Genomic DNA, 72,089 nt, shown 5'->3' on the forward strand with positions numbered 1-72,089 from the left:
AAGTGTCCAAAATTTGATTTTTTTCATATTTGTTTAAATTACAAATGAAAGTAAAATCTTTGAATTAACAAAAAGATTTAAAATAATAAAAAATAGATTTTCTTTTAATAGTTGGCAATTATGAGAACATGTTCTAAAAAAAAAAAAAAAAAAAATGAGTGTAGTAAACAACACATTTTTAATTTGCATTTAAGACACAGTTCATGTAAATGGTGCTATGAGATGCTTGAAAAAAATAATAAGTTATATTTTCTGTATTCAAGCAAGTACTCAGAAATCAACCTATCTTGGAATTATTTTTTTATATTTTTCTATTTTCCTTAAACTTTTAAGAGGTTTTTCTTATGACCAAAAAAGCTATTTTGAACCATTGGTTCGTCTGTTCAAGTTTAAACACAAATATGACAGCTGGCTAAATACAAATAAAAGATTTTTAGAATCTATATCTTGAGAACGGTTTTTTGACTTTGACTTTGACTTTGGTGTCTTCAGCCACCAAATTGAAGTTAAAAGTAAGGAGAATTTAAGAAAAAAATAGGTACATAAAAATATCTCAATTTTGTTTCGCATTAGAGCCCCAACATGTAATTAGAAAAAATAACTTTTTTGTTAAAAAAATATTTGTTCATGTCAAGTTTAAAAAAGAAAAAATACTTCATTTTTAATGCATTTCGGATTTGAAACCGAAAAAAAATGGTGAAGTGCGTTGTTTTCGAGATAATCTACTCAACTTAATTTTGATCAAAAATTGCAATGTTGTTTTTTTTGTTCGAAAAGTTCTATATTTTTAGAAACAGAACAACTATAGCTTTTGGATACCTCAACTTTCAAAAGCCGATGTCTCAGTCAAATCTCAGTAATTAACTGTTCATATTTTTAATGTCAATGAGAAATTTGATGATTTTTCCAAAAAAATATCATGTAAATTCAAGAATTAACTTCTGAAAAGTAATAAATATTAGGTTTTTAAATATTGAAAATCGAATCAATAGTTGTGGAGATATCGGCATTTGAAAATTGAAATATTCAAAGTTTGACAAATTTATATTTAAAAATGCTAAAGTTAAAAAAATATTGCTGAGCTTTGTGTAAGGTTCATCTAAATGTGTCTATTTTTGCCGACGACACACAATTCATCAGAAATTTTCTTCTCTAGATACAGATTCTAGAAAATTTTGAAACTATTTTTAGACAGTTGAAAAAATGTATTTTTTTTCATGACCAGAATTCATAAAAAACTTATTCCTTGTTGTTTTTTCAAAAGCCAAAATCGTGAATTTACCAATTTTGATTACATGAACTTTAGACAAAATCGATTCAATTTTTTTTTTTAGAAATTCAATAATTTTATGTGATGTCTGGATTGCTTAATTTTATCATTCATATTTGGAGCTTTATAAGTAATTTTTGATAGTATTTTTTTTCTTTTTTTAATTATGAAATTCTGTTTGATTTGATCCTGGATTTTGCTTTAAAATGTATAAATTTTATTTATAATTATTTTTTTATTTTGATAAATATTTTTTTTATCAAATAGTTTACAACAGTGCTCATAATCAAGTTAGATGCTTAAATAATTGAATCAAATTTTAAATGAATTGAATTTTGCCAAAAAGTAACAAAATCTTATCGACAGACAGCAATATTGTTAATTGGTAGAAGTTACATAAATGAGGGTGATTGTTTTAATTAGTGCCATTTCGAAAAAAACGTTTTATTTTTAAATTTGATGAAAATTTTCTTTAATTAGCCGAATTAGTTTTTTTTTTATAAAAAATCCATCTCTTTGATTGATTTGAACATAAATTACGTTTTCGTCACACTCTAATTGGAGAATAGTTTTCACAAAGATTATCACAAATAAATTTTCGGGTTAAAAATAGCTTTAAATTTTTATATTTTTTTGTATTAGTCCGTTAAGATTGGTAAGAAATTTCTCTTATTTGAGTTTGACATTTAGGTCAAGCAGGTTTCCCATACTGATAAGTTACATATTTATGCGTGTAATATTACATACAATTTCGTAAAAATAATACTGATTTTGTAATAAACCCAGGCCATTTACACGATTTTGGATTGCTATTTTTTTGCAGTGATACTATTTGAATTGCATGACAAGAGCTATAATAAAACAATGATTTTGCTATTTCCATAAATTCAGGTGAACACATACATTCGAAAGCAGAAAACGTTAAACTCTCCTCCTTTCTCTCCACCAAGAACCACACCAAGACGGGGGAAAATATTATTTTATCAAATAATTAATCTGTATGTTTTTCCGAGATTTTTATTGCTTTCCACGATTGTTCCTCGTGATAACGACTGATTTGCTGTATATGTGAGTCTCCACCAGTTTTCCCCCTTTAACATCCCCCTTCGAAAGGATGAGTCCTCGCTCCTCTTCCGTTTCTCATATTTATTCGGTGCAAATGGGGAAACAGAACGAATGTTTATATTTACACTCGACACATACTCATTTTCCCACCCACGCGCGTGGTTTTCATTTATTAGATCTTGGAGCATTTTCCCGTATTCTGGTTTGGAAAGGGGGTGATAACAGATGGGACATGTTCGCCAAAAATGCGGAGTGAAGGGAAATTTCATTTTCCAAAATGTGTGCAACTGAATCGTGTTGACAAGATTAACGATATTTGTGGCAATAAACGTTTCATTTTAATTTTAATTAAAGAAGTATTTACTTTGAGATCTTTCGGAATTGTTTTTAGATAATCTTAAAATCGTCAAATATCCTCAAGCTAAGAAATGTCCAAACCTTTCAGAATTGGTCAACAACTAATTGGGCAGCAATCTCTGACCATTTTCTCGATTACAACTTTTCTTACAGCAAGAAAATGTTCTACCCCAAGTTGTACGACCTGTACCACCGGAGTGGTGCACATCTGCCGCAATGGCCAAGAAGTTCCTAATTATTTCCTAGCCTCGGGGCAACTCTTTGCCTACTTTTGGGCCATGGCCTACTTGGATGGCACCTACACGATGATGTCACAAGAGACAAGTACGCCTCCTCCTCTCTGTTTGGCCAGGGATGTAGGTACTTGAGGGAGATAATCAACACGGAGTTGGCTTACTGCGATGATGATGCGGCCGGCAAACAGCTTTGGATTGGCGCTGGGGGGAGAAAAAAGAAATCCAAGTGCACAGGTGCTTTGCTCGTACAGATTTGGACATGATTTGAGCCAAGAGGTGCGTTTAGGTGCGTCATTAGGAAGTACAATTTTGGGGATGTTTGTTCTTGGAATCGGTCCAACATGGCGATTTAACGATAAGACTTTTTTTTCGCAGATGTTCTGAGAGTTGTTCAGTGATTTTCGTTGCTCAAGTTTGGCTATTGTCAGGGTAACAGTGGTACGCTTAATTGGCAAACTTCCAAGAAGGTATGAGATTAAACTAGACAATAAGATTGTGGTTAAGATATCGCCAGTGATTATTATTTGATTCACAGATAAGTTGTACGTTGCCCTAATGTTTTTAATAGGAACTGATTAGATGATCAAAAATACTCAGTGTGTTCTCTGCTTTTTTTTTTCATTTTTGAACATTTTCATGAGAAAACCGCGTTTTTCAATTTTTAAAACATTAATATTAAATAGAATTCCGTAGAGAATTGCTCTTAAGTGGATTGTTCGGTCTATATTTTTTTTGGTTCGCTACCAATCGGCAAGGATGATATTTATTCCAAAACCAGAGCCATATTTAAACATGTTTGATTAAAATCCCGCTGGATTGACAAGAAATTAGTATATGCTAGTTATTATCGTGCTGTAAATGTTGACTTTCCCGAATTTTAAAATCCTTCCCCCCTTCCTCCAGCTGGCAAAACTCATTTCCACAAGCAACCCCCAAAGAAAATCCCTGCAAATCGTTTACTCCCTGGACGCCACTTGGCTTAGCACAACCCAGCTTGACGACAACGACGACGTGATAATGTTCACGATAATAAGCCGGCTTTGCCTCGGAAAAAGACTAAGCACTCCACGAAGCTGCGTGAAATCGTTCGAACAAATTTGCCCTCATCCGGAGACTCACACTCTGGAGACAGCTTTTCCGCGCCACGCGACCCACCGAAAGCCGACGAAATCATTAAGATTACTTCGGCGCCATTTTTCGTCATTAGCATGTTTATAACACGATATGAAATTTATTTCGGAGGGGATAAAAAAAACAACCTACCCTCTCTGCCCTGCTCTATCGAAGTTTGGAAATTTTTCCTTCGGGATCGGAAGCCCTTGCTCGAAATTGGCTTTGACACGTTCCACTTTTGTGGTTTTTGGGGGATTTGCTGAGGGAAAATCAGAAAAAACCGCGAAAATAATGGCCGATTTGAAGGGAAAATGTAGTGAATGAAGCTGGAGATAAAGAGTGGCAAAGAAGAAGGAGAAGAAGGAAGAAAAGTGTCCTTAAGGGCCCTGGGCTTGACTGGTGACGGCTGGTTCTTGGCGGGTTCGGTGTTGGGTATAAAAATTAAATCTTATGGTTATTCGCCACACTTTGATAAGAGGGACATAAAATTTTATTTAGTTTGTTAAGCATTTTGTAATGGAAATTTATGACGAGCGGTGGCATGGGACGGAATTTACGAGAATCACGGGGAAACGATAAAGATTGGAGAAGGTTGAGGAGAAAGTGTCTTTAAATTATCGATTCAGCAGTTTTTTTTGCTTAATATGAGATCAAATATATTGTTTTAACAGATTTGTTGTTTTTTTTTTTTGTTAAAACGAAGTTGACTGTTAAGCTGTCGGCCACTATTTCTAGTATCAACCACTAGTGTCTTGATTATATATCTACAAGGACGTTTTGTTTGGATACACTACTTTAAAAGGACGTTTTTATCACAAAAGTTCATAAGATATGTTCTGCAAAACAAAAAAAAAGGAAATGTAACTTCTTTAGGATAAAACGTCAATCTCAAATGAAACAAGTAGTTTGTTTTGCAACCGTTAGTTTGTATAATATCTAAGTATTGTCGATTTATTATTTATCAAAAAAAAAAAAAACAAAAAAAAAATTTACAGTACTGTACATCAGAATTTCACAAAAGTTAAAAAACATTAAACTATCCAAAACATGTTAATTTGTATTATTAACGCAGAAAAATCTAAAGTTTTTATTAAAATTTTTTAGTTTTTTGAAAAAAAAAGTGTTTTTGCCCCTTATTTTTCGGGCCGATTTCTATGGGGGCAGGCGCGATATTAATTTAAAAATTATTTGAAACGGTCCTAAATTGTTATGTAAAAATAAAATTGTTAAAAATACTATCTTTTTGGTTTTTTTTGTCTCCACTTCGTTGTCCTTCGTGACTGTTTTTTTATTCGTGAATTCTAATGGAAATTTTGTACCAATTTTTGATCGGATTTAAAACGTAGATTCAAATAAAAATCTATCACAATTTTGTTAAGCTCAAAGTCAAACACCAATATGTTTTGTTAGACGTTAGATAAGTACACCTTAATTGTTAAAAACTAAAATTATGTTATGACGCTTAATTTTATGTTTTGTTTTATTTTTTTATGGTTGAGTGACTATCACAAAAAAATACTTCAACAGATCTGTTGCAGTGTGAAATTTACCATGGGAGATTCTAAATTTGGTGTTACCTAGAATAAGGCCGTTGCAAATATTTTTCAAAGTTTATGTCGCCTCCCCCCCCTTCAAAGTTGGCCTGAATAATCAGGGACCAAAAAAATTTTTTTTTCGAAAAACTTCAAAATTTTAATGAAAATTAAAGTTTAATTAACTGAAAACCAGTTAAAATGCATTTTCCTGCGTTTATAATCATATTTAGCATGTTTAAACTCCTTTGAAAACATTTTAAATTTTCATGAAATACCAATGTACAGTCCAACTAATTTTTTTTTGGGAAAAAAAAATTCCATCAATACCTCTATTTTTTCAAAACTAATGATTGGAAAGCAACTGTACGCATGTAAAATGCATTTTAAAACACCTTTTTCATCCAAATGTTGAAACCTAGGCTTGTTATTTCAATTTTTATATTTTTTTACTTTTTTGCCCCCCCTCGACTTCAAAAAATATTTGCAACGGCCTAACTTATTTTTTTCTATTCTTCAAATTCTAATATGCTGAAATTTTGCTCAAAATGCTTTGTACAACTTTTTACAGTGCTATCTATCATTTGACAAACAGTGGCAAGAAGAAAAAATGGAATAATGAATTTTGCTAACCGCGTATCTGGCAAATGGCTTTCAAATTGAAAATTTCGAAGAGAATTATAAGAAAATGGTTCAGATCCTCAAAATCTTTATAAAAATGTAAAATGGGTTTAGATTCTTGCAAAACCAACCCTCCAACTTTGAATTTTAGAATATACATCAATTGAGGAAATTGTATCCTCTACCTCCTATTTTTTTTGCATTTTGCGAAAAAAATGCAATTTGATTATCAAATTTGTGCAACATCAAATTCGAATTCTGTGACTCCATTTAGTCAAATTTGAATGGTGTAAGCCTGTAAAATTATTAAATGCATTTTTTAAATATTTCATCATCGCCATTTTGCCCGCCATCTTGGATTTACAAATTCTAAATCTTATTAGAGTAGTTTAAGGGTCATACTAAAGCTCAACAATCTAGAATAAGACAACGAATTTTTTTTCGTGGTTCGATCATCCGGAGTGAAATTTTGCCAAGATCTTCGGATAATAAAGTCTGGACTGTATATTGTTCCATTTATTTTTGCGACAGTCTTTAGCAGCTAAAGTAGTTTCTTCAAATTCTCAACTCTCTATTTCCCAGATATTTTTCTCTTTCCTGTTTTTCTGTGAGGAAGGAAAAACAAACTAACTCCATCAAACTTTCCCAAACCCCATTTCCAGTCCGTTAGCGTCGCTCGACTGTATCGTGACCGGGGCACATGTGCCACAAAGTTTACATCCACAATGGGGCCAACAAACCTGCTGCGCTCTCTCTGCCCAAAATGCCTTCAGGAAAACATCACTCTTTGTCTTGTTCTCCCGAAGAAGTACCCTCGGCCGGATATGAGCTAGAACTGGGCCCGGAGGCCGTTGTCAACATTGCCCAAATTCTTCCCGGAGTTTCCTGGCCGCCGAAGAACAAAGCCGGAAAATCTTCGTCAACACAGAACGTTTCGGGCCAAAGTTGTCACGAACCCACCCTTTTGCCCCACACAAGAATGTCGTAAAAGTTCACAACTTCCACGGCTGTGGAGTAACCATTTTTATGTCTGTGCAGATTTGTGCCGAAATAGTTTCCCAAAACCGACAAATTTCTCGGCGTCCAGCAATCCTTTGTTTCTCCCCTCGAAGCCTCGAAGAACCAATCAAATCCGATGGACGTAATTTCGAATCCCGGTGGATTTTCCCCCCACCACCTTCTTGTTTTCCTTCGGTTATTGCTTTGTTTGTTTGCACCGGGATTTTGTGCGGATTTCGTGGAAGGGATTTAGTGAGATTTTCTGTCTTTTCTGCACAATTTCGTCTAATGTTCACTTTTCGTTAGAGGAGTGTGGGAAAACTGGCCAAAACTTGGTCCCCGGTAAAAGGGTGCGGAGAACAACTTTGGCCGGGATGGAGTGTCTCGAGGGAGAAAAACTTTATCTTGCGGCAAATTATGGGCACTGCTGACTGGTTGGAGAAAATTACGTGAGGCTTTACGTGTGTGCGGATAGTTGTCAACAAACATGTTTATATTGGTTTCGCGTTAGTGTTCTATAAACTTTTTTTTGGCTTCAGGGTATTACAGTTTTTTTAGTTTTTAGTTTCATTGAATTTATATGCTAAATAGCCTATTACAGATTTAAAGAAATTTACTTTTATATGATTTAGGACATTTAAAAATAAAAGACGTACACGGAAAAAATCACGATTTTTTAGATTGACTTTTTGTCACTAGAAGTTGAATTTCCGAAATACTAGTTTGGGTTATTTTTCAAAAAGCATCTTTGAATGAGAATGCAAAATCTGGAACTAGAAACATTAGTTTTGAAAATAATGTGTTTTTTAGAGCAAATTTGAAATATTGTCAAGCATAGTTGATGCAAAGTCAAATTTGCAATCGAAAATGACTTTACATATTTTTTTGATAAAATGTACTCTTTTTCAAGTTGTTTGAGGGTGAAATTTTTCGAAAAATGTTCATTTTCTAGAAATTTAAAACTTATTCATGAAAAAAAGCAAAACATAAAAAAAAATTGTAAATCTTAGGAACTTTTTAAGTTTCCTTCATCGAACTGCTAGACACAACAGTGAAAATTTGGTGAAATATTTGCTTTTCTCATTGTTATCTAATTAGTTTTCATTTTTCAATTCGCGATGTTTCGGAAACTTTTGGTTTGATTTTTATTAGCAGAAAATGTTTTATATGTGAAATTGACTGCCCTTTCCATTAAAATCAAATTTGTAATTTGAAAATCAAGTTTTAAAAAGTCCAGAATAAGTGTTTTATCTACAAAAATGAAAAGTTTTCTTAATTGTGCACTGTTTTCTAAATATGGCCTCTCAAAGTTAAATTCACATTTATTTATTTTTTCAAATACTGTCCACTAACTTGTCCTGAAAAAAATGTTTTGGAATAATTCAGAAAATTTCCTTAAATGTTAAATGTCATTGGAGATTGGACCTCTGGTTGCTGAAATACAGCGGATAAAAGAAAAACACAGAAAATTGATGTTTTAATTTTTCTAATGTCAATATCTCAGTAACAATCCAATTTTCAATGTTAAAAATGAAACTAACTTAATCCACCTATGTGGTTGGAGCCTTCCTCACTCATTACCGACAATGGCTGTACACAAATTTCATCTATTTTTTAGATCCGGAATAAAAAAGTACATCAATATCACTTAAGTGGCCATATCTCGAGACAGGGTTGCCAGATCTTCAATGTTTTAGACTCGTTGGAAAGGTCTTTCGATAACCTAACCAACGATGGGTCGGATGGTGGATCCGGACATAGTTTACATACATTTAAGTGAGATCCGGCTTCCAAAAAGTACATCAATATCACTTAAGTGGCCATATCTCGAGACAGGGTTGCCAGATCTTCAATGTTTTAGGCTCGTTGGAAAGGTCTTTTGATAACCTAACCAACGATGGGTTGGATGGTGGATCCGGACATAGTTTACATACATTTAAGTGAGATCCGGCTTCCAAAAACTACATCAATATCACTTAAGTGGCCATATCTCGAGTCAGGGTTGCCAGATCTTCAATGTTTTAGGCTCGTTAGAAAGATCTTTTGATAACCTAACCAACGATGGATCGGATGGTGGATCCGGACAGAGTTTACATACATTTAAGTGAGATCCGGCTTCCAAAAAGTACATCAATATCACTTAAGTGGCCATATCTCGAGACAGGGTTGCCAGATCTTCAATGTTTTAGACTCGTTGGAAAGGTCTTTTGATAACCTAACCAACGATGGGTCGGATGGTGGATCCGGACATAGTTTACATACATTTAAGTGAGATCCGGCTTCCAAAAAGTACATCAATATCACTTAAGTGGCCATATCTCGAGACAGGGTTGCCAGATCTTCAATGTTTTAGGCTCGTTAGAAAGATTTTTTGATAACCTAACCAACGATGGGTCGGATGGTGGATCCGGACATAGTTTACATACATTTAAGTGAGATCCGGCTTCCAAAAAGTACATCAATATCACTTAAGGGGCCAAATCTCGAGTCAGGGTTGCCAGATCTTCAATGTTTTAGGCTCGTTAGAAAGGTCTTTTGATAACCTAATCAACGATGGGTCGGATGGTGGATCCGGACATAGTTTACATACATTTAAGTGAGATCCGGCTTCCAAAAACTACATCAATATCACTTAAGTGGCCATATCTCGAGTCAGGGTTGCCAGATCTTCAATGTTTTAGGCTCGTTAGAAAGATCTTTTGATAACCTAACCAACGATGGATCGGATGGTGGATCCGGACAGAGTTTACATACATTTAAGTGAGATCCGGCTTCCAAAAAGTACATCAATATCACTTAAGTGGCCATATCTCGAGACAGGGTTACCAGATCTTCAATGTTTTAGACTCGTTGGAAAGGTCTTTTGATAACCTAACCAACGATGGGTCGGATGGTGGATCCGGACATAGTTTACATACATTTAAGTGAGATCCGGCTTCCAAAAAGTACATCAATATCACTTAAGTGACCATATCTCGAGACAGGGTTGCCAGATCTTCAATGTTTTAGGCTCGTTAGAAAGATTTTTTGATAACCTAACCAACGATGGGTCGGATGGTGGATCCGGACAGAGTTTACATACATTTAAGTGAGATCCGGCTTCCAAAAAGTACATCAATATCACTTAAGTGGCCATATCTCGAGACAGGGTTTAGACTCGTTGGAAAGGTCTTTTGATAACCTAACCAACGATGGGTCGGATGGTGGATCCGGACATAGTTTACATACATTTAAGTGAGATCCGGCTTCCAAAAAGTACATCAATATCACTTAAGTGGCCATATCTCGAGACAGGGTTGCCAGATCTTCAATGTTTTAGACTCGTTGGAAAGGTCTTTTGATAACCTAACCAACGATGGGTCGGATGGTGGATCCGGACATAGTTTACATACATTTAAGTGAGATCCGGCTTCCAAAAAGTACATCAATATCACTTAAGTGGCCATATCTCGAGACAGGGTTGCCAGATCTTTAATGTTTTAGGCTCGTTGGAAAGATCTTTTGATAACCTAACCAACGATGGGTCGGATGGTGGATCCGGACAGAGTTTACATACATTTAAGTGAGATCCGGCTTCCAAAAAGTACATCAATATCACTTAAGTGGCCATATCTCGAGACAGGATTGCCAGATCTTCAATGTTTTAGGCTCGTTGGAAAGGTCTTTTGATAACCTAACCAACGATGGGTCGGATGGTGGATCCGGACATAGTTTACATACATTTAAGTGAGATCCGGCTTCCAAAAAGTACATCAATATCACTTAAGTGGCCATATCTCGAGACAGGGTTGCCAGATCTTCAATGTTTTAGACTCGTTGGAAAGGTCTTTCGATAACCTAACCAACGATGGGTCGGATGGTGGATCCGGACATAGTTTACATACATTTAAGTGAGATCCGGCTTCCAAAAAGTACATCAATATCACTTAAGTGGCCATATCTCGAGACAGGGTTGCCAGATCTTTAATGTTTTAGGCTCGTTGGAAAGATCTTTTGATAACCTAACCAACGATGGGTCGGATGGTGGATCCGGACAGGGTTTACATACATTTAAGTGAGATCCGGCTTCCAAAAAGTACATCAATATCACTTAAGTGGCCATATCTCGAGACAGGGTTGCCAGATCTTCAATGTTTTAGGCTCGTTGGAAAGGTCTTTTGATAACCTTATCAACGATGGGTCGGATGGTGGATCCGGACATAGTTCACATACATTTAAGTGAGATCCGGCTTCCAAAAAGTACATCAATATCACTTAAGTGGCCATATCTCGAGACAGGGTTGCCAGATCTTCAATGTTTTAGGCTCGTTGGAAAGGTCTTTTGATAACCTAATCAACGATGGGTCGGATGGTGGATCCGGACATAGTTCACATACATTTAAGTGAGATCCGGCTTCCAAAAAGTACATCAATATCACTTAAGTGGCCATATCTCGAGACAGGGTTGCCAGATCTTCAATGTTTTGGACTCGTTGGAAAGGTCTTTCGATAACCTAACCAACGATGGGTCGGATGGTGGATCCGGACATAGTTTACATACATTTAAGTGAGATCCGGCTTCCAAAAAGTACATCAATATCACTTAAGGGGCCATATCTCGAGTCAGGGTTGCCAGATCTTCAATGTTTTAGGCTCGTTAGAAAGGTCTTTTGATAAACTAACCAACGATGGGTTGGATGGTGGATCCGGACAGAGTTTACATACATTTAAGTGAGATCCGGATATATGTGAAAACACATTTTTATACATAACTTTTGAACTACTTATCGAAACTTCAATCTGTATAAAACTCGATCTATGGGACCCTAAACCAAGTCGAATGCAACAGGTTCGGGTCAAATCGGTTCAGCCAGTGCCGAGAAACATGAGCTAGTTTGTTGGTCACATACATACATACACACACATACACACACACATACACACAGACATTTGTTCAGTTTTCAATTCTGAGTCGATATGTATACATGAAGGTGGGTCTACGACGTTTTTATAAAAAAATCATTTTTAGAGCAGGATTATAGCCTTACCTCAGTGAGGAAGGCAAAACATTTGAGCAATTCTCTACAAAACCGGCCGTGTAAAGAATTGGGTAAGGAAGGCTCATGATGTACTGTGGTACGCGCGGTTGGTGCTACCCCGCGCGGTACTAAACCATATTTGTTATGGTGGCAGTTCTGAAGCCGCTCTTTCTCTCGCATTATTTATGTCTCTCTGCGGTCCCACTATCAATATTAACCCTCTCAGCTAACTGCGATCGGTGGCGCGAAATGCACCGATGCGCCATGTATGTTCCATGTAGTTTAGAGTAATTATCGTCAGATCCCAATAAACGTCCGTTGGAAGAAGTTCGGTCTGTTTGCGAGTGGCAAATAAAAGTTTGCGTTTTAAGTAGCCCGCCGTGTTTGATTTCCTCCGGAACTCTCCAGAGTGATCCGGCCCCATCCGGTTCTGTACATTTTGGTCCTTCGAACCGGATCACTCGACCGGTGGACCAGTTCCGGAGAAATTGTGCAGTGCAGCAGTGTTGGCCATTGCTGTGCGGAGGTGAACGACTGCGACGAGTTCAACGACCGCTGGCTGGAGGTCAACGACCCAGAGTTGACCGTTGACGAGCTGCAGTTGGCGCTGAAGAAGGTGCTGTTGGATTTGGAGGATTCGGCGGCGGTTGCAGTTCGGCGGTTGGTGTTGTTGCTGCTACGGTTGCTGTTGCAGTTGGAGTCGACTTTGGGCGGACGGACTTACGAGCTTCGGACGGATTTGCTGAACAAAGGGAAGTAGAAGTGGTCTGTGGCTTGGAGCTGATGCATGCGCTGCCAGCCATTGCAATTTGAATTGATTTTCTTTTATTGAGCTGTGGTGATCCACAATTAAACTGGTTTGAACTGAAGTTGATGCGATTTTTATTGAGCTTGGGTTCTTGAGTGTGGTGAAATTCTCCCTGTGATTGACGGTTCTGGGGTCCCTGGCTTAGTGGGTTGGTCTTGTTCTCTGTCATCTGTCTTCGAGAGGTCGCGCGCGTCGGGTTTTCAGGTGTCAATTGTGGTCCAAGAAGTGCATCGCGATGACTACGTTGCGGGAGTACCAGATGCAGGAGAGGCAGCTTCGTAGTACGCTGGAGATGACGAAGAAGTTCGTTGATGGCTTCAAGGATGGCGAAGACGAGGCTCAGATCGACGTGCGGCTGAACATGCTGGATGATGCGTTGGCGAAGTTCTACGTCGTGCGGCGCAAGATCGACGTCCTCACTGATGTTTTCGGGGTTGATGCTGCTGGAAAGGAGAAAACACCAGATGTAGAGGAGCACACTAAGGCGATATGGGAGTTCGAGAACTTGTACTGTGAGTTGAAGGCGAAGTTGCTGGCAAAGCGCAAGGAGGAAGCACCCACGCAAGCGGCACCTGCTCAGGCGAAATCGACTGTTTCGCGCGTGAAGCTGCCCGAAATCAAGCTGCCGTCGTTTGGAGGAAACATCACCGAGTGGATTACTTTTCGGGATTCCTTCAAGTCGCTGATCCATAATAGTGAAAACCTTTCAGATTTCGATAAGTTTACTTATCTTCAGTCTTCACTGTTTGGAGAAGCGCTTGCTGAGATCAGCACAGTGCGCGTGTCGGACACAAACTACCAGGTGGCGTGGGGCGTACTGGAGAATCGCTACGGGAACATGAAGCTGATCCTGAAGAGCCATCTCGACGCCATCTTTGCTGTTGAGCCCGTACGAGACGAGTGCTTTGAAGCGTTGAACCATCTGCTGAGCGTGGTGGACAAGAACCTGCAGATGATCAACAAGCTCGGGGTGAAGACTGAGGATTGGTCCATCCTGCTCGCTCACGTTGTCACTAGCAAGCTGGACGCCGCAACATTGCGCCACTGGGAGGAACACAACAAGAAGTCCAAGGAGTTCGTGAAGTACGAGACGCTGCTGGAGTTTCTGCGGGAACAGTGCGGAGTGCTGCAGACGATCGATTCCATGAAGAAAGCTACGAGGAACGAGCGTCGCCCGCCGAAGTACGCGTCAAGTCACGCTGCGTCTGCTGAGCCAAGCGGATGCTTTTTTTGCAACGGACCTCAGCACAACGTGTTCCAGTGTTTTGCGGTCAAGAAGATGAGCTGTGCAGAGCGTGTCGCGGTTGCCAGGAGGAATATGCTGTGTTTCAACTGTTTGCAGCCTGGTCACGTCGTGGAAAAGTGTACGCGAGGATTCTGTTCGATGTGCAAGCGGAAACATCACACGCTGCTTCACGAGAACTTTGGCCAAAGGTCGAACGCTGCCGCTGCAGGCCCGAACGCGTCGCGACCTCACTCAGGGAACACACCATCCACACACTACCCACAACAGAAGACACAAAGCCAAACCCGTCACACACCCACTCAATCTACACAAAACCCTACACAGACACCAGTCTCGCAAAGCTCACAACCACAAAGCTCACAGCTCGCCACAGACCACACAGCAGCGTGCAACCTGTCGTCGTCCCTTGTTCCAAGTCGTACGGAGGAGGTTCGAGAAGTGTTGCTGTCCACGGCTGTTGTACGGATTTGCGATTCGCGAGGTCACACCCTGTTCGCTCGAGCACTGCTTGACAGTGGCTCCCAGCGAAACCTGATGACCAAGGAGTTCGCGCGCAAGCTGAAATGCAAGCCGCAGTCCGACTACCTGCGGGTGAAAGGAATCGGCGTTGCAGAATCCACTTCCACCTTTGCGGTAACCGCTACTGTTTGCGCTCGTTCTTCGACGATTTCGGAGTTCGCAGCATCGATGAGGTTCCATGTTTTGGCGAAGGTCACGGCGAATCTGCCGTTCAACAACATCGATGCCGAGCAGCTAAGCATTCCAGAGGACGTGAAGCTGGCGGATCCGCACTTCTACCGTCCTGGACCTGTGGACATGATCATTGGAGCAGAGCATTACTATGATCTGTTGTCCGATGGTAAGATGAAGCTTGGAGAAGCAAACCCGACGATCCAGAACACCGAGCTCGGCTGGGTGGTGTCTGGCGTTGTCAACGGAGTAGCGGCGAAGCTACCACGAGTCGTAGCGAACCAGAACTCAGCAGAAGCAGAAGCGTTGGCGGAGATTAACGATTTGCTGGCCAAGTTCTGGGAGTTGGAGTCGTGCCAGACGCCGAGTACACATTCGCTCGAGGAGAGCGCCTGCGAGGACCTGTTCAGGGCGAACACCGTGCGCGACGAGACCGGTCGGTTCGTCGTCAGACTGCCGAAGAAGCAGACGATCCTGCAGAGTCTAGGCGAGTCGAGGTCGATTGCGATGAAGCGGTTCTACGGGCTGGAAAGGCGACTCACCGCTAATCCAGAACTGATGAAGCAGTATTCTGACTTCATTCACGAGTACCTGGAGATGAGACACATGGAGGAGGTGAAAGAAGACACGGAGGAGAAGCAAGCGTATTATTTACCTCACCATGCTGTGCTGAGACCAGACAGTACGACCACCAAACTGAGAGTAGTCTTCGACGCCTCATGTGCTACTTCGTCTGGGGTCTCGCTGAACGATGCTTTGATGGTAGGACCGGTGGTCCAGGATGATTTGCTGACCATCATTCTTCGCTTTCGTTTGCGGAAGATCGCCGTCGTGGCAGACGTCGCAAAAATGTACCGCATGGTGAACGTTCACCCAGATGACCAGGATCTGCAGCGGATTTTGTGGAGGGACTCGCCGAGCGAGCCTGTGCGCACCTTCAAGCTCACCACGGTGACGTACGGAACGGCGTCGGCGCCCTACCTGGCCACGAAATGCTTGCGCACGGTCGGAGAAGAGGTGGAAACCACACATCCGCTGGCGGCGAAGACCATCAAGCATGACTTTTATGTCGACGATATGCTCTCGGGAGCCGACTCGATCGAGGAAGCGCAGAAGCTGGTTGGAGATACCAGCGAGCGGCTGATGGCGGCCGGGTTCCTGCTCAGGAAGTGGCGAAGCAGCGACAACGCCGTGCTGGAAGCCATCCCCGAGGAGCTGCGAGACGAAGGAGGTGCGAAAGAGTTGGACTCGTCGACTGCCGCTGTGAAGACGCTGGGTCTGTTGTGGGACTCGAGCAGCGATGAGTTCAAGTTCAAAACGCCGACGTGGAATGCCGCTACGGTGTTCACGAAGCAGACGGTGCTGTCAGACACAGCACGCATTTTCGATCCCGTTGGACTGGTCGGACCAGTTGTTGTGATCGCCAAGATCTTCCTCCAGAAGCTGTGGAAGAAAGGAATCGATTGGAAAGAGCCGTTGCCAGAAAATCTTGTGCAGATTTGGGAGGAGTTTCGACGAAACATGATGAGCTTCGACAACATTACTGTGCCACGTTGGGTTGGCTTCAGTCTGCAATGTGTCAAGCTTGAGCTGCACGGATTTTGCGATGCGTCGCTTGAGGCGTACGGAGCGTGTTTTTACACGCGCAGCACCTGGAGCAACGGCGGCGTGTCGGTCAACCTGCTGACGTCAAAGACTAAGGTGGCGCCGATGACCGACTTGAAGCGGCGAACCAAGGAGGAGACGATCCCGCGACTGGAGTGCTCGTCAGGACTGCTGATGTGCCACTTGCTGCAGAAGATACGCCCTCTGTTTCCGGTCGACATCGAGATCCATCTGTGGACGGATTCAATGGTCGTAATGAGTTGGCTGGCGTCCGCACCATCTCGCTGGAATCCATTTGTGGCAAACCGTGTGTCGGAGATGCAGCACCTGAGCAAAGGTTGTGTCTGGCACCACGTACCCGGTGTGGAAAACCCGGCGGATCTGCTCTCGCGAGGCATGATCCCAGCAATGCTCGCGTACGCATCGCTGTGGTGGATTGGACCCACATGGCTGTGCCTAAGTCCAGACAAGTGGCCGCAGACGAGAAACCCCACGCAGGAAGAGTTGGAAGCTGCACTGCTGGAGCAGAGAGCGTCGTACGCTTGCACTGTCCAGATTCTTCAGCCGGAGCAGCTGTTCACGCGCTATTCGTCGTTGTTTGCGCTTATTCGAGTCACCGCACTCTGCCGCAGATTCGCTCACAACGCTCGACCTGCCAACCGTGAGTGCCGAAAGACCGGGTACATCACGCACGCCGAGCACGAAGCGGCACTGCTGGAGCTGGTGAAGCTGGCGCAGAAGGAATGTTTCCCGCATGAGCTCGCAGATCTGGAAAAGAAGGGAGAAGTTAACGAGACTTCGAACTTGAACGCGCTCAATCCTAGGCTCGTGGAGGGCGTAATACTGGTTGGCGGCCGGCTACGAAACGCTGCAGTTTCAGCTGGGAGGAAGCATCCGATGATTTTGGACAACCACCATCCGCTAACTAAGCTGATTCTACAGCACTACCACCACAAGTACTTCCACGCTGGACTTCAGCTGCTGATTTCTAGTGTGCGTGAGCGGTTCTGGCCGCTGAGCGTTCGGCGCGCAGCGAGGCAAGTAATCTTCGAGTGTGTGCCATGCTTCCGAAACAAGCCCAAGGTGCAAGATCAGCTCATGGCCGATCTACCCCAAGAACGCGTAAATCCAGCTCCACCGTTCCTGAAAACGGGTGTGGATTACTGCGGACCGTTTCAGCTGTCGTACCCCGGTCGGAAGGCGAGACCTGTCCGATGCTTTGTAGCTGTGTTCGTGTGCTTGGTCACGAAGGCAGTACATCTCGAGGTTGTGACCGACCTCACCACACAAGCATTCCTGGCGGCGCTGAAGCGATTCACCGCGCGGCGAGGAAAGCCGCAGCTGATCATGTGCGACAACGCGAAGACGTTCGTAGGAGCGAAGAGGGAACTGGACGACCTGGCGAAGCTGTTCTGCGATCAACAGTTCCACGAAGCGGTGGTGAGAGACGCGGGTTCAAGCATCGAGTTCAAATTCATTCCGCCAAGATCACCGAACTTCGGTGGATTGTGGGAAGCAGCAGTGAAGTCGTTCAAGACGCACTTCAAGAAGACGATTGGACTGCGAGTGCTGCAGCATGACGAGTTCGTGACTGTGTTGGTGCAGATTGAAGCATGCCTGAACTCTCGCCCCCTGACACCCCTCAGCAGTGACCCTAACGACCTAGAAGTCCTCACCCCTGGTCACTTTCTGGTCCAAAGACCACTTGCAGCGGTGGCAGAACCAGACCTGGCGGAAGTCCCAGAGAACAGGCTGTCAGCGTGGCAGAGAACTCAGGACTTTGTACAGCAGATCTGGCGGAAGTGGTCGACGCAGTACCTGTCGGACCTCCACAACCGAACGCGATGGACGAGACAGCGCAACAACCTGTCCTGCGGAATGATGGTGCTGCTGAAAGAGGAGAACCTGCCGCCACAGATGTGGCACCTAGGTCGAGTGACCGACATCCGCACTGGGAGCGATGGCAACGTGCGCGTTGCGGTCGTCAGAACGAAGGACGGAGTCTACGAGAGAGGAATCTCCAAGATCTGCATCCTTCCCATAGCAGACAACTTCCCAAACACACAAACAGAGAATTAAACATTCTCCATCGAGGTGCTTTACGCGCCTGCGGGGGTGCAGATGTGCACTCCCGCACACCAGTTAAGTTTATGTATTGTAATTCTTGAGCAAAAAGTAATCCTATTTCTTTTCTGCCAGCGTTGATGCCCATGTTCCCCTGCACCTGTTTCGCTGTTGTCCCACTCGCTCTAAGGTCCGTATCTCTCCAACAAACCGTCAATCAAGGGTCCCATCACCAACCGCATCTACCCGCTGGACGCATTCCAGAAGATTGGTCTAGTCGCACTAGACTCGGCGCGAGCGCGCCCGGAGACCGGTGGTCTCCCACGCAAAGTCAAACAGTAACGCTCTTCTGTTTTATACCGCCAGAAAACTCGCAAAATTCGTGCCCATGGGGGCACGCGCAAAGTCACGATCAACTCAGCAACCGAAAAACCTGCAGTAATTCGGCTGCTGGAGTCACCCTGCACCGGTCGTCGTACAGCTTGGCCAGCTTTCCCGACGATCAACGCAGTCGAAGCATCGCACAAGTCCACGCACACACACCGTACGTCGCACGTACGCCGCTCATCCACCCACACTGTCCGCGCCAGGGCAGTAGCATCGGTGCCGGAGGCACCCGCGGAGGCCACGGTGGCCTCCGCTCCAGGCGAGTCTTATTTTCCCCCTGATTTACTCGTAAAAAAGCCGTCTATGTTCGTTCACAGAGTTGCATCCGTCGTCGAGGACGACCATCCGAGGATCGAGAACGAAACTTGCCGCCGTCTGAGACGTCCCACGGCAAGCCGCAGCCCTAAAATGCAGCGAGAAATTAACGACGCACCTAAAAAACTGACCTGAAATCGAAGAATTCCATCAGCAGCGATCAGCAGCAGCAGAAACACCACGAGCAGCAGCAGCAGAACGGCTAGGTCATCAGCTGATCGGCGAACAATGAGGATGCACCTATTGTGCCGAAGAAAAATGCATCGCGATCGAAAGCGAAAGTGATAATTTTTCCTTGTTGCTCCATGTATGTTTGTTTACATTTAGTTTTGTAAGTAGTTGTGAGGTGTGTTAGATGTTAGGTGTAGTATTAGTGTCATGGTCATACAGTTAGGTTTTGAAAGGTCTTTCAAGGCGGCCGGGATGTAAAGAATTGGGTAAGGAAGGCTCATGATGTACTGTGGTACGCGCGGTTGGTGCTACCCCGCGCGGTACTAAACCATATTTGTTATGGTGGCAGTTCTGAAGCCGCTCTTTCTCTCGCATTATTTATGTCTCTCTGCGGTCCCACTATCAATATTAACCCTCTCAGCTAACTGCGATCGGTGGCGCGAAATGCACCGATGCGCCATGTATGTTCCATGTAGTTTAGAGTAATTATCGTCAGATCCCAATAAACGTCCGTTGGAAGAAGTTCGGTCTGTTTGCGAGTGGCAAATAAAAGTTTGCGTTTTAAGTAGCCCGCCGTGTTTGATTTCCTCCGGAACTCTCCAGAGTGATCCGGCCCCATCCGGTTCTGTACAGGCCGATTTCGACCATTTTTATTTTTTGTATTTTTTGATTTGGCTCAAACTTTGTGGGGGTCTTCCCTATGACCAAAGAAGCCATTTTGCATCATTAGTTTGTCCATATAAATTTCCATACAAATTTGGCAGCTGTTCATACAAAAATGGTACGTAAATATTCGAAAATCTGTAACTTTTGAAGGAATTTTTTGATCAATTTGGTGTCTTCGGCAAAGTTGTAGGTATTGTTAAGGACTATTTAGAAAAAAATAGATACACGGAAAAAAAAATTTCCCGATTTTTTTATTAACTTTTTTTTCACAAAAACTCAAATTCCCAAAATACGTATTTTTTGATTTTCGAGATTTTTTGATATGTTTTAGAGGACAAAAATCCGCAACTTTTGAGCTATAGAGAAGCATGGTCAAAAAATCTGCCGCCGAGTTATGATTTTTTGAAAAACTGGTGATTTTTGGGAAAATTCGAAATTTCATACAAAAAAAATTTTTGACCTCATTTTTTTATGCAAAATTGAATTTGCAATCGAAAATTACTTTACAGATTTTTTGATAACGGGCCCCGTTTTTAAGATATAGCCACCGAAAGTTTGATTTCAGCGAAATATTTGCATTTTTTCGATTTTTAAAAATAGTGACCATGAGTGACCATCTCTAAAAATATTTTTTTTGAAAAGTTCAGAAAATTTGCTATAAAATTGTCTAAGGGACATCGAAGATTGGACCTCTGGTTGTTGAGATACAGCGGCTTAAAGAAAAAGAAACACGAAAATTGAAGTTTTCTAAGTCTCACCCAAACAGCTCACGATTTTCTAATGACGATATCTCAGCAACTAATGGTTCAATTTTCAATGTTAATACATGAAACATTCGTGAAATTTTCCGATCTTTTCGAAAAAAATATTTTGAGAAAAATTAAATCAAGACTAACATTTTAAAAGGGCCAAACATTGAATATTATGCCCATTTGAAATGTTAGTCTTGATTTAAAAATTTTCAAAATATTTTTTTCGAAAAGATCGGACAATTTTACGAATGTTTCATGTATTAACATCCATGTCCAAAATTCATTTTTGCGTTACGTTATAAAATAACGCTCCCCATGGCTTAAAACTTGCGGAGTTTTGTCCCCTAATACATACCCGAGCATGGGTAAACAACGAGGTGTAACAAATGTGTTACAATACCTTTCTCTGATATCAATACCAAGTTTTGGTATTTCTGAACCCTTTTAAATTTGCCTTAAGGATCATGCAAGAGAAAAATTTGGTATCATACCAATTAATGGTATTGTTTTGATATTGAAAAATCTACGCTAAAATGATTTCTCTAAGCGAATGCTTTTATTGAGAACCGAATATTTTATATTTGATTTTTCAAATTATTGATATATTTTGGTATTACAGTGAATTATATTTTTTGTTTAAACTATGGGCAAATTTTGACCAATTTTGAAAAGGTAATTAATGTTGCGCTAAAATGACTCGAAAACCAAAATAATTGATTACCGAGTCAATTGATAGTTTTATTGATCTTTTTGGTGAACATTTTAATAACATTTATTTTCCAATCTCGTCATTTTACATAAGCTTCGAGAACTTCAGGGATAAGCCGTTCATCAATGACAAATGTATCATGCCTTGCAAGATAAGTTAACATTCTGCGGTTCTAGAGGGCGCCAGTCTGGCTACTGCGCAATGTGCGGCGGTCTGTTCTGAACTGTTGGTTGGCTGCGACTATAAAGCGCACTTTGATTAGCATAACGCATTTTACGACCACGTGTCACTTCAGGATACCAAAAACCAGCATGTCATCCCAAGCATGCTTTGCTTATTTCGGATTTTTTGCAACCACGTGACTTTTTTAGGTATGAAATCAAGCATGTTGATCGGACATGGCAAAATTGAGCCTACTACAGGACCTCTGCGATTTCCGCAAATGCGGGATACGATCGCAGCAGAATGATAATTAATCCTGATAGCCGCAATATTTGATGTGACGAAGAATATCACCAAGAACAACATTGAATCTGACACAAGATCCTCTGTAATTATTAAGTTAAATGTAATTACAAAAGCCGACTCGGTCCTAACCAGGTCCCAGTACCGAAAAGGACCTAATAAAAATAATTTTATGAAAAAAAAATCCGAATCTTAACTGTATTTTATTTTTTACATTTTTACCGTTACTCTTATCCGAGTTTCTCTGCCATTGAAATTTTTCGGCTTGAATAGTTTTAGGGTAGTTTAAGAAATTTTACGTGCTTATTTTCCAGTTTTCTTTGAATTTTATTCTAAAATTAATAATTTTATCCAAGTCGTTAAAAAAATAAGTCTAAATTTATATGATAAGTTCACTATTTGAACCGATCTCTTTTCCATCTGCTCAACATCCGGAAATTCAATATTTCATCCAGAACCCTACTCTTCCGGCATGTGTGTGCTGCTCATTTGCATTTATCGTATGATTGATTAGAGAACCATACACTAGAGTTGGGGGAAAAAAAGCTCTTTCCCCGCATAATAAAGTCTCCTGAAAGCTCTCTCTCTGCTAAACTCTACTTCTGCTGCTGTGTTGTGGTTGAATGGTGTCGACGTCGACGATGGATGTTATTTCGTTTATGTATATTTCCATTTAATGGCGTGTTATTGATGGAATTCAATTTTGCAACTATGGCAGCAAGCACTTTTCCTCCCTGAAGAGTGAGAGAGAGAGAGCGAGTGCCGAAGGTTAATCCGATTTGGGAAAAGTGCGGCTGATTACTGGAAACGTTGATGGATTTCTGGCCCCATCACACAAATGTTTGGGCAGGTTGGGGGGGATGGAAATTGAAAATGGTAATGGTGATTTTTCCGATTTGATTGGCAAAGCTTTTCACGCGGGCAGGATTTTCTGATGAGATTGTCGAGTTTCGTGAGGGGAGGAGGGAACAATTTCGGCCAAATCAAGAGCGTTCGTAGATAAATGACCGTTGCAGATTTGATCCATTTATCTCCTTTTCCACATGCTTATTAATGGGTCAAAGATTAAATTACGAGCTGGGGTTCCGGGAACCCGGAGTGACCAACCACGTTACCACGACGTCGATTCGACTGGGCTTATTTAGGGGATCAATTTTGTCCTGGCAGTGCAGCTAATTACTCGCATCAATCATTAACTTAATTCGGACGTGTTTCCCTCGGGAGAGAGAGAGAGAGTGCCTGTGTCGAGTCATTTTAGAATTTGATTAACATCGATATCTCGTGTCATTAGTGGTGCAGAGCAGAGAGTGTCGAGGCCTCGGATCGGAGTTGTTGGTCCGTCGCTGGGACTGATGGTGACCAAAATAATCTGTTTTTGGGCCCGTCCATTGGAGCAAGGCCACTCAGCTTCATCAACGGCGTCGGTATGTCGGAATTGGTGGTGATGGTGGTGGTCCCTGCCTTAATTATCCAAATTTGTTAGCAGCAATGTTCGAGCTAGTGGTCCGATGGGTTTGTGCTTTTTGGTAGGGTAAAGTAATGAAGACTGATTTTTTCTGATCAAATCATGTGAAGGGAGTTTGATAAACTTTTTGAACTAGTTTTTTTTTTATCTAATACTATTAAATTAATCGTAACTAGAATTCTTTAATTCCTCCCAAAGAAAGTCTCATTAAAAAAAACAACATATTTTTCTATACTATTGATAATTTTTGTTGTCTAACTATTTTCAAAAGATTTGTGTATGATAATTTTGCATGTGCTTGTATGAAAATCTGCTGATTTAAGCCTTTCAGGCCTGATGGGTCATATATGACCCAGATATCAAAGCTTTTTTGAAAATTCAGGCCCGAAAGGGTTAACTCCAATTTACCCTCAAAGCTAAAATGAACGAATATTCAGTTGAAGACCCGAAATTTCGGCAAAGCCCGAATCGGCGAGGCTTCCAGCACTAATTGAGTGCGATGACAATTTAGTCACACCATCATCAGAAATATACATTTTGCGAGCACCTCACTATCTTGTATGCGGCCATTTGCAGTTCCATGCTGTACCGGGTTTGGGTCGGGTTCGGTTCGACCAACCGCCAATGATCATCACCCGGGTACCACTAATGGCTTTAGCATGCACGGGCACCAAAAAGCGGTATTGGTGGGGTGACGACGTTCGTTGAAGTGAATGAACGATTTTTCCTAATCTGCAGCATAATGCAGTGCCTAGATTGTGGATTTAGTGACGATACTAGGGAGAAACATTTCCAGCTTTAATTAGAGTTATTGATGAAATATTTAGAATTCTGTTAATAGGTTTTTGATCTTTTTTCATAATTCAATTGTTAAAATTGAATTTAGAAATGTTTTTTTGTTTTCTTATTCCATTTTTAAAATGCTTACTTTTCCTGAACAACTCTCTAAAACTTCGGACAACGATTATTTTTTGTTTTTTTTTTATTTTGATGAAAGTTTGTGTGTACCTCTTTTATGATCCAAAAAGTTTGTGCATTGATCCATCCATGAAAGTCTTAATACAATTTTGACAGTTGCCCAAACAAATATGATATCGATATATCGATATATATATACAGCAATTCCATTTGAAAAGAGCCTAAACCGAAAAAAAAGTTCTCCGATCGGGCTCAAAATTTTTCTGGGGGTTCCTTGGCCAAAATAATTAGACCCGTATTTTTTTGTTTGGCCATTAGGGTGACCTACATCGTGCTAGGGTGGTTCGAAAAATGGCAATTTTCGTCATTTTTCGCAAAAACCACTTTTTTCGAAAAATCATATCTCCGCGCCATTTCATCCGATTTTAGCTGTCCTAGACGCAAAAGAAAGGTGATGAGTTTGGCTATTTGGGAAAAATAGTAAGAAGTTCCAAAAATCTAGCTTAACTATTGAAAAAGTCGTATGAAAACTTAAAATGGCGTTTTGCCCGTGTCTGGACCAAAGAGCCTATGTCTGAAAATATTTTTATCGGATTCCTCGGAAAATTTCACATAAAATATCAAAAAATTGGCGATGTCGAACCGTACGTTTCAGAGATATGATTTTTTGAAAATAAAAACTGAGTTTTTCGACGCGCCACGCGCAAAAACAGGAAAATGACGAAATCGGCAAAAAATCAACTTTTTTCACTAAAACTGCGATAACTTTAAAATTTCAGCGATGACCTATAGATGTTTGGGTATCAAAATTTTTGTAATTGAAAGACGCAACTTTTGGTACCATAACATCTATAGGTCATCGCTGAAATTTTAAAGTTATCGCAGTTTTAGTAAAAAAAGTTGATTTTTTGCCGATTTCGTCATTTTCCTGTTTTCGCGCGTGGCGCGTCGAAAAACTCAGTTTTTATTTTCAAAAAATCATATCTCTGAAACGTACGGTTCGACATCGCCAATTTTTTGATATTTTATGTGAAATTTTCCGAGGAATCCGATAAAAATATTTTCAGACATAGGCTCTTTGGTCCAGACACGGGCAAAACGCCATTTTAAGTTTTCATACGACTTTTCAATAGTTAAGCTAGATTTTGGAACTTCTTACTATTTTTCCCAAATAGCCAAACTCATCACCTTTCTTTGCGTCTAGGACAGCTAAAATCGGATGAAATGGCGCGGAGATATGATTTTTCGAAAAAAGTGGTTTTTGCGAAAAATGACGAAAATTGCCATTTTTCGAACCACTTTAGCACGATGTAGGTCACCCTAATGGCCAAACAAAAAAATACGGGTCTAATTATTTTGGCCAAGGAACCCCCAGAAAAATTTTGAGCCCGATCGGAGAACTTTTTTTTCGGTTTAGGCTCTCTTCAAATGGAATTGCTGTATATATATATATGAAAAAATATGTATCTTGAAAACGAATTTCGAATTTATTAGTTTCTTCGGCAAAATTGTAAATAATAATTAGGATTCTCAAAAAAATATTGCTACACTGTAAACTAAATTTACCCATTTTTAATTCGACTTTTCATACAAAATATTAAAATCCACAAATTAATAATTGAGAATTCATATTTTTGGATATGTTTGAGATGACAAAAATAACAGTGTTGCCTATTTTTCGAAAAAAAAAATTAAAATCGTAAAAAAGCATTTTTTTACTTTATTTTGAGACGCATAATAAAAAATTCAAACGAAAAGTACTTTTAATAAAAAGTTATATCGTGCAGTTATAAGTGGCTATGACTGGTTTTTGGTGACGTATGAAAACTTTTTTTTTCTGTTTATTTTACCTTCAGAGGCCTTATTTTCAGCAACCATTGGTTCAATCTCCGATGTCTTGGAAGCAATTTTGTAGGAAATTTTCAGATCATTTCGATAAAAATATGTTCAATGTTGATCAAGCTCGGTCGTGACTTCTACAAGTAAAAAAATACCCACCTTAAAAAAAATGTTGATGTGACTTTTACAATAAAACGGAAGTTTTACTTTTTGGTGCAAATTTAATTTTACATCTGAAAATAAAGCGAATCACGTTTTTTTTACTTTTTCCACATTTTTCAAGTCATATGATATTTATGGAAAATTGGCAACACTGTTATATGCTAAAATATTTCCAAAAATGATTTTTTACAAAATTTGATATTTTGCGCAATTTAATATTTTGTGTTGAAAGTCATATTAAAATATGGGGAAATTTCCAGAGTGTAAATACTTTTTTCTGTGCAGTCTCAAGCAATGTCTACAATTTTGCCGAAGACACCAAATTTATGATAAAATCCTTTTAAAGATACAATTTTTTATATATTTGTATAGTTTTTTTTAGGACGGCTGCCAAAATGGATTTGTATGCATCGGTACACACAACATTTTATCAAAATAAAAAAAACAACAATTAAATTTGCAAAGAAGAAATGTCTAAAGCTTTTGAGTTTGTATTTTCGACAGCTGTCCATTCAAAAATTGTACGTAAATATTCGAGAATCTGCAACTTTTGAAAGAATTTTCTGATCGATATGGTGTCTTCGGCAAAGTTGTAGTTATTGATGAGGACTAATCAGAATAAAATAGATACACGGAAAGAAATTTAGGGGTTTTTAAATTAACTTTTTTTTTTTTACAAAAAATCAATTTTCCCGTAATTAATACTTTTTAGACTTTCAAAATTGTTTTTTAGAAAAAGCATGTACAAATATTCCGCCGAGTTAATATTTTATGAAAAAATGTGTTATTTGAAATTTAAATTTTAATCGAAAAAAATGGTTCTACTTCAGCTGTTTTAATTTTAAAGTAAAATCATATTAGCAATCGAATAGTACTTTTTTTGCAATTCCATCGTGAAACTACTTACTTTTCCTGTCATTCTTGAACGACGAAATAGCCTACTTTTCTGTACCAAAAATAACAGAATCGAATAGCAACACTTTTCAAAATAAATGCTGAAAAGTTCTACTTTTCAGCACTGAAATGGGTGCTGAAAAGTTGAACTTTTCAGCACTTGTTTCGAAAAGTTACACTTGTCAATTTTTTTTTGATTTAAACGATTTATTGACAAAATACATGAAAATTTCACTTGAAATTTCACTCAATGGGTGTTTTTCGGAATTAGAGAAGGCTCCCAAAAAGTTTGAGCTAATTCAAAAAATAATTCAATAAACCCATTCCTGGTTTTGGTGGAAAATTGCTAATTTATGAAAAAATCATTTTCAAGACAATTGCATCAATAATCTTAGTTTCACGATCAACAGCAGAAGAGCATAGAAGTGTATTCCGTTAGATTCCGTTGGTTGTTTTTTGCTAATAGCATTCATGTGGAAAAGTACCTTCTAACTGTCAAAAGAACTGAATTCGCGCGCAGAACAGTATCATCAACGATGATTGATATAAGCAAAATATTTAAATTTATATTTCACACAGCACAATCCGAGTTGCATTTCAACGACCATCAGACATAGATATAATTTAACCGTTCGGGACAGTAGCTTCAGTCCCCTTAAAAAAAAGTCACAAACTTTACTACTAAAACTTCTCACCGGGAAAATATACGCGTTCCGCGGCTCGCCAGAATCGGGAAAGCAATCTAGGACACAGCTGTGCCAGTTGGCGCGAGTAACAGCTTTCCATGAGCAGCGACATACATTTTGTGACGTTCGAGAAGGACCCCACAAGAAACCACCGCGACCCGAAACAGGAAGAGGCTGTGAAATGTCCACGGAAAAACATTTTTTCTTGCAAAAAAAAAATTGGATTGGAAATTATTTTTAATTGTTTTATGATTTTCAATATTTCTATAAAAATTAAAAGCTTTTTTTTACTGTGCACAAAACGAGACTTGCTGCGCAATGGAATTGTGTGCAACGAAACGGTATACCGGTGTGGCGAATAACTCTCCATGCAACTTTTCACACCCCGAATCGCGAGTGCTAAATTATTCATCAACGAAAGTTTAATAACTCATCTGCCGGGTGTGAGCGTGTGTTTGCTCGATTTATTATGGTATTTTTTCAAGTTGTCATCGAGAAGGTTAAGAATAACGTACTTGCTTTCAGAGGGTACTTTGAGTTGGGGTTGCAAGCTAGTTTTAAGATTTTTTTTCAAATATAATATACGAAAGGTTGATTTTGTTATAGCCAGAACTCAATAATGAAAGTTCCGGGTAATTTACTTCATAACGAGTGCAATAAACAAATTCCCACTTGTGCCATTATTGAGCTGCAACCCGTTCGTTGTAAGCTTCCCAGAACATCTTTTCCATCCTCAACTTCCATCAATTCACGAAGGTCCCAGCACGGGGATCACAACAACACAACAACCGAGAGAGGACAACACTATATTACCCCCAGCGAACTCCCTTGATTCGTTTGTCGAAAGTTAATCAGAATGTAATTCGTTTGCACCGTTTTGTCCCCACTCGACTTGACAGCGCTGGCAACACTGGCCCCGTTCACACTATCAAACTACGAGAAGCGGAAAAAACGTAACTTTTAACAGCTTGGCACGAGATAGAGCGAAAAACTACCACCCATGGGAAAAGCGCGTTTTCCCGGCTTCCTGGCGAACCTCATCTTTTGGCGACGGACGCGACGCGAAAAAGCTGCTTCTTTTCAGTGACACACAAGAAGCAACGGCGGCGGCGAAATGTCGTTTTGTATTATCTTTTAAACTTCAATTTGAATAAATATCAGCCCTATAAAATATGCAAATTATATTTCCAAGATTTTACCATTTTAAATTTCACCCATGCTGTAAGTGTGGAGTGTAGTAGGTCCAAGGACGACCGAGCTTGTAGTGCGCGAATGAATGGTTCCATGGGAAAGGACGGCATTTGTTGGTGGTAATTTGTAGCTCAGTAATTCAATTTTAAAACTGTGGATTTTTGAGTAATGATTTTTTTTCTTGAAGAATTTTGCTGTAAGTAAAAGTTGAAGCAAATATTTGTTAAAAGTTTTGTCCTGCTTAAAAAATAAATAATAAAACGCTTTAAATTTAAATAAAAAAGGTCATGTCGTCGCCAAAAAAACTCCGTGCATTTTTGTCACTTTTCATATGAAAGTAGTTTCAATCTTGTCGTGCTATCTTGTCACTCCCTGAAAATTGATGTAAGTGTGACAATTGGCCAAAGGGATCTCAGGTCAGCATGCGTTTGACGCACGTACAAGTTAGACTACCGTAAACATTTGTAATTATAACTCGGGACTCCAGCAACCAACTTCAACCAAACTTCGGGACAATGCACAGAATGGTCAGCCAAACAAAACGTGTTTGTTATTGTTTACATTGCGTGCTCTAGTTATATTATATCTTAAATAACTAGAATTACATTCCAAATAAACATTTAGTAATTTTGAACAACTTCAAATTACAAATTTTAATTTTTGATTATATTTCCAGAGTTGTATAGTAGAATTTTGCGATGTTCTTCGTTAATTTCATTTTTTAACTGCTTTATTTGTCATTTTGCAATTTGCTGGTGGTCATGCAAAATGAGCACGAGCAGATGAGTGTTCGAAAATTTGTGTTTTGAGAAGGCATGTTCAGATCGATTTGGTATCTGGGGCAAAGTTTTAGGTTACGATAAGAATTATTTAGAAGAAGTTGTTAGCGGAAATTTTCTTTTTTTACTTCAGTATTTATCATTGAATTACAAAAAGACTGCATTTTTTTAAAATTTTTAATTTTTTATATGTTTTACGAGACTACAAATGTATTTTTTTGCGAAAGAGTTTAGGATAGAGCAAAATCTGGTGGTAGATTTATTGATTGATTGATTTATGGGAAATATAGAAAATATGGCTATGTTTAATTATTTAATTTATATCTGGATGTTTAATTGGAAAATATTTTCAATTTATTTGATGATGTTCACCATTTCCAAGGCATAGAAATTTATTTTTATTTTTTTATTTTTTTTTTATTTGATTTTTTATCTGGAGTGCAACAAATATTTACGTAAAGCTTACAAAACAAATATTTTTTTTAAAATACAGTCCAGACTCGATTATCCGCCTCGGACAAATTGCACTTCGGATAATCAAATCAGGAGAAAAAAATCGTTTTTTTTATTGTAATTAAAGTAAGATCCCTAAACTACTTAAAACTTAATTAAAATTTTGAAATCTAAAATGGCGGTGACGAAACCTTGAAAAATGCATTTATTATTTAACTATTCAAATTTGACTTAAAATGGGGTAGCAGAACTCGAATTTGATGTTTAAAACAAGAAACAAAAAAAACTATTTTTTTGTTAGTGATTCGATTATCCGAAGTCCCATTCAAACATTTGGATAATCGAACTTCGGATAATCGAGTCTGGATTATGTTAGCAAATAATTATCAAAACATATCTTTCTACAAAGAAATGTTTTTTGAGATTGAATTAAAAAAAAAGAGTTGGTTTTTTTTACGGTAGTCAAAAATAGGTTGTCCTTTTTAAAGAATGGAAAAAAATCACTAAATATTTTAGAAACCAGTCATTTTTAAAGATCTGCTTTTATCTAAAGGAGTAAAACTGTGAATTCTTAAATTTTAAAATTCTAAAATTACAAAAATATAACAACCGTCAAGAATAGGTTTTGTGTTTAAAAATTGAAAAAAACACAAGCATTTTTTTTAAGAAATCGAACTTTTTTAAAGTACTTATAATGTAAAATGGAAAACAATCACAAAAATATTACAACCAGCAAGAAATAAAAAAAACAAGAACTGCTCGTGTTTGGAAGAATGGATAAACTCACCGTAAAAAAAGGATTTGTTTGTAAGAAAATATATTTTGAAAAATATTTTAGGAGTCTGACTATTTACTGCACATGTTTAAATACATGTAAAGAATATAAGAAATCACAAAAAAATATTACAGAATGTTTCCAATGTTTCCAAATAACTTAGCGGAATCGCAAACTCTGCATCCAATTTATGCTAAAAATCGCAAATCTCGTATACTTTAATACGCTATTATTTTAAACTGACGATAACTCGGAAAATATTAGACCGAATTTTTATGTTAAAAAATAAAACTTTCAAATTTCAAACTATGAAATTAGGAAAACTATTCATTTTTTGACCTTTTATTATGAAAAGCATGATTTTAAAATGCCGATATTATTTTTTTGATAAAATCAGAAAATTTCTACAAAGTTTAATTTTTTATCCTAGAAAATCGGGCAATAGTTTCCGAGATATCGTCAGTTTCAAATCACAGGCTAATTTGGTAACACTTGGAAAAACTGTTCATCAAATCGAATTTTGGGTGAGGCTGTATCTCTGAAACTAATTGCCCGATTTTCAAGGACCCAGAGAGAGTTTGTAGAAGACTTTCAGGGGTGCTTTTCTTTCAAGATGTATTTAAAAAAAATGCAAAAAAAAAACAATTTGTATTCCTAAAAGTAACGGTACATTTTATTTATATAAAAACCTGAGTTGTACTTTTCGCCTGTAAATTTGATTTTGCTTCAAAAAAATATTTTTGATAACTTTTTGTCCAGGTTTTCAATATTTTCAAATAAAGATTTAAAAAAAAATATGTCTGCTAAACTGTCACGCTATACGGCTTAAAATATGTCGTTTTTAGTTCCCTGAAACATATGAAAAAATCATGAATTTAAAAAATACGTATTTTGGAAATTCAATTTTTCGTGATAGAAAGTAAAAAAAAATCGATCTGTTTTCTGTGAACTTATTTTTTTAAAAAGACACTAAATCGATCAGAAAATCCCTTCTCAAGATACAGATTTTCAAATATAAAGAAAAGTCAATTTGTGAAATCGTAGAGAACAACCCTTAGGTGTTTTCAAGCAAGGACATCTTTTTGAAAAGTTACCTTAATTTAAATTTTCACTCGAGTCTGTTAACTTTCGGAAGGTAATGTTTTTTAAATTTATTTTTATAAATTGAAATTTTTTTTATTTGGAAAAGTTTTAAAGTGATACCTAAAACCACATTTTTTTAAAACTTATTTTTTAATAATGACAAAAACACATAAATCAATCATCAATAAACTTTTTTCGCGCTTTCCCTTGGATTTTCCCAGCCAGAGCTCTCCATCTTGGCGAGGCAGCATTTCCATGCCGGGGGTTCGCTTCTCCCAAGCAACGGAAACAGCCGGAAGCCGTCACCGTCGTTCTCGTCGTCGCCGTTTGCGAGGTATCTTGGTTTACACCATCCAGGGTGCAGAGCACAGATAGTAAGGGATGTTAGTTTGGCTGCTCCCTCTGGGAATGTCTAGAGAAAATGTTCGCGCGTTGATTTCAACGCGCGCGGGATTTTAGCGCGAACAGATGAACTGAAAAGGCAGATTTTGGGTTTCGAAACAAAGCGAAATTTTATTTTCCATGGGAGGGACGGAAAAATCCAGAAGAATCACTTTAGTCCCCAATCGGTGCATGCCCGGAATACGAGAGTGGGATTTTTCGAATGAAAACAATGCCAGCGTCGAGGAGTCGAACGAGGAGAAAGAGCTGAGCTTAAGCAGATTTTGCCAACCCCCAAAAGTGATTGGAATGCAATGACAAGTATTTAGCTTTAGTCTCAACGATGGGGGAGAACCGACCTTCCCACCCCACTCCAGACTGTGGAGACACTTTAGCAGCTGGTGCTAAATCGATTTGCTCAATTACGACCCCTTGGGAGGTGGAAAATCTACTTGCAAGATTTTCCCTTTTGTGAGTCCCTCTGTAAGTTATTTATCGACCCAGCCAGCAGACGACGACGACACACCTTGATTGGATTAATTTGCAGGTGTACAAACAGCTGTTTGGAGCGCTCCCGCAGTCTGGGACCGAAGTTCATTAAAATACAATTTGTTTACAACTTGGCCCCCAGGAGAGTTTGGGAGCAACGAGTCAAAACGCCATTTCGACCATGTTTGAATAGAGAGCTGATCAAATTAACGCCTTCTTCAAAATTGAACGTTGCACCAGTTATCAGCAAGAGCTACAAATAACAAAAAAAAAAAAAAAAAAGTGAGGAATGCAAACAAGATTGCTGGCGCGCTAAAAGCTTGAAATTTATCACATCACAAACAAGCTTTCGCATTTGAGGAGGGGATTTTTGGGGGGGACCCAATTCTGGCAAAGGCGGTGAAGCATCAATCACTCGAAGCTGATTTGTTGGATAAAGTTGGGTGTGTTTTAGGGATCTGTTTGCGCGAGTAATTTGAGTGTTTATTTTTGGTAATTTGCGAACGGTCCCATTCTTATAATTTTTATAATTAGAATGATGAATATGTCTTAAAATAGTTTTTATGATATAAAAAAGGATTTTATCTGCGGTATTTTTTCTAAAGTTTCCGTTTTTAATAGATGATTTAATAGAAAAGCAATCCATGCCTCATTTATCATGTAACAAATTAAATTAAAAAAAAATAAAAATCAAATCGCGAGCCATGAAATCATCATTTTAAAGAAAAAAAATAGTAATAAATCCCAGCTCTCAAGATTTTTCTTGCGAAAAAATAAACCTTTTGTTGTTTTGTGCATGGAAAATTTCTATAAAATTCATAATTGTTGCAAAATGATTGTGTTTCTAAATCCCAGTTCTCAAGATATTTTTATTTGCAAAAAAAAACTTTTTGTTATTTTGTTCATTCTTTAAATTCATAATATGTTTCAATTGAGCAGTTCTCAAAATTTCGGCCATTATTTTTTTGCATTTTTTTATTTGCTTTAGACATTGCTGGAGCCTTCTCTCTGATCAAAAAAGGCCAGTTTGAGTCATTTTTTGTCCATACAAGTTTCCATATACATTTGTCAGTTTTCCATACAAAATTTATATCTAAATATTCTGGAACCTGTATCTTGAGAACGAAACTTATTATGAATTTGGTGTCTTGGGCAAAGTTGTAAGTTTAGGAAAGGACAATTCGGGGGGAACAAAATTTGCGTAAAATTCTTATTATTTTATTATGTTATTTAATGAGCAAAAACGACGATTTAATGAAAGTGCTTCCATTCTTTTAAATCATAAATTTAGGAAAACTTTGTTACAATTGTCAAACAAAAAAAATAACCTAATTAGAAGATGCGAAACGGAATATAAATCAATAAGTACTTTTCATAAATTTTGCTCAAGTGCACAATTTATTAGCTAAATCCTCCTAAAGTTAGATTTTTTGCTGTTTTTTTTTTGCTAAATTGGCCTAGGTTGTCCCAGATTTATAATATTATGATTAAAGTTCAGAAAATTTTCTTTGAATTTGTCTAAGAATCTTTGAAGATTTGACCTGTTACTGAAATACAGACAGTTTCACGATCAGTTTAAAATTCGTCAAATTAATAAATTTCCGTGAAACCCCTGGAAATTTAACAATATTCTAAAATCAATGGTAAAGAATAAAATCATTCCAAAAATATTTTATCCACAAAGTATTTATTGTTAATTTCATTTATTTTTAATTGAAATGTAACATTTTCTTTCCACATTTACTTAGATAGTTATACCATGAGTAACTAAATGAAGTAAATAAGAATTAGTCATTTATTTGAAAACGAAAATATTTTTGATTTGATTCAAATTTTTTTCCATACAAATTATATAAAAATTAAATAACAAGCGACAGTCTCAACATTTGAATGGAAAAAGTATTTTAAAATGCATTTTACACTAGTTCAGTTGTTTTGCGTTCAAAAGTTTTCAAAAAATGTAAGATTTGACGAAAACAAAATTTCAGCGCAAAAAAACTTTTTGCGATACTTAACATCGAAACTTTCAAAAATTCAAAAGGTTTTTTAACTATCTCAAACATTCAAAAATGATTTTAAACGCAGGGGAATGCATTTTGAGTTGATTTCAAGGGATTGCACTTAAATTTTGATTGAAATTTTGAAGTTTTTTGAAAAAAATATTTTGATTGTCCCCAGATTTTTAGGGTCGAATCAGTCTAATTTGGTCCTTAAAATAAGGCCTTTTAAGAATATTTAATATTAATTTTTTGGGTCTCATGACATTTTCACGATTTTGGATGATTTTGTGAAAAGGTCCTCAAAAACGTAAATTCATAATTTAGTAAAATTTTTGAGAAGATTTGCGAAATTGATGAAAAAAATATAGCTCATTGAAAAATAATGAAACATAAAGTATGAAAAGTAATTTCTGTATTTGAAACATTAGATTAAAATTTTTGTTTTAACAATTCAGGTCCCTGTTAAAATTGCAGTTTTTGAGCGTGATAAATCACTGAGACTAGTTAGCAAAGCCTTCGACACCTGCGACAAGAGGGTTTTACTACGTCGTCTTAGTGAGCTCGGAGTAATTGGGGAATCTCTCCAATGGTTCGCCAGTTTTCTGGATCGCCGGCAGCAGTACGTGAGTAATGATGGTGTTGACAGCGAGCTACAAGTCGTCGATTACGGTGTCGTTCAAGGAAGCATCATCGGCCCCACCCTGTTCAACTGCTACGTAAACAACTTGAAGGACCTGCAGCTCAATGGAACTCTCTTCATGTACGCCGATGATATTGTGTTGGTGTACGCTGCCACTACTACCGAAGAACTCCAAGGCAAGATGAATGAGGACCTAGTTCAGTTGCACTGCTGGATGAATGAACACAAATTAACGGTAAATATTCAAAAAACCAAATACATGTTGTTCAATGAATCAAGCAGGATACGGTGGACGCTAAGCTACGGCGATGAAAGCATTGAACGGGTCGACTACTTCAAGTACCTGGGTGTCTGGCTGGACAGTGACCTGAAATGGGAGTACCAGATCGAGAAGCTGAACAGCAAGTTATCGCAGGTTGCCGGGATCTTCAAGAAGATCTCGCCCGTGGTTCCAGACCAAACGAAGAAGATGCTGTACTTCTCACTGTTCCACAGCCACATGGTCTACGGGATTGCAGTTTGGGGAGCAGCTGGCAGCTCAACGGTCAGTCAACTACAAACTACACAGAACAAGGCGATCAAGAACCTATTTGGCTACCGTCGTCGTACAGCTACTGCATTCATCCACACACGCAACCAGCTCCTCACCGTCGGTAGCACGTACTCGGCGGTCGTATGTAACCACATACACAAGGTCCTGCACGGCGGCATCCATACCAACACTGTGCTGGGCCGAGGTGTGGACAGACACGGGCACTTCACCAGAGGAAGGGGAAATCTTACTGCTAGCCGGATCAACACAACGACTTTTGGGCAGAACTCAGCACTCTACAAGGCAACAATGCTGTACAACGCTCTTCCCGAGGACATCAAAGGACTTCCAACTTCTCAATTCAAAAAAGAACTAAAAAACAAACTATTTGAAGCACAATTTTAGACTGTTGTGAAAAGTTTCTTCTCTTAAATTTCTATAGTTTTTTGTCTCTCTGTTAATTGTTAGTTTTTATTTGCACTTATTTAATGCTTGTAAACAAAATGTAAAGCAAAACAAACTAGTCAGTCACTACGAGCCGTTGGCTCATTGGCAAATAAACGATTAATAATAATAATAATAATAGTTAGGAACTCAATAGCACTAAATTTTCAAATGTCAAATGTGTTTCGTGAAATCATATGATCTTTCCGATTGTTAGTATAAAAATCTTGAGCCATTTTGAAATGTTAGTCAGAATTATTTATGAAGCCTAAGCCTCTTGCAAATATATTGCGTCAAAGCTGATTCGAATATTCACGGGGGCAAAAAATATTTGTCCAGAAAACTAGAAAATTTTAATGCAAATTGTAGCCGAATCAACTGAATACAATCTGAAATTATTTTTTCTGCATTGATAAATCATATTTAATATTGAATTTGCAATGTACAGCAACGAAAAAAAAACATTTTTACAGCATTTAAAAAACTTGTCATCATTTAAATGTTGAAACTGTGGCTTGTTATATTAAATTATCAGCCTTTTTATTTTTTTGAGTGTAAAAAAGTAGTTTTTTTTGTTAGAACAAATGTTGCTTAAAATTACGACGAAAGAACACAAGTATTTTAAGAAATATTGGGAGCGATCCAGAAATGACGTAACATTTTTTCAAAATTTGAGAGGTTGAGATTAAGAACGTGGTTTATGGATGGTCCCTAACCAGAACAGGAACATACAAAAATAATTTTAAAAAACGCTTTTAAAAGAAATAGTTGTGTTGTCGTGTTGTCTACACATAAAAATTAAATTTGTGTGCAAACGGTATAGAGCGATCCAGAAATGACGTAACATTTTTTCAAAATTTGAGAGGTTGAGATTAAGAACGTGGTTTATGGATGGTCCCTAACCAGAACAGGAACATACAAAAATAATTTTAAAAAACGCTTTTAAAAGAAATAGTTGTGTTGTCGTGTTGTCTACACATAAAAATTAAATTTGTGTGCAAACGGTATAGAGCGGACTCGTTAATTCGAATTTCGCTACATCGAATGTACACTTATTCGAATGCTCGTTAATTCGAACGTATTCGAATTAAAAAGCACTCAACAGTTAAAAACAGTTGCGAAACTGATGTTGGCGTTTTCAACACGTGGTTTCAAGCTTTTGACAGCTGTCGGTCGTTCTAATAAGCGAATTTGGATTCGCTCATTCGAATGCAGTTCCATTAGGTCAAAGTCGACCTGAAAATTGAAATGGTCAAAAAGCTCAAGTTTTGTTTAAAATAAGTTTTATTGGGTAAATTTAGCATTTTGTGTTTCCAATGTAATACCTGCTAACCGGTTGCAAAATTATTAGAAATTTGTATCAGATTTAAATCATGCTATTACTGCTTATGGCTTTTCCTGTGTAAAATAATTATTTTATTCTCGTCACATCATATAACTAAATACCAAGAAATCTGAAGTTTTTTTGAAGGTCCTATAGGCTAGTGTTTCATGTGATTGTAGGACCTATTAAAAAAGCTCTAAAAATGTAGATCTATCAAAAAAATTTACATATTTTTTTACACTAGTCACCTTTCAATGTTTTGAAACGTTGTCAACTCTAATTTTAGAGACCTGCCCCCACTCAATTACAATCAGCTCAGCCGATCTTTGCCGGTGCCGCGGTGTCAGCACACGTTATCCTCTGCTTCACATCTTAATTTTGGATACAATGCAGTAGAAGCAAAAGCGAAACCGTAAAAAAATACAACAGCAAAAAAACAGTACACACCAGTCTTTACGACCGGCAAAACTGCCGATAATTTGACCGTGCGCTGAATCCGTGAAGAATAGAACAAAACAAAAATTAAAAATTGCAAAAAACAAAATAATTTTGCAAGTCATTGTCAAGGAATAAAAACAAATACTATCGACCCAAAAAAAATTGTTGATGCCGTCATTCCCTTGATAACCAGTTTTCAATGACATAAAATGACCAAATCAAATCAAATCGAAAGGTTCGCCGTGACGTCAATTCACAACCTTGGCGACACACTAATTGACCGGTTACCCTAGTGAACGTCCGGGCCAAGCCGTTGGCGGTCCCCCCATACGTCACAGTTGTGCAAACAAAAACGGGCACACACCCCTCGAAAAAGGCCAATGGCGGCGTGACTTCTTCTTCTTGTTTGCAACGGTGATTGATCACTCAATTTGTTTTGGGGGGTGGAGTTAGTAATAAAAAAAATACTTAGTAAACACACTTCATAAGTCATGCCGGACGGATGGGTTGCCCGAAATGGGACGCTTGGACATATATTTAAAAACAATTACGTCAATCGAAATCTAAGGAATTTGAACAATTCATCTGGCCACCGGCGGCGCCGGCGGTGTACGTGACGATTGGAGGTTGGGGGGTCATTTGTAAACAACGCGATTTTTTTTAAATGAGAATTTTTTTTCATTCCCTGCAATATTTTTTGAAGATTTCGTAATATAATTTGACATAAAAAAATTAACACTTAAAATGTAAATATTACGTTATTTGTGGATTTCCCCCCGACTTTGAAACCATGATCCGACTGGTGTGATACAGTATTTTATTGTGGAAGCTCTGCACTGTAAGTTCTAGCAACACTTCAGAGTCCTCATTATTGGGTGAGACAACCTCAGCAGCAGCTAAAAGCAAACACGAATCAAGTCATGTTGGGTGTCATCAGCCGGAAAGTGCCACAAAACAACAAGAGATGCACCTACTGGTGGTGGTGGTGTGTGTGAATGTGGGATGATGGCTTCCGGAGAGCATGTTCCGGGGCAATGTTTGCACTTGGCACGATTTCATTTGGCTTGTTATTTCTTGGCTAATGTGTGACTTTAGGGGCAGATGCGTCGTGAGGGTGTTATTAGAGAGTTGATATTTTTACTTATTAAGTAAAATAACACAATTCTGTCTATGGGGGTGAAATATACAATATTATTTATTGGCAGGGAATTCACTAAAAATTAATTCTGCCGATTGTAGCATGTTCAGATAGCCCAAATCTATCATACCTTGACGAAACTGAAGCGTTTACTGACATCAACTTTAAAAATGTCGAGTTGTGTAATCAATAATCAAGTTTTTCATATTTTTTGCTCTCAGATGTTTACCTAATCTCAGATTATTACGATTTTTTCGAACAAGTTACACTCTTGAATTACTTGTTTTTACACATTTCAGTTTAATTTGACCAAATGTCACCCCCTCTTAAGGGAGAGAAAGGGTTAAATTCGAAACAATTTGTGTTTTAAACATGTTTGATCAAACTTTGCTAAATCTTCAGAAACTGTTGGTAAACTATTAATGATCATTTCCATTTGAATTTTTTTTTTGATATACATTATTAAAATTGATTTTGTTCATAGAAACTACTACATTTCTTTTTTGATCGAAGTCATCTTTTTTCGTTAGGGTCATATTTACTATTTTATTTTCAGATTGATTTTTCTAAACACAAATGTATAACTTTGTTCAAAAAATTTCAATTAGTGATATTGCCAAACAAATCAATATTAGGTATCATTGTATATTATTAAACTTAAATTATGATACCATTTCTCAAGTGTTTCCTTCATTGAAAGACTGCCTTTTTAAATTAGGTATTTTTTGTTCAAAAATATAACTAATTTTATGATGAAATAATAAAAATCTTCAAATTGTTTGCACTTTTTAAAACTTGATCACAGTTTTTGATAAAATATAGGCATTTTAAAAATAGATGAAGTCAATTATGTATTTTCTGGAATTTGTCCCAATTCTTATACGTTTTGCAAGCCTTTTAGAATGAACCATCCTGATATTTTTTGAAATAAATATTTAACTTGATTTTATCATAAAAAGTTTTTCTTGTATTTTAAATGTAAAAATCTTTGACTTTTTGTAACTGACCTGGCAAAAAGTGCAAATAATAAGCGAATGAAAGTTTTTTTAGATGATCTGAAAACCCTGACTTGAGTTAAAGCGACTTAGGTAGTATAATTTCGTACTTACTTGATTAATAAGAAATTTTAATAAAAAAGTATGAATCTCTTGAAACTTGCTGTATTTTACATTTAATTTCTAGGTTCCGATTACCGTAAACCTGGGTGACATTGATAGGATTAAGATTTTTTTTAAATGAAATATACGATTTAAGTACAAACAAAATGATATGGAATCATACTGAGCTTGGTAGACAAGTTTTCAATGAACATCAAAAACTAGTTTTCAACATATTTTGGAAAAGTTTCTAAATTTAGTTAACTTTGATTATGGAAACCTTGATAAATAAGATTATTTAAAGTTTTATATTTTGGAATATTTCACTCTAAGAACAGATAAAATTAGTTTCTATGTAACATTTGTTCATTTTTGATTCGATAATCTGAAGTCTCATACAAACCTCGAATAATCGAAACTTCAAATTGTCGAGGCTTCAGATAATTGAGTCTGAACTGTATAGGCATTTTCAGTAGAACAATTTTCAAAGTAATTTTGATTTTTTTTTTGTATCTTGCTACATATTAGTTTTAGATGGAAACAAAAATTTATATTTTGATGCAAAAAAATCTTACGATAAAACAACAATCAACAGATGATTTTCATTTATTTACCTTTATATTTATATCAATTTTATAAAAGTTAATAAATTAAGTTAATTGAACATTACATTGCATTTATTTTTCTACTGAAACATGAAATCAAACCTTACTGATGGTAAATTTTGCAAAATTTATTTATTCACTCAATTTTAGGCTAAAATTTGTAAGAAACACAGTGTTCTTCAAAGTCACCCGGTTTAAAAAAATCATTGAAAATATTTGTTTAAGGACCATTTAAAAAAAAAAAAACAAACAATTTCTGATGAAACGTACATGCACATTGTGTAACCCAGCCCAGAACATGTTTTAGAAATATCAAATCATGAGAAAAGTCTTTCCGGTTGAATATCATTTGAAAAACAAAATTGAAATCCTATCAAATTTTGTTAAGGAATTATACTAGAACTGTTTTAATTGAAAGTGATAATGCAAACGTAAAAGCACTTTAAAAGTTTTACTTTAGAAATATCCCACAAAACGCAACTGAACAAATAGGTTGACATATTGGTGTTGGCATGGTAAATTGAAAATCCCCAGAGACTCTTTCGAAGAGAGTGTTATTCAAATAAACACCGGAAATCTTTCAATCGAAATGATGCCGTTGGTTGCATTGTTTTCCTCGGAAGGTCATATTGACTCTGGGAACATTTCAGAAGCAAGACGAGAACGACATAGCTTATTGAAAGTTTCAGCAAAGTCATAAGGAAAATACTCGATTGACTTCTTTTGATCTGGTTGAAACATTTTGTTCAAACAGGACGTACTGTATCAATCAAGCCATCCAGATTCAGGTCATGACAGAATAATGCCTCAGGTAAACCCATGTTTTTGATTGTCATTTAGCTGACGTAATTTTGCACACATCCTGTGTAATATCTCCGTGCGTTGTATTATTTCTTCAAATAAGATAAGATTCCTCTAAACTTAGTCACTTCCCAATTCATATCATAAAGGTATCAAAACAAAACTGAAACATCATTCAACGTTTTGCTGATTTAAAAGATAACGGGTTTTTATAACCCTTTGACGTCCAGGTTGTTTTATTTGCACAATTAAAAAAAATGGATGACTTTAAAAAAAACTTTAATTATGTATGACTGTTTTGAAGAGTTCTCATTAATTTTGTAAATAAATGAATTGGAAAAAATAAACCAAGTTTCGAGAAAATTTGGGCACTCAAAGGTTTACTAACTCCTTTTCTCTATTTCTATTTTTAACCCCTTTTCTCTCAATTAACCTTGGATGCCATTTCCTCACGCTATCGCGACGCAGTGTACTGCGTAATCTAATCTACTAAATCGCACACGCGATAATTAGACAAAGGTCGTAAAAATGCGCGAGTGCGCGCGCCTTTCCGTCGAGACAACGCGCAATTCTCCTCAATGAAGATTGCGCGCACGGTTTTGCGCTCACTCGCAAAAAAAGAACAACAAACACCCACCGCGGCAAATGCTTTCCAAGAAAACAGCATTTGAACAAATTGCGCGATGTAAACAGAGCGCCACTCGGATGTATTGGATTTGCTGAGAAATTGTGAGTGGTCTGGGTCTAAGGAGGTTGAAATTCTTGGAATTTTTCAAATAGCTTTTTAACTAAGTGCTTCTTTCATAAGACCGAATGATTTCAAATAAAAACAGAAAATGCAGGGTAAAACTATATTAAAAATACAAAGCTAAATATGGTTCACATATCTGGTGACATAATCCAAACCTTTGAAAAAATAGATACCCCTGAAATGAAACGAAGTAAATATTCATCACATGTCATGTCAACTGCGTTTACATTCAGTGGTCTTCAGTCGCACCAGCATAGTTATTTTTCTTCGATCATTGCAAACATTTTTAAGTTTTATTAAAATATCTATGAAAAACCAAAATTCAACTAAAAACTAAAAACTAAAAACTAAAAACTAAAAACTAAAAACTAAAAACTAAAAACTAAAAACTAAAAACTAAAAACTAAAAACTAAAAACTAAAAACTAAAAACTAAAAACTAAAAACTAAAAACTAAAAACTAAAAACTAAAAACTAAAAACTAAAAACTAAAAACTAAAACTAAAAACTAAAAACTAAAAACTAAAACTAAAAACTAAAAACTAAAAACTAAAAACTAAAAACTAAAAACTAAAAACTAAAAACTAAAACTAAAAACTAAAAACTAAAAACTAAAAACTAAAAACTAAAAACTAAAAACTAAAAACTAAAAACTAAAACTAAAAACTAAAAACTAAAAACTAAAACTAAAAACTAAAAACTAAAAACTAAAAACTAAAAACTAAAAACTAAAAACTAAAAACTAAAAACTAAAAACTAAAAACTAAAAACTAAAAACTAAAAACTAAAAACTAAAAACTAAAAACTAAAAACTAAAAACTAAAAACTAAAAACTAAAAACTAAAAACTAAAAACTAAAAACTAAAAACTAAACTGATGTTGACCCTTTCCTCAGTGAAGAAGGCAAAACCAACCCACAGTTTGTTGACCACTGCATTGCATTCGTTCGTCCATACCATGATACAATAATAATGACCGAACTCGCGTACGTTGATAACGATAATTGCCGTTTTTTATTATTATTCTGAAATGGTATTGATCGTGGTACGCCCTCAGGTCCGCTTTCAATCACCCGTCAATTGCTGCGCTACCACCATCATACACCGCGCGGAATGCCCACAGCCGTGGATACATCGACCTGTCACGACTTGTCTTGGCGCGTCCACTTAAGCCAACAGTAGACAAAAGTCAGTCAGTCGTTCGTGGGAATTCACCGAATTCACGTAACGTTAACCACGCGTGTAAACAGAGCGGTACCGCCACACTACCACAACAGCTGGTGGAGCTACCCATACCACAGTGACCAAGAGTGTTGTCGTCGCGTCTTGTACGCGGTAGCCGAGTTGGCTGAGCGGCGCGCGTTGTCCGCTCAGTCTTCGCAATGACTTCGTACGATCGAGATCGACGCATTTGGAGCGGCCCGCGGCAGCCGTGCGTGTTCAACCCGGAGTGCAACTATGGCCAGATCGTGATGAACCTGCTGGAGCGATCGCCGGACAAGGTAATCCAGATCGACGGGGACACCGGCGCGACCATGACGCGGGCCGAGATGCGGCTGCGAATCGTCCGGGCCGCTCAGAATCTGACCAAACATGGCTACGGCGTCGGAGACATCGCGTCGGTGGTGGCGGTCAACTCGGAAAATCTGGCACCACTGGTTCTGGCCCTGCAGGTCATCGGCGTCGGGTTCAACGCGCTCGCGCCCAGCTTCGACGCCGACGAAATGGCCCACATGATGCGCCAAACGGAGTCCAAGTTGGTGTTTTGCGACGCGGACAACTACGACACGGTTCAGGTGGCCACACGGAAGGTCGGCTTCGGCGGCCGGATCTTCGTGATGGAGAACGCGCCAAACGAGGAGTGCGCTGTGGATCAGCTGTTTCGGACGACCGGCATGGAGCATGTGTTCTAGTGAGTGTTGAGTGCGTTGCAGGTCGTGAAATGTTTTTGTTTTTTTGAGGAGTTTTGGTGTTTAAAAAAACAAGCAAGGTGTGGTCGAATGGTGATGGATGGACGTGACATTGCTGAGTAACGACCGTCAACGACGTGTGACGCAAGTTTAGAGAATGTGCATGATTTGTTAAACTATAGTGGGGAGAGGAAGTTTTGTGGGTTTTAGCAAACGTACCGCGCGCGGCGAGGAGGTGAGGGGAACTTTCAAGAGATAACGAAAAAAAAAGCGTGATTGGAAAAAAATAATCCCTGTTTGTGGTGGGCCGTTACGAAGCGAGTGTTCGTGAGTGAATAACAAATCAGGGCCGTGGTTTGTTGGGGAACTTAAGCTTCTAAATTTTATACGCCAAGCTAACCGCCAATAATCTCACAAATCTTTGCATGAGCTTCAAAGAGAATCAAAATTATTCTTTGGAAATACTTTACCAATGAGCTCGACCACTGTCTATTATTGTAAAAATCTGTAACTTTTGAATGAAATTTCTGATCAATTTGGTGTCTTCGGCAAAGTTGTTTTAGAAGAATTCATGATTTCATATTTATTTCATTGTTTTATGTAAATTTGAATTTGCAATCGAAAAGTACTCAACCGTTTTTGCCTTCCTCACCTCACTGAGGCAAGGCTATAAAATCACTCGAAAAATGAACTTCTTAAATACGACTCCTAGATATACCTTCACGTATACCTATCGACTCAGAATCAAATTCTGAACAAATGTCTGTGGGGATGTGTGTAGACATGATTTTTTTCCACACGATTATCTCAGAACTGGCTGAACCGATTTTGGCCGGATCCGCCTTATTCTGTTCGTTTTGGGGTCCCCTAAGACCCTATTAAATTTTATTCTGTTTAATGAAGTACTTTTAAAGTTATGCCAAGAAAAAGTTTTTTTGTAGACGGAGTAGCAACTGCGGGTGGGCACCTATGCTTATGCTTATGCTTATTGATTATGTTGCTGCATCATTTTGTCTCGACAAAGATTTACACGAACTTTTTAATTATTTTTTGTATAACCCATGAGACTTTTCTCCTTTATTTTGGAGAGTTGGTAAAAAAAATAATTTTCAAGTAAAATCAATAATTATAAAAAATAAATGAAAAAAATTAAAAAAAAACTTTTAAATTAATTTGTAAATACAACCTAAAATACAACATGAATGCGAGGAAGGCACCAACCACCTTAAGGTGAATTAAGTAACGTTTTTTTGATAAAGTGCCTCGTTTTCAAGCAATCGAAGGTTTGATTTCAGTGAAATATTTGCAGTTTTTCGACCATGAGTGACCGTTTTTGAAAATATATTTTTTCAAAAAAATTCGAACTATTTGCTATAAAATGTGACATTGAAGGTTGCTGAGATATGGCGGCTTAAAAAATAATAATAAGAAAATTCAAGTTCTTTTAGTCTAACCCAAACAACCCTCCATTTTCAAATGCCGAAGTCTTAACAATGTTAAAAAATGTAACATTCGTGAAAGTTTCCGATCTTTTCGAAAACAATATTTTAATTTTTTTGAATCAACACAAACATTTCCAAAGGGCGTAATATTGAATGTTTGCTCCTTTGAAATGTTAATCTTGCTCCAACATTTTCATTTTTCGTTGGCTTGTCAGTGTTATCTGATCGATATGGTGTCTTCAGCAAAATTGTAGGTAATGAGGACAATTCAGAATAAAAAAAGTTAGATTCAAAAATGTGTGAAATGTTTTAGGGGACAAAAAGAGTTCAAAATAATAAAATGTAAACCAGGTTTTTTCATGTTGTAAAATTTAATTTCGAATCGAAATGTAAATTACATTTTGTTGGACAAATGGAATGTGTAAATTTTAGGAAAAATGTCTTTATATTTTATTTTTTGATTTTGTTCCATTTTTGTAAATATATTCTCAATCATACCATCAATTGTAAACTTTGACCTATTTGAAATGTTATGCATGATTTAGATATTTTACCCATGTTTTCATTGGAATGATTCGAAAAATGAAATTTTAAATTTTTTTTGTGTTTAAATTCTTTGCAGCTACTTTTGCAACTTTCAAAGAAATAAAATCTAAATTGTAAAGATGTTTATCAGCCTTTTTGGAAAAAAATATATTGTAATAATTGGACATAGGAACATGAAAACTAATTAAAAAAAAAACAATAATAATATTTATTATTATGCCATAGTAGCACAATCCATTTTATTTAGTTTCAATTATTTCTGGTCAGATTTTTTTTAAGCTAACATTGTTCAGGGTACAAAAAATATGTCCAGTATCATACACTTCCTTTAATTCATTTATTAACGAAATTTCATGTTTATATTTGAGTGAAACTCTGCTTAATTATGCTTTAGTAAAATGATAAGATTACTTTATTGTAATTTTGACTCTTATTTCAAAATAAGTTCCATTAATTAATCGAGTTCTATTCAAAAAAATTCCTTTACTTTTTTTTTATTTCTGAACAGCTATTCAAAGGATCCTTTTATTTAAATTGTAACATTTTTGAGCTTGTTCAGATCATAAATGAATGATTTTGAGTTGTATCAAATTGTTGAAGATATTAGGTCAATAAAAAAAACAGATCAGGAAAAAATAATTTTGAATGCATTTTAGCTACATAATAGTTATTTATTAAATTTATAGCAAAAAATTTAATTTTTGAATTAAGTATTTTGTAATTTGCAGGGTTTTTAACAGTGTATCATTGTTCTGAATAGTTTTGGTAATTTTTCTGCAGGGCGAACAATTACACAATGTATTTTTCAAGAGTTATCTGAATTTTACGAAAAACATTTTCTCAAAGTTATGATTTTGACCAATTTGTCAAATTTTTTAAAATTATCACCTCTAAAACTAAATTGGGTGCTGCAGAAAGTTTTTTTTTTGAGAAATCAGCCATTTTTGCATGAGAATGACCCTTTGGACGTTTGTTGTGGGTCAAGTATTGTTAGAATGAGAGGAGTTTTTCCTAAATTTTCCTAAATTTTCCTAAAAATAGTTTGCATGGTTTCGTTGCATATCTAATTGTTGATTTCTTTTCAGCCCAAGGTACTTAGGCGACTCTTACAACCTGATCGCCAACATCACCTGCTCATCCGGGACGACCGGCCTTCCCAAAGGTGTCTGCTACTCCCACGCCCAGACCATCGCCGGGTTCTGCAAAGTGGCGTAAGATATCTAATCATATTGCGTAAATATTCCTCAACCTTAACCACTACATTCTTCTCCCACCAACAGCAACTTCGACGACGGCATCTGCCTCAACTTCAGCACCCTATACTGGGGCACCGGCGTGTACGTGCTCAACATGGCCGTCATGAACAACTCGACGCGGCTCATCACGCGGCGCCCCTTCTCGACCGATCTGTTCTTCGAGTTGATCCGGAAGTACAAGATACGGTTTCTGTACACACCGGCTTCGTACGCCGCGGCCATCGCCAGTGATCCCCGGGTGGCCGGCACCGATCTGACCAGTATTAAGTTTTGGGCGCTGGGCGCATCGAACGTATCGGAGAGTATCCGTGACACGGTGGACGAGCTGGTGAGGGGGCACGGGAGGTCGTACAACTTTTACGGCACGTCGGAGAGTGGGTTTTTGGCGGCGGATTTCTTCAAGCGGAAACCGAACGCCGTGGGGAAGGTCGGGACGAACATGCAGGTCCGGATACTGGACGAGGACGGGAATCCGCTGGGGGTGGGGGAGCAGGGCGAGGTTGTGGTGCAGTCGCTGGGGATTAAGTTTTTGGTGGGTAGATGGGGGATTGATTTTAGATCTTGAACTGAGTTTTCTGATCTCCGTAGGGTTACTACAAAAACGAGGAAGCCTCCCGGGAAGCTCTGGACAAGGAGGGTTGGTTCCGCACCGGTGACATTGGATACTTTGACGAGGAGCAGTACCTGTATTTGGTGGATCGCAAGAAGGACATCTTCAAGTACATGGGCAACCAGGTGTCTCCATCGGAGGTGGAAGCGGTTATTGAAAAACTTCCGGGAGTGCAGCACGTGTGCGTCACCGGACTGCCCAACGAGGACAAAACGTCCGACTTGGTTACGGCGGTCATTCAGCGGGAACCCGCCGGTCCACAGTTGACGGCCGCGGAGGTGATCGACCACGTGGCCAAGCATTTGAGCGATCCAAAGCACCTGCGAGGGGGTGCGTTCTTCGTGGAGGAGTTTCCAATGACCACGAATGGGAAGATTATTAGAAGAAAGGTTCGGCAGATGTTGCTGGATGGTGTCATTAATTAGAGTAGAAGTTAGGTGAAAGTCATAAGGTCATTCATATATTAATACCTTATTTTGTGAAAATCATGTACTGGTCATAATAGATTGTAATTGAAAAAATAAAAAAGAAATATCATCTTTAAGCGTGTTTCTTTTCAATCTTTCTCCTCGAATTTGATATTCAAACTTATAAAATCAGAAATATAACGCAGAATAAAGCTGATGCTTGCATAGTAAAACCGATCAATCACCAAGGGTTCCATGGTGTAGCGGTTAGCACTCAGGACTCTGAATCCTGCGACCCGAGTTCAAATCTCGGTGGAACCTGCCTCTTTTTATTTACCATAAAATGTTAAACAGAACTTTTATGACTACGGGGAGAGGAGGAGACGTATGTTTTAGATTAGAAGTAAATTGAGGGACATCCACACATTACGTACCACCATTCTTTGATGATGTAGGCTTCCCTCCCGCTGCAAGCCTTTTCTTTAAACGAAATCCAATAATCCACAAAATCTCACGCTCCACCCTCTACCGTAAAATGTAACGTCATTTGTGAATGGCGCCTTGGGATGAGAAAATTTTCAATAAATAACGTTATTTTTATTTTAGTAGTTATTTAGAGTGGTACGAAAAGCACAATTCATACAACAACTGAGTGCTTTGAATGCGAAATTAATAGAAAATCATAAACAATGTGATACAAAATTAAAATTATGCAGCGTTTTACCAAAACTTTTACAGAAATAGATATTTATCACGATCTTCAACATGATCATAATCAATGAACTTCAAAAAATCCATTTATAAATAAACTACAAAGTAAACTTAAGTTTAACATGGGGTCCTGTGGCGCAATGGATAACGCGTCTGACTACGGATCAGAAGATTCCAGGTTCGACTCCTGGCAGGATCGATCTTTTTTTTATACTGCATTTTTTTCTCACGCCTGCTTTAACATCACGTGGTCAGTGATATAGAAAATAAAATAAACAACGCGAAAAAAAAGTCATTGTCAGAAGTGGGATTCGAACCCACGCCTACAGAGTAGACTACGACCTGAACGTAGCGCCTTAGACCGCTCGGCCATCCTGACTTGATAAACGGTGGAGAATTTAAAAGACGTGGAAATTTACGTAAATTTTAGCTATTTAAATTTTACTACGTTAACACTAAATTTTTGATCGTTCATATATTACGTAACACAAATTGTGTTATTTTGTGGAATCTCGAAGAACCTCGACAGAAAAAAATCAACTCAAAGTACAAATTGTTAACCCATTCTCCCTCTCAAATGTGTTACGTAATATGTGATTGACCCCTACGTTGAACATCAAAGATTCAGTGCTATTCCAACAAGGAAAGATCCAACTAAAACACATTCTAAAACTAAACTAAAACTAAACAAATTTGAACTCACTTCGGACTTATTAAAAGTCAGAAAAAAAAAAATAAACGGATTGATAAATTTCCAATTTATTCAAAACGTTGTTTCCATCATTCAATACCGGTAAATATAGAAAAAGTTTTGCAATAATCTCCGATACATGTACCGGATCATTTGCAAACATCGAACTGTATCAACATAAAACCAATGAATGTACGTAAATCTGCACAATTCCCCCTTCCCCTCCCCAACAAACCGAAAGGCAAGCAAGCATATCAACTTACTGCAACTGCAACAACTACCAGAGTTACACACATCGAGAGAAAAACAGCCACCCACAGCACATCAGGAGTAGGATTTCCTCCCACCCACATTCTTTGCTTGCATGTAGGAAGAACTTCTTCCGTCTTCCCCTCCCTTGACCCCGTCACGCTACAAGGCAAATAACTAAATCCGCAACTTCCCCTCTCTTGCTCGATGCCATCCAGAAAGAGCAAAACAACTTGCATTGCACTTTTGTCTGCCTGGAAGTGATTCTCGTGCAAAAATGTGTGATTTTTTTAGTTAAGACAACTTTATATTATATTTATTCAATTCATTATTTGAAATAAATCTAAAGCTTACGAAACAAAGTTTCAATTGGTGTAAATTGTGTTTTTTTTATTAATGTTATTCTTTCTAAATTGATGTAGAAAAATGGCAGACATAATTATATCCACTTATTAAGCATAAGAAATAGTTTAATTAAAAGTGTGCAAACACAGTTTTAAATTAAAAGTTATAATTGGCAAAAAAAACGAATAGGATCAAATTTTTGACTTTCCAAAAAATTGATTTGATTGATTTTAGAGGAATTAGAAAATTTCTCCAAAATTGGCTAGGCCAATGCAAGTTTTGTTTTCCATTTTTTTTAAACATCCTCCTCTCTTCAAAATTGTAACAAAAATTAATTTTAATTGAAACTGTTGTCAAACTAAATTTTAGATTTTTTTTTAAATGGTTCAAACTGCAATAAGTCATCTTCAACGATGCCAAAAAAATCCATGTACGAAAGACTCAACCGACCAATCGAATTTAAAGCTGGTAATTTTGGTCATTTAAGTCGTTTTAGTCATTTTGATCATTTCGGTTATTTCGGTAATTTTGGAAATTTTGGTAATTTTGGTAATTTTGGTAATTTTGGTAATTTTGGTAATTTTGGTAATTTTGGTAATTTCGGTAATTTTGGTAATTTTGGTAATTTTGGTAATTTCGGTAATTTCGGTAATTTCGGTAATTTCGGTAATTTCGGTCATTTTGGTAATTTCGGTCATTTTGTTAATTTTGGTAATTTTGGTGATTTTGTTCATTTTGGTAATTTTGGTCATTATGGTCCTTTTGACAAATTTAACCATTTTGGTCTTTTGGTCATTATGGTGATTTTGGTAATTTAGGTAATTTAGGTAATTTTGGTAATTTTGTTGATTTTGGTAATTTCGGTTATTTTGGTAATTTTGGTAATTTTGATAATTTTGGTAATATTGGTAATTTTGGTAATTTTGGTAATTTTGGTAATTTTGGTAATTTTGGTAATTTTGGTAATTTTGGTAATTTTGGTAATTTTGGTAATTTTGGTAATTTTGGTAATTTTGGTAATTTCATTTTGATCATTTTGATCATTTTGATCATTTTGATCATTTTGATCATTTTGATCATTTTGATCATTTTGATCATTTTGATCATTTTGATCATTTTGATCATTTTGATCATTTTGATCATTTTGATCATTTTGATCATTTTGATCATTTTGATCATTTTGATCATTTTGATCATTTTGATCATTTTGATCATTTTGATCATTTTGATCATTTTGATCATTTTGATCATTTTGATCATTTTGATCATTTTGATCATTTTGATCATTTTGATCATTTTGATCATTTTGATCATTTTGATCATTTTGATCATTTTGATCATTTTGATCATTTTGATCATTTAGGTCATTTTTGGTCATTTTCGTCATTTAGGTCATTTTGCAAATTGCACAGCAGCAGGCTAACGAGTTGTTTAAAATAAATAATGCAAAAAAAATGTGTTACAAGTCTATTTCCCAGAGAATTCCCCCTCCATCTTCATGAAAATACCCAATCCTTGGGTAAACCGGAAAACAAACATGAACTCATGTGTTGCGGGGTGAGGAGGTAGGTATGTGTGTGTGTTATTCTCTACTCTTCGGAAAAGTCCTCTGAAGTGATGTTGTGTTTGCATACAAGAAGCACAGTTGCACTACTCCAGCGATGGAATCAGGAAAAGTACTTCTCCGAGGGTTGAAGAAAAAAGCTGGCTGGCGAAATTCATCGAGCGAGAAATAGTTGTTTCGCTCCGGACAAAAGTTGCTGTTATTGCAAGTTTGGTTCGAATGCCGACGACTGCCTTATTCCGGTCGAGTGAGTTTTTATTGGTGTTGTTTGAAAATTTAGCCTTATCAACTGAAACAGCCAAAGTGCAACAAATTAGAATTTATTGGGCGTGATCTCTTCGTTTGTGAAGAAAATCGTACGACCTGCTTTATGGTGGACTCGTAATCTTTGCGGAAATCGCTCCTAAATTCTTTGGAAGCCCCAACACGCGGCGAGGATTTTCGCAAATCCCTCGTCAATTCGTTGAAGAGTCGTTGCCAGCGCGGGTCGTTTGCGGATGCTGCGTTTAAGGAAGTGCGAAAATTGTGTCCCCATTACATCCACAAAGACTGTCTGCGGGGTTTCGGCAGCTTTGTCAAATTTGTCATTGTTGAGTTTTTTTTTGGCAGGAAGTTGGGTGAGATTTGGTGGATTTTGAAGTGACTGACTGATTGAAAGGCAAATGTTTTTGACACGTGAACAAATCTTTGAAATCCATTAAGTATTTTTTACGATTTTTAAGGAATATTATTTTTTCACAGATTTGATTATAATGCTAAAACTTTGCTGAATATCATTCACATGTAATTTGAAGAATCCTTACTTATGAGGTCATCATCTCCACACGGAGAGACTGGCCGGGGCAAATCTAAGAAAATCTTGGTTAATTTAACTAAAAGTATGGGTTAATTTTTTACACAGCTTTTTTTCAACAATCGATTGTTGATTTTGTTAACCCGAAATTGCTGACCACCGGTCATTAAAATTAACTAAAAAAATACTTGGAATTGCCATTTTTGTTGGTTAAATGGCCGAAAAAAATTCTAGCAGTCGACTGCTAGAATATTTTTTTCAGAAAATTAACTAAAAAATTCATGTTTTCAGCTGAAATATTGTGGAATATTCTGTTAAAAACTGGCTGGGAAATGTTTTTCAACTATTTTTCAACCATTTTTTTTCGTTGTATTAACCGAAATATTTTTGTATGCAGCAAATTATTAGTATTTTATAACAAAACATTTCTTAACCCTCTACAACCTAACCCCGCCTCTAGACGGGCTTCGATCTAAAAAATCGCCAAAAATCAATTTTCCAACCGATTTTTGATCTATAAAAAGCATTGGAAAGAAGAACTCTTTAAATTTTAGAAAATTTCAGGGTTGGAAGTTTAACTTGTTTTATGTGACTTTGCCAATGTTTTTAAAAATGTCATTTTTTTAGGGGTCAACTTTGGCTGTGTTTTTTACTAACATTTCCTATATTTTCAGTGAAAAGAAGTATGCAGTAATTTTTGTGGTGTCCCAGACTATGCCTCTACGCATTTTTTTGCAATTTAAATGATGATGGTGCCATTTTATAGCAGAAAATGTGAAAAACATGCAGAAAATTGAAAAAGTGACTGTAAAAACATGAAAAAATTAGATAGGCGAAATGTAATTATATTAGGTGGTAGAGTAGGCCAAATACTACCAAAAACAAACATAAACTAAACAAGATAAATGCAAATTAAAATACTAAAAATGAAACAAGAAAAACATAAAACAAGAGAAGTAAAGTTTTTCGTAGAACAAAAGTTGCTCAAAATGACCTCCTGAACACGGGAAAAATAAGTATTTTCGAAAAAAAAATTTGGGCAGTAGAGGGTTAATTAGACATAATTTATGTAAGTGTTGAAATATATTTTCTTTAATTATCTAACAATATAGGCTTGGCCGAATTTCTAGCTATATTTTAACTATTGTCTTACTTGAATACAGAAAAATATTCGTACATGTAGTCAATAATTAGCTGTTGTTAGCAATATTTTTATTGAATTTGCAGTAAATTTTGTAATAATGCCTCACAAATTAATGCTGAGTGTTTTTATTTTCGCATTTATTCTGCCTAAAAATTCAAAGTTTTGTACTAATTTGTTTTTTTTTGCATGAAGTTGTTAAGTTACTGTTAAAAAGCATCAAAACAAAACTTTTTTTTTAACTGTTGTTATAAAACATGTAAAGTTTGATTAATGTTTTTAAAAAATACGTTGCATTAAACTAAAAATAATGAAAAAGCATATTACAAATTTTGTTAAACATATTAAAAAAAGATGTTTAATTTAACATGAATTCCTGAAAAATAGAAATCGAGCAAAATTTTCACCAAGTTTTAAGCTTATATTTTTATTATGTTGTATAAAATTAAGTGTTGTATCCACTTACCATCACTGTGAAATCATCCGATAAGTCATCATCATCTACAATGGTCTCAGGTTTAGTTATTTTTCTTGTGGTTGGACACAGAATTTTGCTGCAAATAGACATGTGACATGTATTAGTAATTTAATACAAAATTCTTAATTTCGGCTATAAACTGAAAAAGGAACGTAAATAAATGAAATTATATTGAGGAAAGAAGAAATATCAATAATGCTACTTACCAAGGTTGCATTATTTAACAATTACTTTTGGCAACAAACTTTCATTGCATTTGATTCAATTTTTACAACGTACTCCGATTCCTGAAAAAAATATTTTGAGTTTTACTTACCAGTTTATTGAGCAGTCATATTGCAACAAAACTTTCAAGATAATAATTATCTACTTTTATATATTTTAGATATTTTTTTATATTTTACTTCATCTCTATTTTTATGTTGTTTATGTTGCGTACACATGGCATTTCTATGTATTTTATAATTGATGATTCTGAAAAAATAATGATTCATTAAGATTTTATCCGTCGTAAGCACGAAGCTTTTTAATTATTCAGTTTTTAATAAGAATCACATTAGATAGATTATTGTGCAAAAATAAACCCATACTTACTTGGATTAACCAACATTTTGTTAAATTTGCTCGGGCTGCTCTATCCGTGAAGAGTCGGCCCACATTTTCCTTCTTTTGCCCTCTCGTTCCATCAAACATTCTTCTAACGTGTTCAACTCACTCGCATTGGAGGTCCTCATGGCGAAGGATGTCCTCTTGCTCTTCATAGTTTATCACCTGCAAAGAAATCATCAACAAACCTACTCACCAGAGTTCCACCTCCCCAGTTGCAACACTTTGATGTGCCACTTCAACATTAGCTAAATAGTGTAATTGTCACCTTTCACATCCTCTCACTTCATAATTAACAACACAAACTCAACAAATCGACCACTCTCGTACGAATCCTCACTTCAAATGACAGACGTAAACAAACCCAAGTTCATCTTTTAAATATTCAACCAAATGTAAATTATATTCAACCAACAAAATTTTTGATTTTCCTAAAACCAAAGCTAACAGTCGAGCACGTTCATTCGAGTTCGGGAAATCTGTTAGCTTTTTGCCTCTAGCATTTTCAACAAACAGGTTATTAAATTAATACTAAATTTTAGTTATTTTAGCGGAATATTGGCAGTAACAAGTACGTTTTTGTTAAAATTTACGAAAGTAAAATCAACAATTTTAATTGTTAAAATTTCTGGGCACGGTCTCTCCGTGCACCCAGAAAATCTCCACATGTCTAGTCGTCCTTTTCAGTATTCAAGACACACATCCCGCCAGACCAAACCTAATCAGGGTATAGTTCCGAAGAACTCGGGGTGCAGCCACGAACCTGCCAGACAAAGTTGAAGACCCAGCTAGTGCAGCGGGACTTCATCAATCGAACCGATGACGAGACCGAGAGTGATTGCCACCGTGCAGCAAAAGAGCAGCATGCTAACTAGCATTTTTTCCTCTCACTTTTCAGCATTGGAAGAAAAAATCCCAACTCCAACGATGATGGCTGATGTTCAGGGATTTTTCCCTCCGTGCTGATGGATGTGTGCCGAATATGGAAATCATCAATCTCGGACTAATGCATGTGCTCACTTCATTTTCACCTTTTTTTTCTCTCTCGCTCTTGCAAGGACCGGCGATGACGACGGGAGTTCGTCATTTGGAAGCTCGATTTTTTCCACCCCACGTGGCACATGGCGTGATAAGCAAATGTGATTTATTCTACTCGGGTAGTTATGGTGAGGAATTTCTTTCGGATAACTAGTTTGGTTTGACCTTGTTCACCCGAAATCGATGTCTTATAGAAGCATATATTTAAAAAAATAATGCGATATTTTAGATGGAATTCAAGATATATATCAATCGGCGAAGTCAAATTATTCCCAAATTCCTCTCCAAAAAATAGTGATGAGCTGAGAGTTTTTCCGATCAACCACTCTCCTGGAGCGATTTATCTCTGGTTGGGTTCAATATTTGATTAATGCATTGTTGTTGGAACAAAAGTGGGTGCTAGTGTGTAAATCTAACACCAGGTTACACAATTTGCTGTTTATGAAAATATTTTATTCAATTTTATAATAGTATTTTTAATTGATTTTCCTGGCTTTTTGACTGCTTTTGTTTATATACCTTTTTAAGAAAACTTTTTAAAATCGTTTTTTCATTTTTTCATATCTTTTAGTGGTCTAAAAACGTCATCTATTAGCTTTACTGTATGATAGACGTTTTTATTTCTGCCAAGTTATGATTTTTGGAAGTATATTGCCTACTTTTAAAATGTATGCACAAACCAGCCCCGCAGAAAACTACAAAGCATTTCAATATGAATAATAGTGACAAGCTTCGAAAAAACAACAGAATTTGTTGAAAAGCTAAGCTACAACGTTTTTAAAATATTTTTTCAAAATAAATCTTTTTTATTAAAAAAAATCCATTTCTGTTAATCTTAATGGTTGGTCAAATCTTGTTATTTTAACCCTCTACTGCCCAAATTTTTTTTTCGAGAATTTTTATTTTTCCCGTGTTCAGGAGGCCATTTTGAGCAACTTTTGTTCTACGAAAAACTTTACTTCTCTTGTTTAATGTTTTAGTTTTTTAATTTGCTTTTTTCTTGTTTAGTTTATGTTTGTTTTTGGTAGTATTTGGCCTATTCTATCACCTCCTATCATTACATTTTGCCTTAAATTTTTTTTATGTTTTTACAGTTTACAATTTTATGCTTGTTTTTTCACATTATCTGTTATAAAATGATCTAAATTGTAAAAAAATGCGTAGAGACATAGTTTGAGACACCTAAAAAAATACATTTGTAAAAACATTTGCAAAATCACATAAAACTAGTAAAACTTCCAACCCTTGAATTTCCTAAAATTTTAAATTTAATTTACAAATTTTGGAGCATCAGAGCGGATAAGGACGTAAAAGTTTGAGAAAAAAAAAAACATTTCCAAAATTTCTTCAATATTTAGTCATTTTTTCAGTAGCATAATAATAATTATGTATTAAGGATTTTGTGATACTTTTCACCTGAAAAATCAAAATTGGCTTGAAATTGAGTTTGAAATTGAATTGATTTCTAATAATGTTAATTGCCAATAATTTTATTTTTTAATAATTGCATGAGAAATTCTTAAAAATGTCTGAAATAAATGAAAACGCCAATAATCATCGTGTAGAGTTGGAAAAATTTTATTTTTCAAAATTCAAGATTCATTTTACACATTTTGTATCACAACAGCGTTTGGCAAAAAAATTATTTTTTTAAGAAATTAATGATACTATTTTGTCTTTTTCGATCTGTGGTCCAAAATGTGATTTTTTTGTAAATAGTTTTTTATTTTAGGTAATTTTTTGCCTCTAGATTTTTTTTAGTAAAATTTCAATGGTGGAATAAATTATTGGTTAAAAAACATGTGTTAGATAAAATAAAATTCCACATTTATCCAAAAACATACACCTGATTTTTATTTGCTCCCCAGTGTCCTCTGCACAGGTGCCAACTACAGAGAGGTGTTGTAAACAAAACGAAAAAACATGGTTTCGAACCAAATTCCACAACACCTCCCTTCTATAGAACGGTCCGGGTGATGTATAACTAATCAATCCCGGTGTCCTGCGGAGTTTGGACGTTCCATGTTGCCCAACGATGAATACTTTTTTTGTTGGGATTCCCAGATTGAAAGCTCATTTTTGGCACCATCGATGTACTCACAGTAGGTGCTCTATGCAAAGCTTTTAGTCCGGGCCCTCGACCTGATTGATTGGGGTTGATTAGGGCTTCACTCCCCTTTAAGTGGGTGAGATTTATCGGGGATAATTGGACGTGGAGAAATTGAGCTATTTTCGGTGGAGGGTTGTCTGATTAGCTCAACTGGATGAAAACAAAAATAGTGTAATAAAGTGGGACGCAGCCGAATCATATATTTCAAACTGCTCTGATTGCAACCATTCCGGCGTAAACAGTTCAATTTAATGGTGTACTAGGGGCAATTTTACGTTGAAAGCTACAAATCGTATAGAAACATTCCCATGCATGTGTTCTATTATTTATAAACTTTCCGCCAGTTGATTCCTGTTTTTTGCCGAAATATTTGCCACCAGTGCTAAACACCTTTTTGACAGTGTTGCCAAATTTGTAGATGGCATACATTAAAAAAAAATTCGAATTTCAATTACCGCGTCCATTTTAAAATCTTCAATAATTTCAATAGATACCAATCAGCAAAGTAAGAAATATAGTTCATTTGGCATCACTGCATCAATTTACGGTGGTCAGTTTTGCATGAAACCGCAATATCTGTGCACTCCCAGACTCTCACAGCTCGCAAACCATATCAAATGTGAAATTCATAATTAAAAGCTATCCCTTTTTTGTCCGACAAATTTACCCCACCTTCCCCGCCCCTTTTGGGCCCACAACTCTTTCGTTGGCGCCCTTTCGCCCTAAGTTGTCAAAAACTCAGCAAAGCGTAAAATTAAAAATTTATTTTAATTTGCAATAATTTACAGCTGCTTGTGCAACTCGATTCGCGCGAGCCGCGGGCGCGGAAAATTATTCCAAGTACAAATTGAACATAAATCATAACGCCACTTGAGTTCACTCCCCCCTCCCGCAAATATTTCCGAATTTCCGAAAACGGCAAACTTTCAAATCGATGATCTCTAGACAAATTTGGGGATCATTTTACACCATGGTGAGTATTTTTCACCCTCCTTAGTGGGGGAGGGAGGGTTGCGAAAACAAAACTCACCAAAGCAGCAGTAATCCGATAAGGCAAAAGTGAAACAAAAATACGGCTTAATGGGATCAACAGTTAATTCCGACACCTTTTTCGGAGGAGAGGGATCGCACAGATTTGAAGAGGTGAAGTAAGAGGAAAGCGGGGTTTGGGGCTAGACTTAAGGCCAACAAGGGTCAGGGTGGGTTGAAATAAAATTCTTCAAAAGTTAAAAGATTCTAAAAAACAAACAGATTTAACGATAATTGATGAACTGAAATTGTGACAATTAAAATTTCTATGTGTTTCCAAATTAGTCTAAATTTTTCAACTGACAAAATTTCTCAGATTTTTTTTTCAAGTATCTTAAGGTCGTCAAGGCCACTGCAAATTTTATTTCAAGTTGTTGTCCTTGAAAATTTTCCAAAAAAAATAGGGGCAAAAACAAATTATTGACTAGAATTTATATTTTCACAAAAATTGTAAAATCAATTGTAATTAATTCAGAACACATTGTATACGAGCAATTATCTACGAAATCGGCCAATTTCATCCATATTTATTTTTTGAATTTTTCTATTTGGCTCAAACTTTTTGGGGGCCTTCCCTGTGACCAAAGATGCCATTTTGTGTCATTGGTTTACCCATACAAAGTTCCGTTCAATTTTGGCAGCTGTCCATACAAAATGGTACATAAATATTCGAAGAAATTTTCTGACCAGTTTAGTGTCTTCGGCAAAGTTTTCGGTATTGATGAGAACACGGAAAAAATACTGTTTTTTTTACTTTTTTTTCAAAAGAATTTAACATAAGAAACTTTTGAGCCATACCAGCATAAATTCTGCCGCCAAGTTATAATTTTATTGAAATTTATTTCAAGAAAAAAAAAATTACTTGAATTTTTTTTACTTCACTGCACACACGCCCCTCAATATTTCCTCCCGAAAACAGCTTGAAAAAGTTCTCTGATCGGGCTCAACATTTTTCTGGGGGTTTCTGGGAGTTCCTTGAAATAATGTGACCCATATTATTTTGTTTGGCCATTAGGGTGACCTACGCAGTGTTAGGGTGGTCCAAAAAATTACCATTTACGTAGATTTTCTTTTAATCATTTTAAAAGGGCCAAATATTCAATATCACGTCAAATATTCAATAATATTCAAGTACTTTTCGATCGATTATTTGATTTTACATTAAAAATTTAAGTTAAAAAAATTTCGAGTAGAATTTCAAATTTTCCAAAAATAAAAACACAATTTTGTTCAAAAATCATACCTCGCACGGCTTTTCTAAAGGTTATTTTTATAAAACTTGAATGAACCTCGGTAATTCTTTCTGGAGCTTGTTAAGGGGACTGTCCCGAGTCAGGGAAACTATTTTTCAAAAAAATCTATCGGTGAAAATTGATTTTATCTCATTTTGAAGTTTTTATGCAATATATTTAATTTAAAATCATGAAAAAGTATCAAACAAATTGCTGAAATCATGATGTTTTTTGTTGTTATTTCATCGAAACATTAGTTTCGAGTTCCCTAAACATGTCTTCAATATCCTACATCTTGGAAAAATGTTTATCTTGGTCGTCAGTTTCGATAATAGCTGCAAAATAGGCGTTTTCCTAGTTTTTTTTAAGTTCTTCTGGAAACATCAACTTTATTCGTTTTTATCAAAACTGTTTACGTGGATTAGTAGCAATTAACATCCAGAATAAATTTGCAGAATAAACATGATATTACATCAAATCTCTGAAAAGTTATATATTTCCAAAACCATTACTTGACATTGTTTCATCGAATTATGACAATGATCTAAAAAAAATCTCAAAATTGTCATCTTTGAACCGCCTTGACGCGGCAGGAACCACCCTAATGACATAACAAAAAATATGTATAATCTATTTTGAGTAGAGGATCCCGAAAATTTGAAGCCGATCCGAGCACTTTAGAGTTTGGTCATGCCGTTTGCGTAGAAAATTGTTGTATTGGAACACCGCAAATACAACGTTTTTATTCAACAATACACTTAAGTCGCTTAGCAGAATTTTTTGAAATGTTCAATCATTTGTCAACATGTTTTTTTTTTTAAATAAAAAAAAAGATTAAAATCCAACTCAGGACTTTTGATTTGTCATCCTGAAATTAATTCAGTAGTAGTAGGAAGAAAAGGGAATAAATATCAAAGAATTTAAAAATTTGCAGCTTTCTCTACACTCAAATTGTTATAACTTTTCAGAGATTAGTATAATAGCATGTTAATTCTGCAAATTTATTCTGGGTTTCATTTGCTACAAATCCACGTAAACAGTTTTGATAAACACGAATAAAGTTGATGTTTCCAGATAAACTTGCAAAAATAAACTAGGAAAACACCTATTTTGCAGCTGTTATCGAAACTGACGACCAAGATAAACATTTTTCCAAGATGTAGGATATTGAAGACATGTTTAGGGAACCCGAAACTGGTGTTTTGATGAAATAACAACAAAAAACATCATAATTTCAGCTATTTATTTAAAACTTTTTCATGATTTTAGCTTAAATATATTGTATAAAAACTTCAAAATGAGATAAAATCATTTTTTACCGATAGATTTTTTTGAAAAATAGTTTCCCTGACTCGGGACAGTCCCCTCAACAAGCTCCAGAAAGAATTACCGAGGTTCATTCAAGTTTTATAAAAATAACCTTGAGACAAGCCGTGCCTCAGTTTTTGAACATACTTTTTTATGGCTATTATTTGGCAAAAGTTGCGTTTTTTGTACCCTTAAATTTGGGAACGGTAAAAACGTAATAAATTAGGAATTTTTTTTTTCATAATTTCAAATATATTTTGCAAATTTGTGATGTAAGCATAAGTAAGATCACAAATTATTTAATGTTTAGAAAATTATGCTTGAAATTTGATTGAAGTTTTTCTAAGGTTAATATAAAATTTTTGCTTCCTGAGTTTTTAAATGATATTATTGAAGGGGAAGATGAGCAACTCTCTACCAAAACCGGAAATGGATTTTATTTGTTTTTTTTTTATTTGGCTCAAACTTTGTGGGGTCCTTTGTTTTTGCATGAAATTTCGATTTTTTCCAAAAATCACTCACGGCAAATTTTTTGATCATACTTCTCTATAGCTCAAAAGTTGCGAGTTTTTGTCCACTAAAACATATCAAAAAATCTCCAAAATAAAAAAATACGTATTTTGGGAAATTGAGTTTTTGTGAAAAAAATGTTAATTAAAAAATCGCCAATTTGTTTTACCGTGTACCTATTTTTTTCTCAATAGTCCTCAACAATACTTACAACTTTGCCGAAGACACCAAATTGATCAGAAAATTCACTCAAAAGTTACAGCTGTTTGAATATTTACGTACCATTTTTGTATGGACAGCTGCCGAAATTGTATGGACACTTGTATGGGTGAACCAATGACACAAAATAGCTTCTTTGTCATAGGAAAGACCCCCACAAAGTTTGAGCCAAATCAAAAAATACAAAAAATAAAAATGGTCGAAATCGGTCGATTTCGTAGAGAATTGCTCAGATGGAAAATTAAAAAATGAGCTTTAAAAATCTCTTAAAAAGTCAAAGAAAAACCAAATTATCTTAATCATTCTGATAATCAGACTGCAAGATTGAAATTGAATAAATTGATCAATAGATTAAAGAAAAGCGAATCATAGAAAAGTTCTAAGCTGTGATGCCTGTGAAAATTGCAATTTTTGAGCATTAAAAATCACTAAGCCTAGATACGACCTCTGATGTAACCCTAATTTTTAATTGATAATCAGAAAATTAAAACTTTATTTAGCATTTCCCAAGCCCACTCTGCTCCTCACTTTTCCACTGGCTTGGGCCATGTCCCAAAAATCTGGGCAGGGGCAATTTAGCTCCACTTTTCCCCCCCCACCCTCCACTCCTTTTCACACTTTCTTCACCAGTTGCGTGCAAGTTGTGTTTATTTTACTCATTTTCGTCACGACGACGATGACGAAGGACGGACGAGGAGGAAAAATTAGCGGGAAACAAGCAGCAAGCGGTGCGAAATCGGATAAGAAAAGTCGGAAAAAGTTTTCCCGCTGGCAGCAAACTTTTGCTTGAAAGCTTTCGCTCGCTCGTCGTGACGGCGGTTGTCATGGCATGGGGAGGGATAAGAAGAAGAACCCCCACGGATTTTCTCCGGCATTTTGTTTGTGCTACTAATTTGGATCGCTTTTCATGCCTGGGCAAAGTGTTTGTGTGCGATTTTTTTTTTCGCTTTCCGAGCTTCGTTTTATGGTGGTAATTAAAGGCTTTTCTAGGAATGTTTGGGTGAATCTTTTGGATGCATGGTGTTATTGGTAAATATTTTGATTGGTGCTGCTTATTTGGCAATCTGGTTGGATTAACTCAAATTGAATGGAACATTCTTGAAAGTGGTTTCAAATCATATTTCTGTTCATAATAAATCGTTGCATCGTTGAATTAAATTTGTTGATTTCTAAAATAGAAATTTTAAATATTATGTCATTTTTTTTTTTACTTGGAATATCTATAAAGAGATTGACTTTTCTAAAAATATATATATTTATTTGAAATAACTTTTTTTCTACAATCGTTGACATTCAAGGTGTTCAAAGTTCACCTTATTGCAGTAATCTAAATCCAAACCGATTTTTTTTCTGCATTCACTCGTTATAAATCGTTTTCATAAGCTTACGACATTTTCGTTGCCAACTTTCGCCATTTCAAATTACACATGTGCACATTTTGGCACATTTAGATAAGGGAAGTTGGGCAGTATTTAGCATTGGATTAAATTTAATTGTCAACAAGAAATTTGAACAAGCAAAATTAAATTCTGTGCAACTATAATTAATCGAAAACGAAGTTTTGTCAAAACAAACACCTTTTTTCAATTCCTACACGAAATCACACTTCGCATGCGAAAAATTTATTCATTTTAAACTGCTTTCACGGTGAATGGTGCCCGTGAATTATGGAAGATGCTGGCGGGGGCACCTTCTGGCTGAAAAGCAACCAACTGAAAGAACGCAAAAAAACATTCAAATCCTCACATGCTCAACGAACCTGTGGGGGAAAATTGCCCCGGAAAATCCGACAAGTGGTAACCGGGTGGAAAAACTGGATTTAACTCGTTGCTCCCCCCTTCTTTTTTCCCTTTTCTGCAGATTTGGTAAGTCATGACAGAAGGGGATGCAAACTTTGTTTTTCCGGATTGCTCAAGTTGAACCGTTTTCGCGTTGTTTTCCCACGCGAGACAAAGTTTTGCAACTTAATTTGGGAATCGATTTCTGTTATTGGGGGAGGATGGAAGACGGTTTAAGGGGAAAAGAGATTCGGTTGAATCGTTTTTGCACATGTGACCATAAGGTTGGTAGAATAACTCCGTATTTGGTTACGATAAAGGTATTTCTCATCTGTAAAATTCAAATATTTTTTTATGGCTTCAAAAAATAAATAAATGATGAATATACAATTTTAAATAAACATTTAAAATATATCAGACGTATGGTGACCCCAAAAATGGCTCAAACTATCTCCCTCCAAAGCGATTTATGACCAACACCGTGTTCCGGTTCCAGATTTTCCAACCAAATGCGGCTCACAAACTTCAACATCACCGCGCGCTTTCCGCTCTGGTGAAAATTACGCCCGCGCGGGCGCTCCAAATCCAAAGTCGAACTAGCAAAATTTATCGACACTCGTCCGGGATAGATTATACTTTGGGGACGCGCAGCCAAGATTGATGACCGAAAGTTCACTTCGGATTTTTGTCGGAGTGCCACCGCCACCACCACCAACCCGACGCCAGACTACCCCAAATTGGTTTGAGTTAGGTCATTGGGAAAAAAAGTCAAACTTCAGAACAAAAAATAAACCAAACCATCTGGGAACCCTGCCGAGGCCACCACGCGAAGCTGGTCCAGCTTCCGGAGTGGTGGCAAATTGAAAAACGAACCGGACAGAAGTCAGAAATGCGGAAAAATCCCATTTTATGCTGTACAATAGTGTGACACTCTGCCCGGAATTGGGCTGTCTTGTGCGTCGTCGTGGTGTACCGGGGATACCCGGCGTTCACAGGAAATTCGGAAGTCCAGAGCAAAGCAACGGCCGGGGTCCGAGCAGGACTCTTGATTGTCTTCAAAAACTAATTAAGTTTCTATTTATGTTTTTCTGGAGTGCACTGTACGCTGGATGCAGAACGGGGCGAATAAAAACGAGTTTTTTGTTTAACTGAGGAAAATTTTAGTTGACATGCAAAAAGGATGCATGAATTTTTGGTGGTATTGATTGATTTAATTAATATTTTTTTATTTGGTTCAAACTTTGTGGTACAAAAAAATGGTACGTAAATATTCGAAAATCTGTAACTTTTGAAGGAATTTTCTGATTGATTTGGTATTTTGGGCAAAGTTGTAGGTAAAAATAGGAACACGGAAAAAAATGCCAATTTTTAAATTATTTTTTTTGTTATAGGCGACAAAAAACCGCCACTTTTGAGCCATACAGAAGTAGCGACAAAAACTTTGCTGCCGAGTAAGGATTTTTTTTCAAAAAGTTGTGTTTTTTTGGCAAAAATAGAAATTTTAGCCAAAAAAGGGCCGAACATTTAATATTACGCCCATTCGAAATATAAGTTTGGATTCTAAAATTTAAAAAAAAATTACAGATCATAAAACTTCACGAATTTTTCATTTTTCGACATTGAAAATTGGGCCATTAGTTGTTTTGCTGAGATATTGGTTTTAGAAAATGTGGGAATGTTTGGATAAGACTTAACAAACTTCAATTTTGTTGTTGTTTATTTTTTCTATGGAAAATCATCAAAAACTTAAAAATATAATGTTTTCGAATCGAGATAATGTCGACTATACACTGCAATTTATTTAAATACAATTTTCACAAATATACGTAATTTAATAATATGCCCTGATAAAAAATCTTACGAACAGGATATCGTAGCCAAATAAAACAATTACAATTACAATTAATATACGTATTTTTCCTGTATTTTGACAGTGCAGTGTTTTTAAAAAAATACTACAAATTTAAGTATTTCACAATATGAGTATCAAATGATCGGGAATTTTTCATACATTTTATACATTTTATAAGCAATAATACAATTTTCGAAAACAATCCATGTTGTTCACAAAACCACGTATTTTCGAAAAAAAATACCCAAATTTTCAGGTTTTTACAATATTGAGACCCATAGATTGGGATTATTTTAAAGATTTATAAAGTAATGACACGAATATTTGAAAATAATCAAATTTTTCACAAAACTAGGTTTTTCCTAATAACACTCAAAATTTCAGTTTTTTACAATCATGTTACAAACTCGGCTTGACCGCGACCCTTATCGAACTGTAAGAATGAAACGCACTTCGCTTAAGCGCCAACGCGACCCTAGCAGGGACGCGTACGAAGTCGCGAGATGAAGCCTGCCCGGACTAGCTCGCTCAGGGCGGGTCTGACTGGAAGCGATCCAACTCAATTTAACTCAGATCTGACGAAAACAAGTGGTTAAGTCCATACTAATTTATTGCCATGAAAGGATAAGAGATTAGGGGAGGGAAATAGTCATAAGTCAGCTCAGTCCACGCTTACAAATTGGACACCTTGACTTGGAGCTTACTTTTCTTCCGGCTTATTTATTAAATACAAGGGGCCTTAATACTAATGCGCATGAATGGTTAGTTATGTGTACACATAAAGGAAAGATCTGACCTTGTGGTGGTAACCTAGGTTACGTCGGTGTCCTGGCTGGTCTGCGGTGGTGGCCGCTGCTCGCGTGATTCTCGCTCTGCTGCGTGCTGCTGATCGGTGCTTCTGCTCCTCGTACTCTGCAGGGCTGCCTTCGCCGGCTTGGCCGGCAGGTCCGGAATGCCGTCCCGTGGACGGTTTGCTGCTCGTGGAATCGTTCGTGGCTTAGTTGATACGCCCACGCCTGAGTGGCGGGCTGGTTTGGCGCGCTCGTCGAGCGCGGTGTTGTTTGTGCTGCTGCCTAGTCGAACCGTCGATCGTTTTGTACACCCACGTACTTCGTTCGTGTCGATCGCTGCTACCCACTGACTCGGGCCCGGTTGCGGGTGGGCCCTACAGGTGGCAGAATCTTGGCGCGCTGCTCCCAATTGCTCGGAGGTGCGAATGGTGCACTCCTACGGGATTCAACGCAGGACACTTGGGGAACGAAAGGGTGGCACTGGACCGAAGGTTGCGCTCGGGGTGAAGTGATTGTGTCGAGCGCTGCTGTCGTCGTGTGAGCTACAAATTCCAGTTGCTCAGGGCAGTTGACAGGGGCCCCTACGGAGAGATGTGCTCAATTGCGTCGAGACCCTTTTGCTCAGAGCCGGTGGCGTGGACTCCTACAGGTCTGACGCCAGGCACGTGTGACGACGCGCTGGACCCAATGGTGCTTCACGTACGGTTGGCAGAGAAACGATTCCTTCACGAAGCGATCACGTATCGCGGGCCTTGGCCGGCGGCTGTCTGGCCGTCTCGATCGTGCGCGTTGACGTTGCTGGGCGAGGTGGTTAAGGGTAACGCTGTTGCCGTTCGTGCGAGTTGTTGCTTCCAAATGATCGGGAATTTTCATACATTTCAAAAAAAAAATAATGGTAACTTTTGAAAACAATCAAATGTTTGCAAAACTATGTATTTAAAAAAACAAAAAATCTTTTTTTTTTACAAAAAACTACCCATCGTTTGTAAAAACTGAAATTTTTAGTATTTTTTCAAAACTTCATAGTTCTGGGAAAATTTTAAGTATTTTACAAAAAAAAAACGTTTCTTAATGGTGGTTATTGGCTTCCGCACATATACAAAGTAATTCAAATTCTCTGTTGTCCTAAACAAGATTTGCCTTGTTTACGGTCTTACGACTTATTGAGCCGACTCGGTCCAAACCAGGTTCTAGAACCGAAAGGGACCTGATAAAAATAAGTTTATGAATAAAAAAAAAATACTTGACACAGACTTTTCCAGTAAACATGCAGACTCTTATTTCAAGCAATGTAGCAACCGGGCGTTTCGCACCAGGCGCAACTCTCGCACGTAAACAAAAAGACCCGGCCTTTTGAGGTTATGCAAAAAATCACCCTTTTTGTATCTACACCCAAAGGAAAAATATATCTCAAAATCTGCAACAGTGGATTTGCTGCAGAAAATGTCATATTTTATAACATTTTTTGCAGCAAGCCCCTAGATCATTTTTGCCCGCGTGTAAACATTTCAGCGTTCTGCAGTCCTCACCAATACATATAACGCTGGCCCGTCCCCGAGCAACACTCCAAAGAGAAGCATATGTTGGTGCTCTTTCACTCACTTTTCATCAAGCGCCCATGGCGCGGTGGTAGCGTGTCGGATCAATAACTAAGAAGTTAGTGGTTCAATCCTCATTCTGTTATGGTTTTTTTTTTGTGAAATACAACCAAAAAGCCGTCGGTAATGTCGATAATTGTCGGTAACGGGCAAAAATGTCATACCCCTATATCGCAAAAATTGCATGAGGACAGTTTTCATGCAGATTCTGATATACTTTCATGCCGCCATGCATCACAATCATGCGACCGTCGTTTGGGTGTACAAAAAAACTTTATCATAGCATAACTTTAAAAATTCTTAACTAAACTTAATAATTTTGAATAGGGTCTTATTAGACCCCAAAGCGGTCATAAAAAGGCAAACCCGGCCAAAAAATGATTCAGCCAGTTTTGAGGTATGCGTGTGGAAAGAAAATCATGTCTACACACATCCCCACAGACATTTTCTCAGAAAATGATTCTGAGTCGATATGTATACGTGAAGGTATATCTAAGAGGTGTATTTAGGAAATTTAATTTTCAGGTGATTTTATAGCCTTTTCTCAGTGAGAAAGACAAAAAAAGTATCAAAATGTATGAAAATTGCAACAAAAAATTTGGAGTATTTTTTCGAAAATACGTAGTCTTGATAAATTTTTGAGTATTTTCATAAATTTGTCACGAAATGTTTGAAAAAAAAACCGATCATTTGCTATCCATACTGCGAAAAACTTATTTTTTTTTGTATTTTCCGAAAATACATAGTTTTGTGAAATTTTATAGTTTTTTCCGAAAATCCATAGTTTTGTGAAAATTTTGAGTATTTTCAAAAATGTGTGTTATAATTTTAATCACTGCATTGCAGTAATAAAATTTTGAGTTTTTTTATCGAGAAAAAAATGCATTTTCAAAACACAGACAAAATACGTATTTTTGTGAAAATATTCATGTAATTATAATTGCAATGGATGATTCACATCATCCCGATTTTAAAACACTATTATTATTTTTTGTTTGGATGATTTTTTATATGATTATAGCCAATGTCTCCCCTATAGCCAAAATTTAAATTTGGAGCATTTCATCGCGTTTCAAAATTGTGTGTTTGTTTTAAACTTTTAAAACTGCCTAGCCAAAAAAAAATCAGGAAATCAGTTTAAACCAGATTTTGATCCAACACCAAATAAAGTTTTTTTTTGTTTTAAAAAAAATCGTACTCTTGAAAAAGACAAAAATATGCAAAACATTCAATCTACTAGTATTCCAGATAATAGATGATGACTTATTAGTAGAGAGGGTTTTTTCCACCGCAAAAAAAAAAAATCATTTGCAACAGTCAAGAAAAATGCATTATGCAAGTGTTGCCAACCACCAGACGAATGCTTTCTTTTTTGCCATTTGGAAAATTCAGGAAAAAAAGGACAAATGGATGTGTGCGGCGCTGCAGTCGTCGGGCGGTGTGGTTGGGTTGAACCCGAATTCGATGCTGCGGTGGCGGATGCGGAATACAGTTTGTCTAGGAAACAGTTTGGCCAATGTTTGACAGATCCAAACGCGCTGGACACCAAACGCCCTTTACGCCCAGCAAAACTGGCAGTGTTGCAAGCACAAAACATACGTTGCCAGTGCCTATTTATTTTGCATCGGCCAGTCTGTTTCCCCTAGACAGTCTGTAATGCGGAACGGCGAGCGATTTCCAGTCTTCAAGACCCGGGTGAGCTCGTTTCTTGATGACATCTCAAGTATTTGTGAGTGTATGAGTGTGACTGTTTGAGCATGTGAGTGCCTGTGAGAGCTTTGACAATAGGCACGCTTGTCCGGAATTATAGATATTCTACTATTGCTGGAAATTCTACCCAATTTAGAGTGCTCAGTTATTTTGGAAGTTTGTTCTGTTGCATTGCAGGCTGATTTCATTATATTGATACCTTTGAGAAATGCTGGTAAAATTTCAAAAGTAATTTAAAAGTCTGATTTAAATACCTTACTTGCAATAATGTTAGAATTTTAACTTTTAGCATTTAATCTAAAAATGAATATTGGTGTATGCGTGTATGAGAGTGTGAATGAGTTTAATTTGTTCTTTTTCCATATTTAGCTCAATAAATATTTAAAGCCGCGTATAACCTACACAATCGGTCGATAAATCTAAATAATATCTCATTAAAAAACAATCGAGTCCGTTTTGCGATGCTTGTCCGTCGGGTCGCATGTTCTTTTCGCGTCGTTCGTCGTCGGTTAGTTTTTCGGGGGCTTGCGTACGTGTGTGTGCGAAGGTGCGACTGGCTCTGGTTGTCACGATAACAGTTGAGGCAGTCCGTTTTGTGGTGACCTGTATGTTTATGTTTGACGTGGCTTTTTTTCTACTTAGTTAGATTGTAAAATTCAAATATCGCGATCGTCTTTCTTGTTAGTCATGTATTTGATACACACCACAGCCGGGTTTCTTTGTTCTATGATTCGCGATTGTTTCATGGGAAGATTCGTTCTTAATTGCGTTAGCAAAATATAAATTATATTCGACCATTCGTTTCCTACGAAAATACCTTTTAGCATTATAGCTCGTAAAGCACGGTGACAAATATTGTTTCAACGAGATTGTTCAAGTCCTTCAGATAACTCATAACTCATCAGTAACTAATTGGTCGCTCATCTTATAATAATTTAAAAGTATAAATAGTCTCAGGTCAACTCTACGTAAATATGTTACGCTGAGTATAATATTTCACCTTTTAATTACACATAATTTTGATTCTATCTTTCCACAGCCGGCTGTCTAAGATTGAATCATTTATGCTAAACTCAATAGCAAATAAACGGGAATAGTCTCATCCGCAGCATCCGATTGTTTGCCTTGAGAATAATACACCACCCTATTAAACGAAATTTATTGATTATTGGGTCACATCATCATCTTCTATG

General features: G+C 37.0%; 2 protein-coding genes and 3 non-coding genes across 5 annotated transcripts; 4 read left to right on the top strand and 1 right to left on the bottom strand.

Moving 5' to 3' along the window:
• The first annotated feature begins 13,254 nt into the window (after window positions 1-13,254).
• Window positions 13,255-19,532, top strand: LOC119766469. The gene is made up of 5 exons (XM_038251027.1): window positions 13,255-18,589; window positions 18,815-18,940; window positions 18,991-19,270; window positions 19,329-19,401; window positions 19,470-19,532. Exons 1-5 carry the CDS (start codon window positions 13,255-13,257, stop codon window positions 19,530-19,532), a joined length of 5,877 nt encoding a protein of 1,958 aa, XP_038106955.1.
• Window positions 19,533-44,072: 24,540 nt separating this feature from the next.
• On the top strand, window positions 44,073-49,251 carry LOC6049522 (4-coumarate--CoA ligase 1). The gene is made up of 4 exons (XM_001866230.2): window positions 44,073-44,884; window positions 47,956-48,081; window positions 48,151-48,658; window positions 48,715-49,251. The coding sequence occupies exons 1-4, from the start codon at window positions 44,355-44,357 to the stop codon at window positions 49,159-49,161; spliced, it is 1,611 nt and encodes a 536-aa protein (XP_001866265.2). The 5' UTR covers window positions 44,073-44,354; the 3' UTR covers window positions 49,162-49,251.
• A 141-nt stretch (window positions 49,252-49,392) lies between these two features.
• On the top strand, window positions 49,393-49,464 carry Trnaq-cug. The gene has a single exon. It is a non-coding gene; the product is annotated as a tRNA-Gln (tRNA).
• A 516-nt stretch (window positions 49,465-49,980) lies between these two features.
• On the top strand, window positions 49,981-50,053 carry Trnar-acg. The gene has a single exon. It is a non-coding gene; the product is annotated as a tRNA-Arg (tRNA).
• A 97-nt stretch (window positions 50,054-50,150) lies between these two features.
• Trnal-cag lies at window positions 50,151-50,233 on the bottom strand. Its single transcript has one exon. It is a non-coding gene; the product is annotated as a tRNA-Leu (tRNA).
• Between the last annotated feature and the right edge of the window lie 21,856 nt (window positions 50,234-72,089).

This window comes from Culex quinquefasciatus, chromosome 2, assembly GCF_015732765.1.
Source record: "Culex quinquefasciatus strain JHB chromosome 2, VPISU_Cqui_1.0_pri_paternal, whole genome shotgun sequence".
Lineage (NCBI taxonomy): Eukaryota > Metazoa > Arthropoda > Insecta > Diptera > Culicidae > Culex > Culex quinquefasciatus.

Excerpts from the sequence above, each read along its gene's own strand:
- LOC6049522 (XM_001866230.2), top strand. The coding sequence starts at position 44,355 with ATGACTTCGTACGATCGAGATCGACGCATTTGGAGCGGCCCGCGGCAG. Across the intron at positions 48,082-48,150 it reads GCCGGGTTCTGCAAAGTGGC|CAACTTCGACGACGGCATCT; the intron begins GTAAGATATCTA and ends TCCCACCAACAG. Across the intron at positions 48,659-48,714 it reads CGCTGGGGATTAAGTTTTTG|GGTTACTACAAAAACGAGGA; the intron begins GTGGGTAGATGG and ends TGATCTCCGTAG.
- LOC119766469 (XM_038251027.1), top strand. The coding sequence starts at position 13,255 with ATGACTACGTTGCGGGAGTACCAGATGCAGGAGAGGCAGCTTCGTAGT. Across the intron at positions 18,941-18,990 it reads AGCGCGCCCGGAGACCGGTG|AAAACTCGCAAAATTCGTGC; the intron begins GTCTCCCACGCA and ends TTATACCGCCAG. Across the intron at positions 19,402-19,469 it reads GCCGTCTGAGACGTCCCACG|AATTCCATCAGCAGCGATCA; the intron begins GCAAGCCGCAGC and ends CTGAAATCGAAG.